Here is a 72,089-nt window from a genome sequence, read left to right on the forward strand (position 1 = left end):
AAGGAAAAAAGGTCATTCTGTAACAAAGACACATGTACCCGAATGTTTATAGCAGCACAATTCACAATAGCAAAGATGTGGAAACAACCCAAATGCCCATCAATACATGATTGGATTAGTAAACTGTGGTATATGTATACCATGGAATATTACTCAGCTATAAGGAATGATGAAGATACGACATGTCTATGGTTCTCCTGGAGAGAGTTGGAACCCATTATATTAAGTGAAGTATCCCAAGAATGGAAAAACAAGCATCACATGTACTCACCAGAAAATTGGTTTCCCTGATAATCACCTAAATACAAATCTGGGAAAGACACCAATTGGACATCAGACTGAGGTGGGGGGTGGGGGAGGGGATGGGGGTATGCCTACACAATGAGTGCATTGCGCACCCTTTGGGGAATGGTAACACTTGAAGGTGCTGACTCGGGAAAGGGGGGGTGGGGAAAAAAATATGAAACTGTTGTTTTTAACTTGCATTGTTCACTTAATAATTTATCATGAATATTTCCCATATTATTTCATATCATTGTACAAGAAATAATGTATACATTATGAGGACATACTGTATCTAACAAGATATACTGTTAGAAAAAAAAATAAAAATAAAATATTTTTAAAATCAAAAAAAAAAAAGAAAAAGAAAACATTCAGAAAAAAAAAAAAAAAACCAAAAAGAGAAACAAATTTAGTCTAACTTTGCTTTTCCAAAATGTTAAGGTAAAACCAAAACATGCTGATGGGTTATGTGTTTTTAATTCAAAAAAAAGAAAGAAAGAAAGAAACAAACAAACAAACCCAGGTGCACACACACACACACACACACACATTTACAACATACTAAGTATGTCTATGTGGTATTAAACTATACCTTCAATAGATCAATAAGTTGATATATATGGCATTAGATGTTAAAAAATTTATTGTGGAAAATCTTAAAAGGGACATTAACTAAAACTGATAAATTTCAATAAGTAAATAAAAATTTTCCAGTAAATAAATAATGCCCAAAGAGAAAAACCTTACGTGGAAGATGAGATTTGTTAATGAATGCTAAATGATATAGAGTTAAAAAAAAGTGTTTATTCATACAAACACTGTGGCTTCTTAGGGCATCTTACATAACTGAACTCCATTAGCCAGAAATCATCTATAATTCCAGAAGTCACCAACAAATTTAATTTCTAGATCATTTTAAATTTGTGCATATTCATGCATACTTCAACTATTTCATAATTTATAATGGTTAAAGCAAAGCACCTAGCTGTAAATCCAGCTAATTTCTAGCAAACAACTTAGAGAATGAGTGTATGCAATAATAAAATAAATGAGAAAGTGGTCAGAAAAGCCTCTTTAAAAAGCAGCTGACACAATCATTTGCTCATCACCATCCACGATTTACCATTGCTGAACACCCACCTGTCCCGTGCTAACCACTGGGCGAGACAAACAAAAATGAAGGGAAAAATAGCTCACACTTCTTTAGTGCTCACCGTATACCCAGCCCTTAAATACTGTACATGTGTTATCTTTTAATCCCCTCCATAACCATATGAGGCGGATTCTATCATCTTGCTTGTTTCACAGGAAAGAAAGCTGAGGCACAAAGAGTGTAAGTAACTTGCCTTAGATCATGCCGGTGGTGGGCAGGGAAGCCTGGTGTTCCCACGCCTGCGACTGGCCCACAGAGACTCCGCTCTTAAACAATGCTCTACTCTGATCTTCAAAAATATGTTAATGGGCAATGATGACACAAATCGATAAGTATTTTGGTAGAACTAATCATGGTGGGGGGAAAGGCTAGCGTAGTAAATAAATGTCAATTTATTTACCATTGATAAAATAGGGAAGTTTTGACAAAGAGGAGGAGGGACCCCGTCCAGCCTCCTATAAAAAGATGAGACCATTTCCAGCCAAATGATAAAATGGGAGTCAGGGTGGTGGAGGGGCATTGCAGTCTGATGACAGAATGTGCGCGAAGGCTTAAAAGTAGGGATACATTTGACAGGTTCAGGTACAAAGAGTGGTTCCGTTGACTGCAAGCCAGGAGGAGGAGAGGGATGACTCGTGAGCCGGGCTGGGCAGAGCTGGGGCAGGGCACACAGGCAGGGGCCTGGTCACAAGTGGGTCACGCTTGCCGGGGGAGGCAGGCTGCATCTTAGGGGCCAGACAGTTTGGAGCAGGAGAGAAGCTATACCAAGTTCCGGTTTTAGGAAGAGGAAAAAACTCTGGCATCAGAATGGATCAGAGAGGGCAGTGTTAATGACGGGAAAATCGTATTGTGGCAGAAATCCAGGGGAGAAATATTCAAGTCTTGACAGGGGAAATGGAAGTGAAGGTGTGAACAAACTTTAGACACTGAAGATGTAAACTGGATGGGTCCGGGACCAGGATGGGAGGAAATAGGTGCAGGAGGTGAATTCAGATTTCTGACATGGGAAGGGTATGCACAAGCGTTTCCTCATGAATGTTTAGGATTCATAAGGAAGAGCAGGTTTGGAAGGAAGAAGAGATTGGAAAGTGTGGGGAAAAGAGATGACAGTTGCTCTGTATGCATAGTGATGCCCGAGAAATCTGGATGAATATATCCAGGAGTTATGTCTTAATCAGGCTAGGTGTGTGCAAAATGCCAAAGCAGTGGTTAATTTCAACAAAAGCAGTGGGGAAAAAATCAGTTAACTATAAAGTAATTAAAATCACTTTAATCAGTTAAAGTGAAAAAATCAGTTAACATAAATGTATATTAAATAATTGCCACTAGATTTTTGTCATGGACTTCATATTGTGATTAAATTTTAAGCATTATGATCCACTGTGTTTATAGCCCAGAACTCAGACTTTCCTACAAAATAATTTTGGGCCAGGATTAAAACACTATTAATTATTTCCATTTCTGTATTGGAATAAGGGACATAAGCAGCTAAGGACTTATGTTTATATTGAGGATTTTAAAATAAGATGAATGTGTCCATTTTTATAAGCTATAATACTTAACATCATATAGTGCTTAAGTTTTTGCAAAGCATGTTCACATTTTCTTACTCAATACTTAAAACAATCTTTTGAGGAAAGTATTATTACAACCACTTTATAAGTGAGGAAACTGACTTTCTAAGATTTTATATTATTTTCTTCTAATCAAAATTAATTACCTAATAAGCAGAGGGCCAGGCCATTACTTCAGTCTAATTATTTACATCATAAATTCAATTCTCTTTCTCCATTGTACCTAAGTGAACCTTTGACGTATTTATTTGGAAGTTGAAATTCTGATTAAAGATACTGTCTTCTGAAAACTCCAGGAAAATGATGGTAAGGAACTAAAATGGGAAATATTATAATACATCTATGGTAGCCAAGAAAGTTAGAAATCAGCCAGTTGGAGGAGAGAGATGCCAATACATTTATGGAAGACAAAATTATGTGAAAATACAGAACTAATGGACTGTAGTGGAGACTATACTGTGTAGAATCTATTGTGACAAGACTGGCAATCGTGATGTCTGCTATAGTCACAGTGGGACCCTAGAATGTTTCTAGGTTCTAAGTCTCCAGCATTAGAAGAAACAGCTGATATATGGCTAAAAACAGGGGCAATAAATAGAGGTCCACCTATAAAAATGATCTTTGCCTATTGTGGATCATCCCAAAGAGTTCAGGAAGAATGCAGAGGCAAAATGTGGGCTACAGATCATGATTCGAAAATTCTCAATCTTGAAAACGTGAAAGCAAATCCACAGTAGGCTAAAGACGGACAGTCAAAAAGGTTAGATAGAGGTAAAAAGTGGGGCACAAACACCTTTATTTTGTGTAGTGGAAAATCAAGAGACACTTTCTAATGTTAATCCACCAATAAACAGAGGGTTAAGTAAAAGCTTAAGTTAAAAGGCAAACAATAGAACTAAACGTAGTTGGCCAAAATTAGCAGAAAGGGAGAAAGTTGGAGGAAGATAACGTAAATGAGAAAAGCATTCGTGCTTCAGACTTGGGAAGCAATAGAGCTGTTCGCCTGAAGCCCTGATGCCCACGTGGATTACTTCAAGTTGTCAAAGTAGCAACCAGGAGAATTAAGAAAGGGAAGGGGGAAAGTGTAACCTCTTTGAACGAAACTGGAGCAGGTGCGAGTGAACAGGAGACTATTGTTTTTTACATAAATACGTATTTCATGTAAGGATATTCCATAATGCTCTCTGCTTTTGTCCAGGAGCATGATTTATTTTGATAAAAATAAAGACATTAGCTTCTAAAATAAACAAAGCATATTGTCCTCTATACATTTTCTCCACTTTTTGTCTTATGACGATATCTATTGCTTTCTAACATTGAAAGATAAATATTTTATTCAAAGCATAATGAAGTTTAAACATTTTATTTTATTTTTTTTTTAGAATAAATATCTGTATATTTGCACTGGTTACTTCAACTTCAATTTGTAGTGGTGACACAAAGAGGACCAGATGACACACTGCAGGGGTACACACAATGGATTGCATTACAGACAAGGAATCATGAGCTCAGGGAGCTCAATCTTTTAGGATTGGCAGTAAACATGCCTACATTTTGCTCATGAGGGAAATACTATCCTTACCTTTTAAGGTGGCAATCACACCTGCCTTTGCTCTGGAAGAAGATACTAGCTCTATCTTCTTAGGCTGTTCACTATATAAACCTCCTTGGAAAGATAGCTTGGAACAAGGGTTTGTCCTTGCTCATAAGATGTGCATAAATGTGTGAGGGCCATAGAAAATTGTCTATCAATAAAATCTACAAATCACTTAAAAAATGGAACAAAGAGAACCCATTCCATTGAAAAACTGCACGAGAAAAAAATCCCAAATTTCTCAAGAATAAAATATAAGAAGTCCAAGGTAGTTAAAAATATGTTAAATGTGAAAGGGTAAAAAAACCCATAAATATGTGATATTTACAACAGATGCTATGGTATGGAATATTTGAAAGGTATAAAAAAAGAAGTGTCAGGCAAATACAAAATGAAGAAAACAGATATAAAAATAGAGCAGTAGAAAAAATTCAAATGAAAACCATATTTTATATTGATGAGTTAAAACTCTACCAAGAATAAATGACTAGCCATTAACATTTATTAACTTTGTAACATAACTTTCAAATATAAAAAGTAAAAATGGCTTGAAACTTAAGGTGAATTTCACAAATTAAAAATCATTGTGAAAGATTTTAGCACACATCTCATAATTTATTGTACATATCAAGAAAACAAAAAAGGAAATGACATAAAATATTAAAAATTTGCATAACTTAACTTATGTATGGAAGTGTATTTCTCAAAAATGGATAATATACATTCTTTCAAACATGATGAGAGAGTCACAAAAGCTCTCCACAAATATTACCTCACAAAGACAACATGAATCTTGCAGCTCTGAATCATAAAATTCAGATTCTGTGACCACAATGTATTGGAAGTATATATTAATAATAATGTGATAGAATGCCCCATCCAATCACTTGAAAACTTAAAAACAACCTTCTTCTAAAAAATAACTGAGGTGAAGAAATCAACATACCAATTACAAAAAATAAGAATGACTCTTCTTAAGACCCATGAGATGCAGCCATAATAGTATTCAAAGGGAAATTTGTAATCTTTTAATGCATTTCTTGGATTACAATAGACACACTGTATGACTTAGACTTTCAGCTCAATAAATCAAAAATATATATAAAACAGAGAAGCAGAAGCAAACATGTAATATATGTAAAAGCAGAATTTTTTGAGATTAAAAAAAATAAACTTAAAGAATGAAACCAAAGAGTTGTTCTTCAAAAAGACAAAGAAATGATAAATGCCTGAAGTGATGGATACTCCAATTACCCTGATTTTATTAATATACATTGCATGCCTGTAGCAAACCATCTCATGTACTTTATAAATATATATAACTATTGTATACCCATAATAGTTAAAAATTAAAAAAAATTTTAAAAAATAAATAAATTGGACTAACCACTGGCAAACTTTCTAAAAAAAGTGAAAAACAATAATAATATGAATGAGAAAAGTACATAATCATACTGCTTACGACTACATTCCAATAGATTTGAAAATCTGGATGAAATGAAAGGTTTCCTAGTATATAGATGGAGTTAAAAAAAAAATCTATATAGGCCAACAATAGTAGGGGAAATTGAAAAGGAGATAACCGCTAACAAAGTTACAATGGCTAGATAATTCTATAGACGGGTTTTGCCAAATCTTCTTCCCATATTACAACTCTTTCAAAAATAATTGGCAGCTTTCCAGAGTCAATCGAGGGCATGCATAGCCCCGATACCAAAGCCAGACACAGTTTGAGAGAAAAACTGGAAATCAAATACCAATCTAAAGTATAAAAATAAATGGAAAACTCCTAAATAAAATATTAACAAAAGGAAGCCACACACATATTAAAAGAATAATACATTATCTACAAATAGAAGTTATTTTTGCAATTCAAAAATGTTTCGACATTAACGTATTTACAAATGTACATAATTACAATAACACTTTAAGGAAGGAAAAAATATGAGCATCCTGATATTTACCAAAACAATTTGATAAAATTTATCACTCATTTTAATTAAGCCAATAAGAAAACCAAAAAACAATCTTTCCAAAAATTAAAGGAAATTTCCTAACCTGATGCATGTTTCTTTGTCAGATATTCAGAGCAAATATCATAATAGTGGAATGATAAAAATATTCTCATGAACAGGACAAGGATGTCATCTTTTACCACTGCTATGTAATATCATACTATTTAATATTATAGTCATTCTGGCTTGTGCAATAAAATAAAAAAACAGTGATATATAATATTAGGAAAAAAATTTTCATTGTTGGCAGATATTAAAACTGATTACAGAGAATCTAGAGAATCAACTAAAAAACTATGAGAAATAATACTATATAATTCAATAAGGTGGCCAGATGAAAAAAAAAATCATTAGTTTCTCTATTTTCCTGTAAGAACCCATAAGAAAATCAAATGGGGGAAATAAGTTTGCACATTAAAATAAGCCACTCTGTAAATAACCTAGAAGTAAACCTAATAACAATGTGAACATTTTCTATAGAGACAACGTTAATGAAATTAATGTAAGAAAAACCTCAATGGCAAGAAATATAATCATGAGGATGATCCTTAATATAGGAAGGATGTATTTTCTCCTAAATAAATACACAAATTGAATGCTTTTTCAGCCCAATCACAACATAATCCTTGTGGCATTTGACAATCTGATTTCAAAATTTGCTTAGAAGAGAAAAGGTGCAAGATAACCTTTTTTTTTTTTTTTTTTTTTCCTGGCAGGGGCAGAGGAAGAGAAATACAAAGTAACTTATTTTTTACTGAGATTTATAGAGACTGAAATTGAGAGATCCTAAATGTAGCATTTGATGAGTTTGGATAACAGGATACACTATATAGCTCACAGTCCAGTCAAGATTAGAGAACTTCCAGCACCGTAGAAAGTTTCCTTGGGTCATTTTCTAGTCCTTCTTCAACTCCTCCAAAGCATCCAGTATTCTGCAATCCATCGTCATAGATTGAGTTTGCCTGTTCTAGACCCTCATAAAAAAGGACTCATACATACAGTATCTGCTCTTTTGTGTTTGACTTCATTTGCTCAATATGATGTTTTTGAGATTCACCCTTGTTGATGCACATATCAGGATTTTTTTCCTTTTTATAGATGGATAATATTTCATGGCACGAAAGTACCACAATTTGTCTCTTATTGTTTAGTTGAAGGATGTTTAAGTTGTTCCAATTTTTAGCTGTTTCTCTGGAGTCTCTCTAATCTGTCCCTTTGATTTTTCGTCTATTCTTGCATATAAGGACAGACTGAATGAACTGGGGTGTGCTGAAAGCTCCGAGGGGCCATGCTTTCTCTTGGAAAACAGAACTCACTTTGAATGTAAAAATAAGGCAATGATGGTTTAACAAATGGAAACCACTAAGCAACCCTATCCTATCTCTTCTTTTTCATACGTGTTATTTTCCGCCATTAGCCAACCACTTACGATGAAAATAATAACAGAAGAAAAGGGAAAGAAAAGGTAGTTCACAATTCCTTTTCCTTTTAGTCCTTTCTTACTTGCTAATAAGTCAAAGGTAGAGAGTCTTGGAAGAATGTACATTTATCAAGAAGTAAAATAAAAACAGTTGATTAGTTGTGTTTAGCTTTTCTTCTTTACTGGTAAGAACACAGTACATTACACATGTATGAGTTAAAAAACACAAATTGTGTAATTTTATTGATTCCATTATAAATTCTTTTTTTTTTTTTCTGTTTGTACTGGCTTATTCTTTTTTTTTTTTATAACAATTTAATTTTACAGAATCAAAGAGTCTAACAGTATATCTTGTTAGATACAGTATGTCCTCATAATGTATACATTATTTCTTGTACAATGATATGAAATAATATGGGAAATATTCATGATAAATTATTAAGTGAACAATGCAAGTTAAAAACAACAGTTTCATATTTTTTTCCCCGCTCCCCCTTTCCCGAGTCAGCACCTTCAAGTGTTACCACTCCCCAAACGGTGCGCAATGCACTCATTGTGTAGGCATACCCCCGTCCCCTCCCCCACCCCCCCCCTCAGTCTGATATCCAATTGGTGTCATTCCCAGATTTGTATTTAGGTGAGGATCAGGGAAACCAATTTTCTGGTGAGTACATGTGATGCTTGTTTTTCCATTCTTGGGATACTTCACTTAATATAATGGGTTCCAACTCTCTCCAGGAGAACCATAGACATGTCGTATCTTCATCATTCCTTATAGCTGAGTAATATTCCATGGTATACATATACCACAGTTTACTAATCCAATCATGTGTTGATGGGCATTTGGGTTGTTTCCACATCTTTGCTATTGTGAATTGTGCTGCTATAAACATTCGGGTACATGTGTCTTTGTTACAGAATGACCTTTTTTCCTTTGGGTATATGCCCAGTAATGGGATTGCTGGATCAAATGGCAGGTCTACTTGAATCTGTTTAAGATACCTCCATAATGCTTTCCACAGGGGTTGCACTAGTTTGCAGTCCCACCAGCAGTGTATTAGTGTTCCTGTCTCTCCGCACCCACGCCAACATGTGTTGTTTTGGGTTTTTTTGATAAAGGCCATTCTCACTGGGGTTAAGTGATATCTCATTGTGGTTTTGATTTGCATTTCCCTGATGATTAGAGATGTTGAACACTTTTTCATATGTTTGTTAGCCATTTTTATATCTTCTTTTGAAAAATTTCTATTCATGTCCTTTGCCCACTTTTTGATAGGGTTGCTTGATTTTTTCTTGCTGATTTTCCTGAGTTCTAAATAGATTCTTGTTATCAGTCCTTTATCTGATGTGTAGTATGCAAAAATTTTTTCCCATTCTGTAGGTGGTCTGTTTATTCTCTGGACTGTTTCCTTGGCTGTGCAGAAGCTTTTTAATTTAATCATGTCCCATTCATTTATTTTTGTTGCTGCTGTGATTGCCTTGGGGGTCTTCTTCATAAATTCTTTGCCTAGGCCAATGTCTGTAAGAGTCTTTCCTACATTTTCTTCTAGAATTCTGATTGTATCACGCCTAAGGTTTAAATCTGTTATCCACCGTGATTTGATTTTTGTGAGAGGTGAAAGCTGTGGGTCCTGTTTCAGTCTTCTACAAGTGGCTAACCAATTCTCCCAGCACCATTTATTGAATAGGGATTCTTGTCCCCAGAGTATATTCTTTCCCGCTTTGTCAAAAATTAGGTGACTATATGAGGATGGTTCTATATTTGGATTTTCTGTTGTGTTCCACTGGTCTGTGTCCCTGCACTTGTGCCAATACCAGGCTGTTTTAAGAACCACGGCCTTGTAGTATTGTTTGAGGTCTGGCAAATTAATACCTCCCATTTTGTTTTTGTTGCTTAAAATTGCTTTTGCTATACGGGGTCTTCTTTGATTCCATACAAAGTGTATAATTATTTTCTCTATGTCTGTAAAGAATGATGTTGGTAATTTAATAGGGATTGCATTGAATCTGTAGATCACTTTGGGTAGTATAGACATTTTAACAATGTTGATTCTTCCGATCTACGAGCATGGTATATTTTTCCATCTATTTGCAAGTTCTGCTATTTCTTTTCTCAGTGTTTCATAGTTTTCCTTATAGAGGTCCTTTACCTCTTTAGTTAGATATATTCCTAGATATTTTATTTTCTTTGTTGCTATTTTGAAGGGTATTGAGTCTTTAATTTGGTTTTCCGATTGACTGTTATTGGCATATATAAATGCCTCTGATTTGTGTATATTAATTTTGTAGCCTGAGACTTTGCTGTATTCATTAATCAATTCCAGGAGTCTCTTGGTTGAATCCTGGGGATTTTCCAGATATAACATCATATCATCAGCAAAAAGTGAGAGTTTGATCTCTTCCTTCCCTATTTGGACTCCCTTGATTCTGCTCTCTTGCCTGATAGCTCTCGCAAAGACTTCCAATACTATGTTGAAAAGTAATGGAGACAATGGGCAGCCCTGTCTGGGTTCCAGTTCTAAGTGGGAGTGCTTTCAGTTTTTCCCCATTCAGTATGATGTTGGCTGTGGGTTTGTCATATATGGCTTGTATCATTTTTAGGTAGGTTCCATCAATGCCTATTTTGTTAAGCGTTTTTATCATAAAAGGGTGTTGAATTTTGTCAAATGCTTTTTCTGCATCTAATGAGAGTATCATATGGTTTTTGTTTTTGCTTCTATTTATGTGGTGAATTACATTTATAGATTTACCTATGTTGAACCACCCCTGCATCTTGGGGATGAAGCCCACTTGGTCGTGGTGGATTATTTTTTTGATAAGTACTTGGATTCGATTTGCTAGTATTTTATTGAAAATTTTTGCATCTATATTCATGAGAGAAATTGGTCTGTAGTTCTCTATTTTTGTTGCATCCTTTCCTGGTTTTGGTATCAATGTTATATTGGCTTGGTAGAACGTGTTGGGGAGAATTCCATCCTTCTCAATATTGGAGAATAGTTTATGTAGGATGGGCACCAGTTCTTCTTTGTATGTATGGTAAAATTCAGGTGTGAACCCATCTGGACCAGGGCTTTTCTTTTTGGGAAGGTTTTTTATTGCTGTTTCGATTTCAGTTCTTGATATTGGTCTGTTCAGGTACTCTATTTCTTCCTGGTTGAGCCTGGGAAGACTATGTGTTTCTAAAAATTTGTCCATTTCCTCCGCGTTCTCCAGTTTGTGTGCATAAAGATTTTTGTAGAATTCATAGATGATATCTTGTATCTCTGTAGCGTCGGTTGTGATTTCTCCTTTCATGTTCCTAATGGAGGTTATTAGAGATTTTAGTTTTGTGCTCTTGGTTAGTCTAGCCAGGAGTGTGTCTATTTTGTTTATCTTTTCAAAGAACCAACTTTTTGTTTTATTAATTTCCCTTATAGTTTCTTTGTTGTCCTTTTCATTTAGTTCTGATTTGATCTTAGTAATTTCTCGCCTTCTGCTGGGTTTGGGATCGTTCTGTTCTTCTTTCTCCAGCTCTTTGAGTCTATTCGTTAGGTTGTCTACTTGCATGTTTTCTGTCTTTTTGATATAGGCATTTGTGGATATGAATTTTCCTCTCAGGACTGCTTTAGCTGCATCCCATAGATTTTGATAAGTTGTATCTCCATTGTCATTTAATTCAAAGAAATTTTTGATTTCCATCTTGATTTCTTCTTTTATAGAATAATTATTCAGGAGAAGGTTATTTAGCTTCCATGACTTTGAGTAAGAGTGAGGGTTTCTGTTTGTGATCATTGTTACTTTTATTCCGCTGTGATCTGAGAAGATGCATGGTATAATTTCTATTTTTTTGAATTTTTGAAGACATGATTTATGTCCTAGGACATGGTCAATCTTAGAGAATGTCCCGTGAGCTGATGAGAAGAATGTATATTCTGTGGACTTTGGGTAGAATGTCCTATAGATGTCACAAATGCCCATTTGTTCTAGCATTCTATTTAGGTCCATTATGTCTTTGTTTATTTTCTGTTTAGAGGATCTGTCCTGTACTGTCAGTGGGGTGTTAAAGTCTCCAGCTATTACAGTATTGTTATCTATCATTTGGTTCAGATCCAGTAGGGTTTGCTTTATGAATCTAGGTGCACCTAGGTTGGGTGCATATATATTGAGTATAGTCATGGCTTCTTGATGAATTGTGCCTTTAATCAGTATGTAGTAGCCATCTTTGTCTTTTATTATTTTTGTTGGTTTGAAAGCTAAGTTATTGGAAATTAAGATTGCCACACCAGCTTTCTTTTGGTTACCATTTGCTTGAAATATTGATTTCCATCCTTTTATTTTCAGTCTAAATGCATCTTTGCAGGTTAGGTGAGTTTCTTGAAGACAGCAGATACTTGGATTGTGTTTTTTTATCCATTGGGCCAGTCTGTGTCTCTTGAGCGGGGAGTTCAAGCCATTCACATTTATTGAGAAAACTGATAAGTGAGACAGTTTTTTGTTCAGCTTGTTGGGTAGAACTTCATTGTGATGTTTTCTCTCCTGGGCCATTGTGGTATCTGGAATTTGATCTTTAGCTCTTGAGTAGTTTTACATTCGTGGATCTTTCTTGTGCTGATCCGTGTGTAATTCTCTTTTGAGTATTTCTTGGAGGGTTGGTCTTGTCTTGGTGAATTCCCTCAACCTTTGTTTATCTGAGAATGTCTTGATTTCTCCTTCGTATAGAAAACTTAGCTTAGCTGGGTACAAGATTCTAGGCTGGGCATTATTCTGTTTCAGAAGCGTGAAAATGGGGCCCCAACCTCTTCTTGCTTGTAAGGTTTCAGCTGAGGAATCTGGCGTAATTCTGATGGGTTTTCCTTTGTAAGTTACTTGTTTCTTTCTCCTTACAGCTCGGAGAAGTGACTCTTTAGTGGATATTTTGGTCAGCCTGATGACTACGTGGTGTGGTGTTTTCCTATTTGCTATGAATCTCCCAGGGGTTCTTTGAGCTTCTTGAACCTGTATGTCTAGACTATTGGCAAGGCCTGGAAAATTTTCCTCGATTATGTCTTCAAATAGCTTGTCCAACCCTTGCTTATTATCTTCTTCTAATCCCACATTTTTTGAAGACTCAGATCATTTCTCTTACTTTTTCGATCTATCTCTGTGACTGACTTATTTAGTTGGAAGGAGTTATCTTCAATTTCTGAGATTCTTTCCTCTGTTTGATCTACCCTGCTCTTGAGACTTTCCACAGTGTTTTGTAGCTCTCTGAGTGAATTCTTCACTTCTAGGAGTTCAGTTTGGTTTTTCTTCAATATTTCAATTTCTTTAGTGAATTTTTCCTCCAAATCCTGTATTTTTTGTGTTTTCCTTGTGTTGTTTATCCATTGATTCTTGTATATTATTCAGCTTGTTTATAATCCATAATTGGAATTCTTCCTGTGACATGTTGGTGTTTTGAGTCTGGTTTGTGTCAAATGGTTGGGAGCTGGTATTTCTCTTTGGGGATGAGCTTTCCATTTGATTCTTTGTGCTCTCCGTGTTTTTTCGCTGGGCCCTTCCCATCTAGATTTATCGTTGGATTTTTACTTATAGATTTAGTCTGGTTAACAGGACTCTTTGTGCTCTATTCTTAGGCTGTGAAACAGTCTAGGTATGTTGCTTCTTTTGGCAAGAGGGGGAGACTGTTGTGTATTGTTTAGAGATTTTTCTGTTTCCGTTGGGGTACTGCTTCCGATGGGTCCAATCCTAGAGGTTTGGAGTGATCCAAGACCACTTTGGTGAGTTAGGATACTGTGTTGTGGTCTTTCAGAAGGCAGGCAGGGTCCACACTAATAGTAGACCGAAATTCTCTTTGTTTGTTTGTTTGTTTGTTTCCCTTTGGTTCTTCTTCTATAAGGGAGGTTTATGACTCTATCTGCAGGCAAGATACTAGCTATGGGGAGAGGATGGTGACCTCACTTGCTCAGCGCCCCAGTTGCTGTAGCTCCCACAGGTAAAAGTCTGTCTTGGCCCAATGTCCCCAGGGATCAGGTTCCACACTCTCGCTTCTGGAGAAGTATTCAGTGTTTACACTTGGGCGGGGACCCTATATAAGGTCCGTGGACCAGGGGAGAGGGCCGTCCAGGGAGCCTCTTGGTACCCTATTGCTCCCCAGTGACTTGGCTGTGGGCCCTAGAATGGCGATTGCGTGCCCGCAGATCGCCGGCCCTGGGGGTGACTGCTAAGGATCCGGTATGTACCAGAGCCCGGGACCTGGCCTGTTCCGAGGCTCACCGTGGGTCCCCAGTTAGAAGGTGAAAAGAGAGGAGAAAGAAAACAAAAAAGAAAAGAAAAAAGAAAAGGAAAGAAAGAAAAGAAAGAGGAGAAAACGAAAGAGAAAAGAAAAAAAAGAAGAAAAAGAAAGAAAAAAAAAAAAAAAGAAACGCCAAAAGCCAAAGCAAGAAACACCAAAAACGCCAACAAAAATGAACAGAAACAAACTACATAGCACCTCACCACACCGCAAGGCAGAAAGATACACAAATCTGAAGTATATAATTCAGCGACTCAATGTTTTTTTGTTTGTTTGTTTGTTTTACGCCTTAGCGCAGCTCCGCCCCTTCACGCCCGCCCGGTTGGGTCCCGGGCGGTTTCGCAGTGGATTTCAAGATGGCGTCTGCGCGCCCGCACAGCTCCGAGGGTGGTGGGGATCCGACCTCCGCGCTCAAAAAGGCGCGGCAGCCAGAGGCCCAGAGGGCAAAGGTGCCTGCCGAGGCTGTCCGGCTTGTGAGCCGCCAGAAAAAAAAAGAAAAAGAAAAGAAAAGAAAAGAAAAGAAAAAAAAAAAAACACCAAAAAAAACCAAAAACAAACACAAACACAAACAAACAAAACCCAGAAGAAATTTACCAAGAATAAAATATACAGTTCGGCGAGCCTATTCTTCTTGTTTTTGTTTTTTTTTTTTATGCCTTAGCGCAGCTCTGCCCCTTCACCCCGAGCGCGGCCCTGGCATATCCTGCACTCCTGGCGTTGGGTCAGAGACCAGCGGAGGGCGCCGGGCAGAGAGAGCCGCTCGGCACTTTATGGCTCCCGAGCGGTTTCGCCCTCGCTTTCAAGATGGCGCCTGCCGAGCTCCGGGGCTGGAGGGGACCGGCTCCCTGGCAGGCAGAGACCACCACTGCCCCGGGGCTGGCGAGCAAGGACACCGGGGGTGACCGGCTGAAGAACCGCCAAAAAAGGCAGCACGGGCAGAAAGAGCCGCTGGGCACTTTTTGGCTCCCGAGCAGTTTCACCCTCGCTTTCAAGATGGCGCCTGCCGAGCTCCGGGGCTGGAGGGGACCGGCTCCCCAGCAGGCAGAGACCGCCACTGCCCGGGGGCTGGCCAGCAAGGACGCGCACCGGGGGTGACCGGCTGGAGAACTGCCGAAAAAGGCAGCACAGGGTACAACGCTATTTGCTGTCCAGGAATCTTTTGTGTTTTTCCGCCCTGGTGCAGATCCGTCCCTCCTCACCAAGCGCTGTCTCAGCTGAGATCCCCCAGGTTCTAAGGTAATTTTGCAAAAAAGCCTCCTGTCTGCAATGCGCCACGTATCCCTCAGTGATTCTGCGCTGGCCTGGGTCAGGGCTCTGTTCAATTGGGAGCGGAGGGCAAGCCGCTTTCCCGAGAGGCTGCACCCACCCCGGCTGGGGGCGGGTGTAGCTGACCCGCGCTCCGCTGGCTAGTGTCTGTCCCGCGTTCCTAATTTTCGTTCACCTCAGACCTCACTCGCTCTGTTTGTCCCACGCTGATTCTCCGTGGATTCACACCGCTGTTCCTGTGTGGGAGCGGTCTTCTAGCGTTGTGGCAGGTCCGGATCGATGCCTTCCTCCCCGGGAGCGCAGATTCAGGCCGTCACCACCACTCCGCCATCTTTTTTTCCGAAGTTTAAACATTTTAAAGAGTTTTAACCTACTTGAGTCAGCCCACAAAACCAGCTTTCTAGATTGATTTTCTTTGTTCAACGACCTTCACATATTCAAGTAATCTTTGACCGCACTGCATTGCATTGCCCTTTGCATTGTCTTTCTTATATTCTTTTACTGGCAAATGCAGAAGCAGCCAAGGTGATTAAAATAAACAGAAAGAGAGAAACAGACAAAAAGTAGCAGCTGAGACCAAGGTACCCACAGGGGCTGGATGACCCTGATGCCAAGAGTGGACTGGTTCCCTGCCAGCACTCAGACCTCCAAGACTAGCAGGTTTGTGTGCAAAACAGGAACAATTAGGAAATAGTCTAAGCTAATGAGTTTAAAAGTATCATTTGTTTTACAACTTGCCATTTACTTCCTCAATTTTTTCTTTGTATTAGATTGGAACAGTTCCTTTGGAACAGGAGAAAAGGACCCAACGTATAAATTCATGCTCATTCAGCAAACATTCAGTTAATGTCTGCTGTGTGCCAAGCACTCTTCTAGACACTTAGAATAAATATCGCAATGAACAAAACAAGTGAATACCTGCCTTTGTAATGAATTAGAGAGAACCAAGACTGTTCTCAGATTATTTAAATATGAAGTTAAATTGTTGTGTCTTTATTGGATTTATCATAAATATTCATTCACAATTACTAAGCTATGCAGATATGATATAGAACAAAGAATTAACGTTGCTTAAAAGGCATAAACCACAACGAATAGAACTGGAGTGTAACAGTAGAATGCAGCTCTGAAAAGATTCGAAATGGAACCATGACCTGATGTTAATAAGTCAGAACAGCTGCCACCTGTAAATTAGTTTAAGAATAGAAGAAGATGAGGAAATACTCACACTCTGTCAGCATAGTAAATGGCTCAATCTCCTAGTTATTAAGGAAGTCGTAGTAAAATAGCAATTATCTGGAGAAATTTATGAATTTATGCTTTTAAATTTCTTTAACAAATTCAGCTCTGTAACACAACGCCAGGCATTATTTTAAGCACTTTACCATTATTACTACATTAATTCTCATAACAGTCTGAGGATGGGATACTTTTCATCCCCACTTTACAGATAAGACAATTTAAACACAGAGCTTGAAAAACTTGAAAACACACATCTAGTAAATGGTGGAGCTTAAATATGAACCCAGGTAATTCCGCTGTAGTGTGTTTTTAACCACCACACTATCCTAAGAGGAAAAGTAGACTCTGACACCTTGCTTTTAGGAGTATAAACAGCTACAACTTTTAAAAAAAGGAATATTACAGTGTATATTAAAATCTAAAATTCACACATCTTTTTGCCCAGAAATATTACTATTTTGGGGAATTTATCTCTACAGAAGTAATGGACCAAATATTAGGATGTTGTACAACATTGAGTATAGTGGCAAAAAATAAATTAAATAATGAAGATAAAACAAACCAATATACACAGACACACACACATACCCCACCTCAGAAATAAGCAGGATGATTAAGAATAGGTAAATTTTGAATAAATTGTAATATATCCATTCTAGAGAACCATGTGTCTGTTGAAGTAAAGCAGTTTGATATAAATGTATACCCCAAGCAATCATTAATAATATATAATTCAGGCCAAGAAAAAAAGCAAACATTATTCTGCAAAGTACTGTTCAATATAAGCTCATTTTTACACAAAACAAGACACTATCTGTACAAACATGTTTGTGCTTGTGCTAGTCACGATTGTAGGTAAAAAGTATGTGACAACGCATACTACACCGTGACACTGATCGCCTTAAAGAACCGGAACTGAAGAAAAAGATATTAATCAATGAACAGTATCAGCTAAAGTGCATCAAGCACTGAACATGCGTCAGACACTGCTCTAAAGAGACCAAAATGCATAACAAAGATGAGGGCAATAATCAGCGAATTATGGACAAAAAACCAAAACCATAGAGATGATTAACAAAGATAAAAGTGGCTCCTTTAAAAAAGACAATAAAACAGAATAATCTGTGTCAAGACTAATTAGAAAAAGACAAATTAGAAATAAGTCTAAAAATTTTTCGCATACTACACATCAGATAAAGGACTGATAACAAGAATCTATTTAGAACTCAGAAAAATCAGTAAGAAAAAATCGAATGACCCTATCAAAAAGTGGGCAAAGGACATGAATAGAAATTTTTCAAAAGAAGATATAAGAATGGCTAACAAACGTATGAAAAAGTGTTCAACATCTCTAATCATCAGGGAAATGCAAATCAAAACCACAATGAGATATCACTTAACTCCAGTGAGAAAGGCCTTTATCAAAAAGTCCCAAAACAATACATGTTGTCGTGGATGCGGAGCGACAGGAACACTCATGCACTGCTGGTGGGACTGTAAACTAGTGCAACCCCTGTGGAAAGCAATGTGGAGATACCTTAAACAGATTCAAGTAGACCTACCATTCGATCCAGCAATCCCATTATTGGGCGTCTACCCAGAAGAACAAAAGTCATTCTATAAAAAAGACATCTGCACCCGAATGTTTATAGCAGCACAATTCACAATTGCAAAGATGTGGAAACAACCCAAATGCCCATCAATTCATGAATGCATTAGCAAAATGTGGTATATGTATACCATGGAGTATTACTCAGCTATAAGAAATAACGGTGATATGGCATCTCTTTGGTTCTCCTGGAGAGAGTTGGAACCCATTCTATTAAGTGAAGTATCCCAAGAATGCAAAAATAAGCACCACATGTACTCACCAGCAAACTGGTTTCCCTGATCATCACCTAAGTGCACATTTGGGAATAACACCAATTGGGTATCGGACAGAGGTGGGGGCTGGAGGGAAGGGATGGATGTATACCTACTTGATGAGTGCGATGCACACTGCCTCGGGAATGGGAATGGACACGCTTGAAGTTCTGACTGGGGGGATGGGGTGGGGGGAGGGGACGGGTGCATACCTACATGATGAGTGCGATGTTCACTGTCTAGGGAATGGACACGCTTGAAGCTCAGACTCAGGGGGGTGAGGGGGCATATGCAATATATATAACCTGAATTTTTGTACCCCCATTGTAAGAACCGGTTACCCTCAGTCCCAGGAACAGATAGGCAGAGTCACCAAGGCTGCAACAGACAAAGGAGTTTATTTTCTAGCCTAGGCTAGGGTCCAAGGCTCAGAGCACCAGCGCAGTGGTCTCTCCACGAGCCCGGACCCCGCCCTGGGGTGGAAACAAAGCTTTTATACTTATTGATAGGTTACATGTATTGGGCACACCCCCCCACCCCCCTTTTAGTTCATTTGTTCCCTCAAAAGTGGCCGATAGTTTTGGCTCCTGATTGGCCAGTTTCCAAGCCGGGGCTTTGGCTCCTAATTGGCCAGTTTCCAAGCCAGGGCCCTCAGTTGTTACCAGCGGCATTCCGGGGAGGGGGAGGGCCTGCGTTGGGGAAACCAAAACTTAGGCCTTTCCTAAGAGGTCCAGTCTGTCATGGAATTACTCCTGTTTTCCTTCCTGCTCTACATTTCCCTCCTTTTTTTTTTTTTTGTTTTTTTTTTTTTTTTTTTGTTTTGTTTTGTTTTGTTTTGTTTCTAGCACTCTTGCTCGGACATGGGGCCTCGTGTTTCCCCTTTTTGTAAGCCAGAGTCATAGCTCAGCTTCTGGTACTGTTGTCGCAGTACCATCAGTTGTACCATGTTGATTCGTTCTTTTACAAAGGTAATTAACCTATTTAGAATATACGGTCCAAAAGTGAGGATGAGCAAAAGCACAATTAGGGGTCCTAATAAAGTTGAAAGCAAAGTAGTCAGCCAAGGGGAGCTATTGAACCATGACTCGAACCACCCTTCTCTTTGTTCACGTTCTCGCCTCCGTTTAGCCAGTCCTTCTCTGACTTTAGCCATGGATTCTCTTACTACCCCGGTATGGTCAGCGTAGAAGCAGCACTCTTCCCCTAGGGCCGCACACAGCCCTCCCTGTTGGAGGAGTAGTAGGTCTAGTCCCCTCCGGTTCTGCAGCACTACCTCAGACAGTGAGGTCAGTGACTTTTCTAAATGGGAGATGGATTCTTCGATCCTGGATATGTCTTCATCTACAGCGGCCCTCAGGCTATTGAACCCCCTGTGCTGCACCGCTAAGGATGAGATACCTGTCCCTGTTCCTATTGCACCCAGACCGAAAAGGGTGGCTAAGGTTATTGCTGTAAAGGGCTCTCTTTTTGTAGTTAACCTGGCACCTCCTGTGCCTTTTTCCCATGCATCATATATTATATTTTCTTGGTGGTAGATAACCTTAGGGAATACTAGTACCATGATGCAGACTTCCTCTAACTCATTAAAGACAGACAGGCTAAGGCATGGGGTCAAGCCTGTTTTAGAACAAACCCACCATCCATTGAGTGCCGGAATCACCCATTTTGTTCCTCCATTCCGGTTTATAGATGGGTGGACTATAGCACAAAGTTGTGCATGGCTAGGGGGCACCTTCCCTACGCAGGTCCCATTTCCAGTGATTGCCTGAAGTGTTAGCCCCGGCCCCTTGCGGTCCCATGTGCAGGACCTGGGGGCCTCCTCTCCCGTGCGGTTGAAGGGGGCATCTATTCCTACTGCTTCATAGAAAGGGGGTCTGATGTCATAGCATAACCAACAGGCTTTTGTAGCATTGGGATCGGAGCGATTTAATGCCTCATATGCTGCTGTCAGCATTTTCCATAAGGGATCTCCTGACCCCTTTGTCCTGGGGGTTACTTGCGTTTCTATCTCTGCCACCGGGGTCCTTAAGAGTGAGGGTGGAGCAACAGTCGGGCGTGCGCTATTTTGTTTATCTCCCAGCACCCCCAAAATGTCGGAACCGGTTCCCCCCAGCACTGGATTGGGCCCTACAGCGCCCGAGATGGGAGAAGCCCTCAGTTTGAATTGTATTACAGTGCCTCGCCCCGCCCAGCGGCGATCATAGAGAGTTACTCCCCAGTATAGTCCCGAGACCCACCGTCTGTCCTTTTTTCCTTCTTCTGTGAATCTTACACGTATCAGGTTACAGTCAGAGGCATACCTGGTTCGTGAGCATGGCCGGACATAAGACATCTCAATGAAAAGAGGTCGGACCTGCCATTTCCACTCTCCGTCATTGGTAGTCACACACTTCCAGGCTGCACAGTAGAGAGACTCGATCCCCCCACACGCGCGCCTCATTTCCCCTGTTCTAAATCCCGGACATGCAAAAAAACCATTCCTACTTAACTCTATCCGGGCCTGGCGTTGGGTATACTGATATTCATAGCCCAATCCCTGCCGCTTAGGGTTATACTGCAGATTATCCATGCCTGGCAATTGTTCTAAGTTGAAGTACAGGTCCGGCCACCAAGTGTTTAGTGGGGCCGTTCCTGAAGTCCTACTATAAACTTCATGAGTTTCTAAGTTAGTGATTTCCCAGGTGAGGTTATAGGGCATGTGGGGATTTGGGTCAGTCATTACTTTTCCCATAAGGGTTATGAATATAGCAGTCACCACCAGCATTTTTATTCCGTATGTCTTTATCCTGAGTCCCGCGGCGGTCTGGTTGTTACGCGAGTCAGTCTGGTCTTTAGTGGATTCTCAGGATCCGCTGAGGCCCTCCACTGAACTTGCTGCTGCTCCCGCTCGTCCTCGTTGGCAGGTCTTACGTGGGAGTGGTGTACCCAAGTCGCCACTCCGTCAACCTTTAGGGCAGTGGGGGTAACAAGAATAGTCTGAAAAGGTCCCTTCCACCTGGGCTCCAGGGTCTTGCTATTATGCCGTTTTACCCATACCCAATCTCCCGGCTGGTAAGGGTGCCCGTTAGCCTTTTCCCCTGCCGGTCGGGTGACCTGATAAATGGCTCGAAGGGCAGGCCAGATCTGGCTCTGAACCCTTTGCAGGGCCTGCACAGCCTGTAGTACTTCTATAGGGTGTTCAGGCAGGGTCTCAGGTTTCATTTTTGGAATTACCGGTGGAGGAGCACCGTATACTATCTCAAAGGGGGTTAGGCCTAAATGGTAGGGGGTGTTCCGGGCTCGGAACAGGGCAAAGGGAAGGAGCGTCACCCAGTCCCCGCCAGTCTCCAGAACCAATTTAGTCAAAGTCTCCTTTAGAGTTCTGTTCATTCTCTCTACCTGCCCTGAGCTCTGGGGATTATATGCACAATGTAGTTTCCAATCTGCCCCCAGAGCCCGGGCGAGTCCCTGACTAACTTGACTTGTGAAGGCTGGGCCGTTGTCAGACCCTATGCTCTCCGGCAGCCCGTATCTGGGAACTATTTCTTCCAGCATTTTCTTGGCTACTATTAAAGCAGTTTCTCTTTTAGTAGGAAAAGCCTCTACCCACCCTGAGAAGGTGTCTACCATAACCAGCAAGTACTTGTACCCATATTTCCCTGGCCTTACCTCCGTGAAATCTATTTCCCAAAACAATCCTGGCTGCCTCCCCCGTTCCCTGATACCTGCATGGGTCCCTCTGATCCTCCCCGGCTGCATGACCTGGCAGACACGACAGTCCTTGACAATGCTTTCTGCTGTCTTTCCTTGTGATTTGAATCTGAGTTGTGCAGTGTCCAGCAGCTGCAACATCTTTTTCTTGCCTAGATGCGTTGTCTGGTGCAAGTGTCTCAGCAGATGGTTCCCCAAGGCTTCAGGAACTACTAGGCGATGCTCTCTGTCTTGGAACCAACCATCCTTACCCTGCGTTGCCTGAAGTTTTTCTCTGGCCCAGTCCATGTCCATACTGGAATAGTCCGGTTGAGGGGGTATCTCTCCCATTCCTGGGGGCGGCAGGCTCAAGTGTAGGACATCTGTTGGTGTAGGTCCTTCCGCAGCCCTCTTGGCCTCGGCATCCGCGGCCCGGTTGCCTCGAGCTTCTAGGGAGTCCCCCTTCTGATGTCCCGGAGTGTGGACTACAGCCACTGCCTTTGGTAACAGGATAGCTTCTAGCAATTGAAGTATTTCAGGCTTATGTTTGATTTCTTTGCCCTCTGCCGTGATGAAGCCCCTTTCTTTATAGAGGGCTCCATGTATGTGCACTGTTCCAAAGGCATAGCGGCTGTCAGTATATACCGTCAGCCTCTTTCCCTGGGCCCGGCGAAGGGCTTCCGTTAATGCAATCAGCTCAGCCTTCTGGGCGGACGTTCCCTGTGGAAGGCGTGCAGCCCAGATAAGGTTGCCTTGTCCATCTACTATGGCTGCTCCTGCGTACCTGTGTCCCTCCCTGACGAAGCTACTCCCGTCCGTGAACCAGGTCAGGTCGCTGTTCGCAAGAGGGCGGTCCTGCAGGTCCTTCCGGGCCATCTGGGTCTCCGCCAGGATCTCAAGGCAGCTATGCTCAGGCGTTGCCGGTCCAGGATCTGGCAGGAGCGTGGCTGGATTCAGGATGGCAGGAGCTCGAAACTCGATACGGGGAGTATCTAACAGAAGCCCCTGATAGTGAGTCAACCTCGCATTTGTAATCCATCGCCCTGGTGGCTGCTTCAGGATCCCCTCTATGGCATGAGGGGTGGTAATTCGCAGATGTTGACCCAGGGTGAGCTTGTCGGCGTCTTTGACCAGCAGGGCTGCGGCTGCGATGATACGCAAACACGCCGGCCACCCTGCTGCTACGGGGTCAAGTTTCTTGGACAGATATGCTACCGGCCGCCTCCACGGTCCCAGCATCTGTGTGAGCACCCCCTTGGCTATTTCCTTTTTTTCATCCACAAAGAGGTGGAACTCCTTCGTGGGGTCAGGGAGGGCTAGGGCCGGGGCCTCTAGCATGGCTGTTCTCAAGGCTTGGAAGGCGCTCTCCATTTGCCTAGTCCATTCCCAAGCCTGACCTGCCTTACACCCCTCATATAAGGGTCGAGCCTTTTCTGCAAACCCTGGGTTCCAGAGGCGGCAGTACCCTACTGATCCCAAGAACTCCCTTACTTCCCGACATGAGGTCGGAGTGGGTATTCTTAACACAGTCTGTTTCATTGCCTCAGTTAGCCATCTTTGTCCTCCCTTTATTTTATATCCTAGATAGGTGACTTCTTCCTTGCAGATCTGGGCCTTCGTAGCACTAGCCCGGTACCCCATCTCGCCCAGCACCCTGAGTAAGTCCTTGGTGCCCTCTAAGCAGGTCTGTGAGGTTGGGGCAGCTAGTAACAGATCATCTACATACTGTAGCAGAGTCACCTGTGGATGACTGGCCCGGTACTCACCCAAGTCTTCATGGAGGGCCTCGTTGAACAGGGTGGGTGAGTTCTTAAACCCCTGGGGTAGCCGTGTCCACGTCAACTGTCCTCGGATTCCCCTCTCCTCATCTTGCCATTCAAAGGCAAATATTTCCTGGCTGCGCGGGGCTACTGCCAAGCTGAAAAAGGCATCCTTTAAATCCAGAACAGTATACCAGGTTTGTGTTGGAGGAAGGGAACTCAGCAGGGTGTAGGGGTTGGGAACCGTAGGGTGGATGTCTAGGACGCGCGCGTTGACCTCCCTGAGGTCCTGTACAGGCCGATAATCCTTTCCACCCGGTTTCCTCACTGGCAGCAGGGGAGTATTCCAGGCTGACTGGCACCTCCGAAGGATCCCGGCGTCTAGGAGCCTTCGAATGTGAGGCGTTATTCCCACTCTAGCTTCTTGGGGCATGGGATACTGTCTGACTCGGGCCGGTTCAGCTCCCGGTTTCAGCTCAATATAAAGAGGAGGCCGATGCTCTGCCCATCCTGCTCCCCCTGTCTCAGCCCAGGCTTTAGGAAAATCTCGAAACCAGTGTTCCATCTCTCCTTCCTGACGGATCCCCACAGGCTGGTATAGTCGGTACTCATCCGCCTGGGCCAAGGTCAGGACTTGAGTAACCTGAGGGCTGCTGATATGGTTCCCTTTAGCATCAGTTACTATTATTCCTTTGTCTTCAAAATAGATACGGGCTCTTAGCTTTGTAAGTATATCTCTTCCTAACAAGGGGGTGGGACACTCCGGAATGACCATAAAGGCATGGCTCACTTGCCCTGAGCTCAGGTCTAGCTTTCGCCGGGTAGTCCATCGGTAGGGTCTGGTTCCGGTTGCCCCCTGCACCCAACTAGTCTTGTTGGACAACTTTCCAGTGGTTCCAGTGATTACTGAATGTTCTGCTCCTGTGTCTACCAAGAAACTGACTGGGTTCCCCTCCACTTCTATAGTTACCCTGGGCTCGGGGAGGGGATCCGAACCCCGTCTTCCCTATTCACTGTCTTCTCCCTGCCCCGCTATTAAGACTCTCTTAGGCGATGCTTTCCCCCCTAGCCCCCCTTTTTTCTTAGGACATTCTCTAGCCCAATGCCCCCTCTCCTTGCAATTTGCACACTGGTCTTTCTCTAGCCTTCTCCTCCGAGGGCGGCCTCCTCTCTCCTCCCCAAACTCTTTTCTCCCGAGCGTGCTCCCTGTAGCTGCCAGAAGAATCTTGGCCATCTCTTTGTTGGCTTTTCTAGTTTCCCCAGCCTGGAACTTTCTATCTTCTTGTCTAATCCTTTCTAGCCTCTCTTCCGGGGTCTCCCTATTATTATAGACTTTCTCAGCCACCTCTAATAGATCTTGTATAGTCTTTTCACATAATCTATCCATCCTCTGTACTTTTCTCCTTATATCAGGGGCTGCCTGGTTTACAAAGGCCATCATTACTGCCGCCTTGCTCTCTTCTGCCGTAGGATCTATGGGAGTGTACTGTCTGAAAGCCTCCATAATCCTCTCCAGATAGGCCGCTGGACTTTCCTCGGGCCCCTGCCGAACATCCCCTACCTTAGCCAAATTGGTCGGCTTTCGTGCCGCCGCCCGGAGACCGGCCATTAGAGTCTGGCGGTAGACCCCGAGACGCTCCCTACCTTCAGCCTCATTGTAATCCCAGGGGGGTCGTTCAAGTGGGAACGCCCGGTCTATAATCCCTGGATTAGTGGTGGGTCTGCCGTCATCTCCTGGAACCAGTTTCCATGCTTCTCCCTGTATTCTTTCCCTTTCTTCAGTGGTAAAAAGAACTTTTAGTAGTTGCTGACAGTCGTCCCAGGTGGGCTGGTGAGTGAACAAAACAGAATCTAAAAGGTTAATTAGATCTTTAGGATTCTCTGAGAAGTTGGTATTTTGAGACTTCCAGTTATACAGATCACTAGTCGAAAAAGGCCAATATTGGTAAGCCTGTTCCCCGTCAGCTTGCGGGGGCCCTATTGCACGCAGGGGAAGAGCCATGACTGGTTCTGGGTCCAGTGTTCTAGCGGCCCGCTGCCGGGTCCCGTACGCCGGGCCATCCACTAAGGGAGCTGCAGTGGCTGGGGCTGCGGCTGCAGTGGCTGGGGCTGCAGCTGCAGTGGCTGGGGCTGCGGCTGCAGCGGGGTTATAAGGTGGGGGTGGAATACACTCCTGGTCTATTAGGTCAGGATAGGGAGTGGAGTCCGGAAAAACAGACGGCGAGTCCAAAGGGGTGCCTTTTGTAGTCCCCGATTTGGACTCCCCCTCTTTCCTGGCCTCCTTTGCTACCATGATCTTGCTGTCTACTACTGGGAGCAGGATCTTCCTCAACCAGAGTGGGGGGTCCTGGACTAAGTCTTGCCAGACAATAATGTATGGAATCTGGTCAGGATGACCGTGGGGCCCTTTGTCGAACACCCTTTCTTTTACTTTGGAAATGATACCAGAGTCAAACGTTCCATCCCGGGGCCATCCAACCCCGAAAGTTGGCCACTCAGACTTACAAAACTTAATAAATTTGCCTTTCCTGATTTCTATAGCGAGGTTGTGAGCCCTATCCTTGACTTCTTTGAAATGATCTATGAGGATAGACAGAGGCGTTGTCTGTGTCTGCCCCATGCTCACAAAGGGAACGGGGGAAGGGGGTTTCTCTCAGGTGTCCGCCTGGCTGCGTCCCTCGCGGGAACTTAGGCGCGTCTTGGCTAAGGTGTACCCGTATAAACCCCGGGCCTGGTCACTCCTTTTAGGGGAGTGAATCACCGTTATGCCATACGACGCCGCCACAGAATCGCAGGTTAGGACCCACTCAGATTCCGTAGCCATGGCCGTGGAACCTTATACAGTCACGCTTCACTCATTCAATCAGGCAGACAGACTTTATGTGGGGGGGTCTATTCGCAGCCACACTATTATTCCTATTACAACCCAGTAAAAGAGTGTGAGGGCGCACCTCTGTGGGGTTCCCCAAGAAGGAGGAGCAACAGTGTATAGACCGATACCAAATACCAGAACCAGTGAGCCCACAAGAATAAGCTGCAACCAAAAAGCAGTAACTCCAGAGACCGAGGGAATCATCGAAAGGATGACCCTAGGCGACAGGGCTCCGGGGCCTCGGCGGGGCCACGGGCCCAGAGCTGGGAGACGCTGTGGGCTGCAGTGAATAAAGAGAAGTAGCGGGGGGAATGGGCTGGGGGGTGGGGTGCGGTGGAGAGTTAAAAGTCCACCCTTGTCTGCCGCCTCTGCGACAAACAGGACATTTAACTCCGTTGTTAATCGGGAAACTTTGGGGACTAAAGATAGAGCTGCTTTCTCTGCACATCAGATCAAATCCACGCTCCTGTGAGTGAAGAAGAAACATAAAACACGGACAAAAGCGGCGAGATACGCCACAATCTGACACTAAAAGCGAAGCAAGTGGGCGGCGCCTTTGTGCAGGGCGGGCACCAGGCCGCTGCCGCCACCGCCTCTGGGCAGGACAATGGGAGGGTGCACGGGCCGCTGCTGCTGCTGGAGCGCGGGCGCGCGGGCGCACGCGCGGGTCTCCGCTGCCGCAGCCACCAGAGAGTCGGCGGGCGCGCTCGGGCCGCCGCCGCCTCCGCCCCCACCCCCCACTGCCGCTGCCGCGGCCGCTGCCGGGGGATGGGCCGCTGAACGAACACCAAAGACTCAAACACGGAACAATGGCCACCAGACAATAACGCACATAGACCACGACAAGACGTTTCACAAACTCCCCACTCTTGGCCCTGTGGCCAGCTTAGTTTCCCTCTCAAACGGACCTTACCGGCCCGTGCCGGAAACCTACCGAGGGGGGGCGAGGGACGTCTCCCTTCGCTCCCGGGCCAGCGACCTCCCAGTGCGTCCACCTAGGTCTTGGCCGGCCACCAATTACCTGCACCGCGCGGATTTTCTTTTTTTTTTTTTTTTTAAAGTTCCAACTCCTCCTTGGGCCTGGATTCTGTTCCAGGGGTTTCGGGATCCCGGACGAGCCCCCAAAAAAATGTAAGAACCGGTTACCCTCACTCCCAGGAACAGATAGGCAGAGTCACCAAGGCTGCAACAGACAAAGGAGTTTATTTTCTAGCCTAGGCTAGGGTCCAAGGCTCAGAGCACCAGCGCAGTGGTCTCTCCACGAGCCCGGACCCCGCCCTGGGGTGGAAACAAAGCTTTTATACTTATTGATAGATTACATGTATTGGGCACACCCCCCCACCCCCCTTTTAGTTCATTTGTTCCCTCAAAAGTGGCCGATAGTTTTGGCTCCTGATTGGCCAGTTTCCAAGCCGGGGCTTTGGCTCCTAATTGGCCAGTTTCCAAGCCAGGGCCCTCAGTTGTTACCAGCGGCATTCCGGGGAGGGGGAGGGCCTGCGTTGGGGAAACCAAAACTTAGGCCTTTCCTAAGAGGTCCAGTCTGTCATGGAGTTACTCCTGTTTTCCTTCCTGCTCTACACCATAATGAGCTGAAATAAAAAAAAAGAAATAAGTCTAATGCAGAATGAATTAGAAAAAATGAATCCAGACACAATAGAAATTAATAAAATTATAAAAATATTTTATGATAATTTGTGCACCAATAAATATTGATGAATTGAAAAGTTTATACCACAAGACAAGATTTTTATAAATATAGTTTTGGAGAGACTAACAGCCAAAAAATGTTGATAGGAGAACTTTCCCCAAAATAACCCAAGTCCAGATAGTTTTACACGCGTATTCCATCAGACTTTTAAGAGGCAGGTGATATCTATTTCTATCTTTTATAAGTTGTTCCAGAAAAAGTCAGAGAAAGTTGCCCAGTGAACTTTAGAGAGACAACATAAACTTAATTCCAAAATCAGATGGCACAACACAACCAGCCATATTTACAAATTTCTTTTTTTTTTTTTATTTTAGAAGAAGGTGTTTCTATTTACATTAATGGAACCAACGCTTAACAACCCAGCATATTTAAACCACAAACTGATGAAAATACTCACTTTTTAAAACATAATACTATTCTCTCTCTCTCCCTCTTAAACATAAATCAGTCTTCACTTTCTACTTAAATTGCAATGAGCAACCCCACAAATTAGGTATTTGAAAATCAGTGGGCAAACTAAAATTGTTAAATCCAAACTTCTTTAAACCAAGTTATTTCTTAAACGTCACACATATTGTCAACCACCCACTGACTCAATATTTCACTACAGAGAGTAGAGCCTATTTTAAAACAATGTGAGAAGCTAAAAAAAAACAAAAAACAAAAAACTTGAGGGTTTGATGTGAAAAATATTGCAAGATGGAGTCTATCAACCAGAAACCACCTATTCTAGTTGCTACACTCCTAATGTACTCTTAATTTCAAAACATAGGAATAATTTGTTAAAAATCCAATACAGCAAATACCTAAGTATCTAGACGTGTAACAGTTCAGCTCACAGGCTTCACTCAAGACTTTGAACTTATTACTTAGAAAGATTAAGATTTTGGACCCAATTAATCAAAAATCCACTGACAAATCCATAATGCAGTTTGTGTTAATTGGCTGTACAAATCAGCCAGGTAACAGCAGTCAGATGATTCTCATCTCAGTCCAACAGAAGCAGCAATAAAATTAGAAAGTAGTATTTCTTTTTAGTGATTAGATAATCAATATAACAGCACTGGGATAAAAATGAAGAGAATTTCTTATTTCAGCTTCTTGTTCAATAAACTTGTTCATCAATTTTAGATGAGGATAAAGGTATCACAACCAAATATGAGAAACTGCTTTCTCTTTATTTAGACTGTCAGGACAAAACTAACTTTGGTCACATATTATCTAAAAAAAAAAAAACAAAAAAAAACCAGTTTTACATATTTTTAAATAGATAGGACTAAATGACTATAGATTTAATTTCTTCTGTAAAATCTGGCCAAATTTTATCAAAAACCTAACAAAACGTAATTCAAATTATATAAAGACTCTTGGGATCATAACATTCCAAATGTATGACAGTGTTTACTCCATCCGAATAGGTGTGAAAGTACTTGCTCTCATGTTGCTTTGGTCCAAAGAGAAGAGCTGAGTAAGAGGAAACTAATCTTTTGCTAACATTAATTGTGATTGGTAGCAGAAATATCCATGATGAATAGTTCTACTATAACAAAGGATAATTAAAGAATATTTCTCATGAACATATCACAGTATCAAATTTTTACAAGAGAAAAATATGAAGGAACAAAAATGCTAAAATAGCTACCACAAACAAAAAGAAGGGTCTCCCCCATAACTGCATCCGAAGGGGTAAAAAGGTGAGATTAGAGGGTTGATGATGCTAATATGAAAGGAGGTTGAGTGCTGTATTTATCTCTTATTTTGTACAACTCTTACTCTTTACAAAAGGGTTATAGTCATGCCCATAAAAGTGTAACCAATGGCATTTGAAAGCAAACACTCTTTGTAATTATTTAAAAGGGCCTTTTTAAAAATTATAATACAAAGGTCTGTGCTCTATAAGCAGTCCTCCACTGTGCATCCTAACAATGAGGCTTACTTTTAATACAAAGACTAAGTGTTTGGGAGTTAGGAACCACTGGATTTCACAAACATCATTTTATAGTCGCTTTTTGCATCTTTTCTGTTTTGGGATCCTCCACCTCATCAGGGTGCTCGGCAGCGTGGAGTTCTTCCGCAGATTCTCCCTTCCCTGACTCTGAATCACTTTCAGAGTCATCCGGACTTTCGGGATCAGGGGAATCATCATCATCGTCGTCACCATCTCCAGCCACGTCACCTTCTCCATCAGGATCTACCTCACTGCAGCCAAGTCCACAGTGTCGCCGACATCTTCCTGATAATTTACTTGTCCATACTTTGCTGATACTGAGACTCCAGTTCTTCATTAATTTTCTTGCCTTCTCCCCCGCTCGGAAGTGCGATGTTGATTTGTGATCTCCTATAGCAAGACGACCGGTCTGTTCTTTCTTTCCTGCACCCGTCAGTCTCGAGAACTTTTGTTTTCTCTCTTCATTGCCCACGTCTGCCGCCTCCCGATTGCTAGATCCAAGACCGTCGTCTGGGGAGGCTGAACGCTTCGCCCGGGGGGTGAGACCCTCTGGCCCCGCTCACGGCTGTCGGGGTCCCGGCGGGAAACGCCGAACCCACCCACGGTTCCCTCCGCCGAGACTCCGGCAGCCCGCAATCTGCCGCGGGCCCAGGCAGCGCGACTCCAGAACGCCCATATTTACAGATATTAATAAAATCTCATGCAATATAATCTCTATTAAATCCAACTATAATTTTCCTATAGTGGTCCATTATGATGAAATGGCGATTCAGGATGGTTTAACATCAGAAAATCTATTTATATAACTGGCATTATTAAGGACTACAGAAAAATTTACATAGTTATCTCAATCGGTTGGAAACCATCATTTGATAATATCCACTGCCTACTGTAATGACAAAGAAGTGCTCTCAGATGAGCCAGAAATTTAGGGAAATAACTCAACCTGATAAAAACCACCTGTAAACAAATATACAAAAATAATTCGGAGAAAACATTACATCTATTACATTTTATGTTTTCATCAAGATCAAAAATGATACTCACAGGATACCCCGGGGACTGTGTGGCTGGCGCCGTGCCAGCAGGGCGAGTGGTGAGTGACGGGAGCCGCAGTCACCGGAAAGGAGCGGGAAACGGCACGTCATCAAACAGCGACACTGCACTCGGTGATCACAGTGGAGCATTCACCCCGGCTCACGGCTGCCGTGGTCCCGTGCACGCTGCCTGTTCCTGCCCCTGGCCTTGACTGCGCTCTCTCCTGCGGTTCCACCACAAATGCCCCGCGGGCCTGGGCGCTGCAGAACCTCCTTTCTTCAACCGAGTCTCTTCCAAATTCCCTGGCGGGGTCAGTGACACCGCCGCTGTCTTTCCATGGAACTGACGATGGAAACCTGGAATTTGCTCCAAATGGCCCCTTTTCTCACAGGTCCACATACACTCAAAGGACCCGTTTATATCTCTGATCTTTTTCCTTTCTGCTCCTAATGTCATACACTAACTTAGATAACTACAGAATGGGATATTTATGACACCATGGCAACAACCATTTAATTGTTGGAGGTTAAAAAGAAAAGAACAAATACACAAAACAGGTAGCAAATGCTAGGGCTGACACAAGAATTAGTAGGAACAGAGAAAGAGCAGTGTCAGAATCCACTCAGCCACTCCAGGTGATAACTGAGGCATTCTGAACTCCATAGAGACTTTTTTCAGAACAGTACATACCACATTATTGCTGCACACAAATCTATTCCACAGTTCCTTATTGCATTAACATAAATTTGCAGTACTTCATTAACAGTAAGTACATGAATAAATGCAAAATGGGGAATTTTTACTTTAACTATGTAGAATTAATGTTTTTAGTAGTGAATAGTGAGGTGGAGGATTACTTTAAATGGCACAACAAAATGGTGGCTCAGTTGGTTAAAATGAATTCATTATGAAAAAGGAAAGTAATAGAAAAGATAACACAAATGGTTATACTTCCTGCACAAAATCAAAAGAATCAAGTTAACCCATTGCCCAGGCTACATCTTAATCGGGCTATTCTTCAATAACGGTGATTCTCTGACATACATACTTCCAAGTGTTTGCATATGGCACTCCCTTCCTTTGGACTTTCTCATCTTTTTCTGCTCTTTATTATTATAAAATCTTACTAAGCTAAAGTAACTCCTCTTTGGAAAGATATGTTTGTAGAAAACCTTATATTCTCAGAAATAAAAATATATATAATGTACATGACATAGAAAACAGTGATACATAATATGGGAAAAATAAAATGCAGGTGAGACATGGATTGTTGGGTTGGGTATGGGGAAAGATATTGCAACTTTAAATCAAATGTCATTTCATGCCTGTTGGAATGTCTACTATCAAAAAAAAAGCTGAGTGTTGGTGAGGATGAGGAGAAAAGGGAACATCTGTATGCTGTTGATGGGAAAATGTGCAGCTACGATGGAAAACAGTATGGAGATTCCTCAAAAAATTAAAAATAGAACTACCATAGGACCAAGTAATTCTAATTCTGTGAATGTTTCCAAAGCAATTGAAACCAGGATTTTGAAGAGATCTACTCTTTAATGCTCATTGCAACATTATTCACAAAAGCCAAAATACAAACAAATTATCCATCGGCAAATGAATGGATAAAGAAAATGTCACACACACATACACACACACACACACACACACACACCCCCCACAGTGGAATCTTAGCCTTAAAAAAAGAAGGAAATCTTGCCATTTGCCCTTTGCAGCATGGCTAACCCTGGAGGACATTGTACTAGATAGAACCAGCCAGACACATGGCAAATACTACGTGACACCACAGAGATGAGGAATTTAAAACAGTCAAACTCATAGAATCAGGCAATAGAATGGTGGTTGCCAGGGGCTCGGGGCAGGGGAAATGGGCAGTAATTAGTCAAAGGATGCAAAGTTATACAAGATGAGTAAGTCCTAGAGATCCACTGTGTAGCACGGGGCCCATAGTAACAATACTGTATGGAATACTTAACAAAATGCTGCAAGGGTAGATCTTATGCTAACTGTTCTTATCACAAAATAATAATAGTAACAAAATAATAATAAATAAAGATAAAGGGGGAGGGAGGAAAATTTTGAAGGTGATAGATATGCTTATGGCATAAATTGTGATGATGGTTTTATGGGTATAAACTTACCTCCAAACTCATCGATTTGTATACATTGAATATGTACAGCTTTTTGCACGTCAATCAGGCCTCAATAAATGTATTTGTTTTAAAAAAAACCAATAAGGCAGTCTGGAAAGGCTTCACAAAGAAGGTGACATTTGAAATGCAATTATTGGTGTATTTTTCATTTCTCTATCCCAAATTAAAGAAGAATAAATTATAACATATATTTAAATCACCAAGTGTGAGTTGTTATTCAAAAGAACTTATGCTTGAACAAAGGTAATTTTGACTACAGTATATTTAGGATCCTCATTTCTTTGGTATAATTGATGTATTTTAAACATACAAACTACAAATACTATTCTGAAAAATAAATACAGTTGAAATAGATCAAAGCTCTACAGTAACTCTTACATATACACTTAGAATGTTTTTCATGAACCATGTTTAATTTCTTGTTTGGCCTTGTCATTAGCTATAGCAAAATAATTTTGCAAACTCCCAAGATAACGTAGGTATACAGAGAGTTCATAAGAGCCATTAAAAACGCCCTGGATGATTTTATTTGTCAGCATAAAGATCAGCCTGGATGGTTGTTAAACTATTAAATAAATTAGCGAGAAGCACAGAGAAAACTCAAGACAACCAGTAATTTATCATGGATTCCCTGTGCTTTGTAGATTTGAGTTAAACGTAATGAATGGGCAGAGGGCATCTTATAGAATTATTTGGTCTGGTTTTATATCTCATCATATTGAATTTGAAATCCCAGCATATACCACGTTTATCTCTTAAGATTTTTGCAATAACCACTTCCCACTTCCAATATCGCTTGCCGCTCTATGAGCTTAAATTGAGTAAAATAATCCCACTTTCCCTCATGTTTATCCACACTCAGGTCAGAAGGAAGCAGTTAAAAGGCAACACTAGAAAACAAAACTATTTTACCACTGAGTGGAAAAGGATTGTTTCCTGCTTCAATGGCTACATAGGTTCCCTGGTTTCCCATGAAAAACAAAATACTGGGTTTGGGAATATAAATTTCATACCAGTATGGGCTCTGGTGAATCCTAGCTTCACCACGTAGTAATACAATATTGGCCAAATTATTTACAATTTTTGTATCTTTATCTGTAAATGGATATAATACTATAATAGTAATTACTACATCGGTTATAGAGAGGCGTCATGGAGCGACTGTATGGAAAGCCTGGCACAGAGCAAGCGCTAGATGCATGTCGCCCTGCCTCCCCCTCCGGCCCCCTGTCCCTCCTCCTCCCTCTCCCTCCTCCTCCCTCTCCCTCCTCCTCCCTCTCCCTCCTCCTCCGGTCTCCCCCCTCCTCCTCCCTCTCCCTCCTCCTCCCTCTCCCTCTCCTCCCTCTCCCTCCTCCTCCCTCTCCCTCTCCTCCCTCTCCCTCCTCCTCCCTCTCCCTCCTCCTCCAGCTCCTCCTCCTCCCTCTCCCTCCTCCTCCGGTCTCCCCCCTCCTCCTCCCTCTCCCTCCTCCTCCCTCTCCCTGTCCTCCCTCTCCCTCCTCCTCCGGTCTCCCCCCTCCTCCTCCCTCTCCCTCCTCCTCCCTCTCCCTCTCCTCCCTCTCCCTCCTCCTCCCTCTCCCTCCTCCTCCCTCTCCCTCCTCCTCCCTCCAGAACCATCGCACAGTCACCCTGAAGACCGACTCACGGAGAAGGAACTCCTGCGCGCTCTCGACCCATACAGATGACTTGGTGGCTGTCATCTCTTCCAGTTTCTTCCCAAGAAAATACAAACTACGGAATGTTCAGAAATAGACACAGGAACTATTACAACGAATGACCTGTGTAAGCTGAGCTTGCGACCAGGTGGCTCTGCCCGCGGAACAGGCATTCTATCGTTTCCTTTCAGACACTTCAGTTTTCCAAAGGGCGAATCTTAAACTCATGCGACACCTCTCGCATGTCTAGCACGCGAGAATACTGGCCCAGATTGGGTTTTGTTTTCCTTTCCATTGGGGGGAGCAAGATACTCTAAGACCTTCAGTGGGGAATGGTCTGCTTTTTCTTTTAATTTTGAAAAACGGGAGACAGTTGTCCCTATTAAGGAGGAAAAAGAGAAAAACGACTGTGGCATTGGGCGGGCTCCTGGAGGGTGGCTTGCGACAAGGGTCTACACTGAAATGCCAACCGCAGACAGAAATGTATTTACACCTGTGATGACAACTATAAAATAACGGAGTAGCCAGGCCTAGAAATGAAAGATTATGTGCCTCATATTTAAGGAACTGAAATAAAAAAGCAAAAGCCAATGTGCAAGCCAATATAGTATCTGCCGTCTACAGGGTAAGTAAGAGAAAATTTATACTCTGGAAGTAAATATTTTTTAACCTCTACTTGGTATTTTGTGATTATGTAACTATTTGCCAAGTTTTCATTATGGATGTAATTTTTTTTTTATTTTGTTAGGCTAGTACTAAAGTCTGTATATTATCAGTCTCTTGTTATAGAAATGTTTGCCAAAATATCTGCAGGCTGATCATCTGTTAAATAGGATACAGATTAATATATCACTTTGTATCAGTCAATCGGTGTCTTTATATACCTATATCTATATGTGCACGCCTGTGTGTAACCATAAACAGAGCTTGTTTTACCACAATGAACTCTATGAGGATTTTGAAAACAGGTGAAATTATTTTTCTTTCTTTAAAATCATAATTAAATATTCCTAATTTTATAACACTTCATATTTTACATAACATGCTAATCCAACACTAACTTGATCTTTAATTTTTTTTAACTCATTACCAAACCATATTGTCAATAGCTAAATTGTTTAAAATCAGTGTTAACAATAAGTATACCGACATTATGTGTGTAGTCACTTGTCCATATTTTCAGCATGGGAACTGAGTGCGTGGGAAACCATAATTAACCCTGAGTTATGCTGCATCAGTCACCTCTGACGCACAGGCACAGAGTCAGCATCTACTTTCTTTTCATGAGGAGTTTTTTTTTCCTCCATTCTAAATTTCTCTCCCTCAGGACCTTCTCACTCTTAATTTCCATTAGGAATTCCTCCGAAGGGATCTACGCAGTAGGGCCTCACAGAGTATTTATGGAAGATCTTTAGCAGCTAATTTAGGCTTTCCTAAAGCAGTCACAATGTTACAGGAAGGTTTTTTAATACAAAATTGATGAGGAAATGTGCACAGCTATACCTTTTTATCTATTTTTGTCTTTCTTTGCCAAGAAGAAAAATTCCAATGTGATTAATCACTGAAATATTTAAGAATACAACTCCATTTGACTAACATAAAAACTACTTTTCTAAATACAAGTTCTCTACTCAAAACTAACATTGATTTTATGCAAAACTGGGTCATTTCTACTCCTAAGATATTGCATATCTAAGTATTCCCAAATGAAATGCCTTTTCCTTTAATCCAGTTTCTGTTTTCCTTGTTCATAACCTTATTCAAACACCGCATTTACCACCACCAATAACAACAAAACCAACCAAACATTTTGCTATTTACTCTAAATTTTATTATTCTTCTATTCACTAACTCACTGTTCTTTCAATATTTCAATGCTCCTTCTTGTCTATTTACATTGCTATTAACTGGAATTCCAGCATTCAATAAATACTTGCTGAATGAATGAAAGAACACAAGATGTTTTACCTGTATATAATTATATTCTACTTGATTTTTCACTCAAAATGGTAATTTCATTACATTATTACTTTTAAAACTGATTGTAATGAGTATATAAGCCACATGGCATTGTTTAGCACCACATGGTGAAACTACCTCCTTCCCTGCTACCGGACGACTCCCAAAGTCACTGCCCTGTTGACAGGCACTGCAGGAATCTGAAATCTGTTAAACAATGAAGCTCAGGAAAATTATCTCAATTTGCTACACTCGTGAGCGTTGACAGATCGCAGGGCAATGAATTCGATTCCGCATATGGATTCAAAATACATGCCTACTGAAGGAAAACGTTATAGTCACGATATTGTAGTCATGCTGAAATCTTTCAACTGGAGGTGTTCATGCTTTGATAATTCTTAGGTATTTTTATTAATATCTTCCAGTATTCAAATATGATTTCTGAAACTTTTCAAAAAAATGTCAGCGTGATTCTCAGATTGTGGATGCTTCTGTAAACCTTTGTTAACTTTCTTTGTGGAAACTGAAGCTAATCCCGACAGTTGTCTTTAAGTGGCTTACAGAATGGTACTTATGTTTCACAGAAAAGAAATGTGATTAAATGATCAAAATGCCTGCAACAAACCATTTATAGGAAGTGTGCTGTCTTCGCTTTCGTTTTTCATTTCTTACAATCTTTCCTAATTAAAATGGCAACTATTCTGTGTCTCTGGGGCCCAGAAAAAATACTCTGAAGCATCATCTTCTAACTCCTGCTTGTAACACTTTCCCAGTAGGCACTTTGTTGCAGAAATACCAATGAGTAATCGCTCTGAGGATGATGCTGTGAGGATAAATTTGATCAAGATACCAATTCTGAAGGCTGTAGCAATTGGAAGTAATTTTTCTGATGCTGACTAATGAAAAAGAAAGCAGAAGATGTATTAACTGTGCCAGATTCATTGATTTCTATTTCACAAGCAAACACAAATACGAACATTTCTGGGTTGATTAAACAGTGTTTCAGTGAGAGAGCAATCCAGAGAGATCCTCCTCAGGGTAGGATCTCTTATGTTTTTGCACCGTATCATCTGCTTATGCACAGCAGCTTGAGGTTGTGTTTAAAACTAAAAGAAGCTTAAACACAAATTTTGAATAAATTATAGGTATGAACTTGATTATTGAAATCCAGAGTAATAAACCATTAAAGTATGGTGCAATTCTTCAGTGCTTATACTCTTCCTCTCGGCTAGCTCATTCCCGCACACAGCTTTGAATCTCTCCTCTGTGAAGACATCATCTTAATTTTATCTCCCATTGCATTTGAAATCTAGCGCTGCATTTCTACCTGCTTAATAAATATGTCTTCTCTCATGTCCCACAGAGATCTCAACATCAGCATATCTCTCAAATCTCACTCATTCAAGGCCCTTCATTCCTTTAAATTGAAATACTGAATTTGTAATCAGTGGTAGGCTCTCTGTTGAGTGCCTAACTACTGAAATTAAAATACTACCCTCTTGCTTCAAGACTAAAGCAGATGAGTTTGGGCTAGTAGAAGGAGCTCAGGATCAGCTTCCACGAGTTAGCAAAGCCTTCAGAAGAGAGATAGGTGAGCACACGTGTGCTAGGTCCCAGGCATGGACACGGGGCTAAGGCATGGATCCCTGAGACAGAACACACAAAGCGGTGACTGTAACAATGTCTGTATTCATTATAGGGAGTGGAGGGGGAGTCGAAAGGAATGAGGCTGGCAGGGCGGCTAGGAGCCAGTTTGTAAAGGAACCTGTATCTTCTTACTATAGAGTTAATCAACCTTGAACTGTCAGAGTGACTTCTTCCCTGGTCTATCCATTTTCAACTTCCCTACTCAGGTCTGCCTTACACACCACTGTTAACACACACTTCCTAACATGCAACTTTGATAACTTAGCTCCTCCAATGCTTTATTAAGCCCACAACATATGTATTTTCTGCAATGTGGTTCCAGCTCTCTCTGCCCCTTCTGTCTACATATTTATATACATGCTGCATACAGTCCAGACAGCCTCCTGACCCTTTCCCTGCCTCCAGTCTCCTAAAATGTTTCTGTTTGTGCTGTTCTCCAGCCTCATGATAATTTCTGTGTCCTTGGTGGTCTCTATAGTAACAGCAACAGTCACAGTAGTAGTAATAGTAGCAAAGAGCATCCAATCACATCTACAAGCTCGTCTGCATGACACTTGCCTCATGACCTCTTTATCTCCCAAAAGGTTTGCATTCACTTTTGAATATATTGAACATTTTATGACTTTCTCATATTTTGTTTTGTCTTTAGTTACACTTTAAAATATGAGACTGTAGCTTATTCATTATAAACAAAATTTCATAAGGCATCCAATGTACCATATACAACACGTTCACTGTACATGTACTGTATACCTTTGAATTAATACTCCATCAGAAAAAGGTAAACCCAAGCAATAGTCCATGAAAAAGCCTGCAGAACAGGCTTTTTGGTAGATAGAGCTGTTTCTTGCATTTTTGGTATAATAACTGGAATTTCCCCAGGGTTTCTACCAGATAACCTCTAGGAAAAATAATTTAAAAAAGCACAGGAGACAAAGATAATACCAGCACATGATATTAAATGGATTTATTGTTTAACAGATTCGAAAGTCTACATGTATATACATAATATAATTTATGATATATGTATATGTCTGTGTATATCTACATCTGTATCTATATTATAGCATCAATATCTATATCTATATCTTTAAAGAGTAAAATACAACTCAATTCAATTGCCTTAGAGTTGTTGGATAATCACACAACATAAAATTCAACAAATACTTGGTCCATCACCTGCTGAAAGGCCGTACGACTTTGTCAGCTGTGTTAACTTTCTGTTGTGCTGTGGATGCAGAAACCCTGTGGGGACAAACCAGTTTCATATCCCCGGTGGAAACACACCAGGATGATCAGTGCTGGAATGCGGACTGTCCACTCTCATGCATTGCACTGCCTAAGTGGGTTGACTCAGAAACGGAATGGACTCTTCCATGACTAAATTGCAGTAGGTAATTTGCAGACAAGCATGGAAGGATTTGTTTATCAGAACCTTGTGGTTTGTTTACAGTAATAGGAAGGATAAAGTTCATTTATTCTGTGAGAATCATTGGTCATTCTGGAAAGCCAGAGACCCTCCCGCTGCTTCTCAAATGCATATGAGAAAAAAAAGTCTCCATATATTATCAGGTACTTGGTGGTTTAAAGCCATTTTTTGGCAGGATATTATGTAGCTAAGAAGACGGGAATGGGACAGAGAAAGTAGGGAAAGAGGAGGACTTTAGCAGACGTGAAAAAGTGTTTCAAGCATAATTAGCAAGAAGTTCCGCCCTTTGAGAGACCTTGTTCAATATCTTAGATACTTTACATGATTGCCAGAGGAAATAAAAAATCAATTATCACCACTATCTCATGCCCCAGCCCAAATAATACTGTCTCACCCCAGCCTTCCTAAAATGTAAATAAGAATGGCAGAGCGTATCACCTAGCCTCATAACCAACCCACTTTTCCTGACTTATTAATGGCTGATGTGAAATCTCTGAGAATAGGCTAATTATGTCAAGTATTCACAAGAACACACAAATTCAATCCATATACAACTAACAACTATGTGTATGTTAAAGATTTTAAAATTAAGATGAATAAATGGTCTTGCAGAAATATTTTCTGTATTTTGCATTTTAAAATGATATAGTTTTAGACATTTTTATTTGCCTAAAGAGAAAGTAAAAGATTAAGAGAATGGGATATACATCTCTCTCTCTCTATATATATATATATGTACATATCTATATAAATATAATGAACTTAAAATACTTGCCAAAATACATAAAATCAGATGATTATGAAAGGGCAATATGTTAATCACACTTTAGCAGTCGGGAACAGCAACAACCACAAAAGACCCATGGATTTACAACAGAACCAAATAATTTTTTAAGCACCATGTTAGCTATGACAATAACACAATGACAGATTGTTGTGCTAAGCCAGGATGTATATGACCTGCCATTTCCAATTTCCCACCAAAGCAGCTCAAACAACGTAAGAAAGATTTTTTATTTTTTACTGAAGAAAATAGAAAGAGGTCTTACCCATCAATATTCAGCAATTTTTCTGAAAATGGTGGCGTGGTAATAAAAAGTGGAAATTATTGACCTATTTATTAACTAGGAGCAATCCACAGAGCTTGGGGAATAGAAGGCGGCTTGGTTTTGTAGGCTTGTGGGAAAATGCAATAGGAAACAATGATTGTCACCAACTCTGCTACTGTGCACTTTGACATAACCTGTAGAAAGAATGGAAACTTCTACCAACTTGACTTCCTGCATCTGTCAATTTCATAGAGAGAGCAAAGGGTATTTCTGTGTTCAATATCCTCATGGTAGCCCACTGGAGAAGGAGCCGTTACATCTGCTGCCACAGGTTGTCTGAATAAATATGGAGAACGGTGAGATTCTATACAAATGCACGTTCTCTGGCCCTCTCACACTCTCTTTTCATGGAGCTGTATTCTTAGCTTTTCCAAATTAAATGTTTCCAATACTGGGCCGGGCGTGGTGGCTCACGCCTGTAATCCCAGCACTCTGGGAGGCCGAGGTGGGCGGATCGTTTGAGCTCAGGAGTTCGAGACCAGCCTGAGCAAGAGCGAGACCCCATCTCTATTAAAAATAGAAAGAAATTATATGGACAGCTAAAAATATATATAGAAAAAATTAGCCGGGCATGGTGGTGCATGCCTGTAGTCCCAGCTACTTGGGAGGCTGAGACAGGAGGATCCCTTGAGTTCAGGAGTCTGAGGTTGCTGTGAGCTAGGCTGACGCCACAGCACTGACTCTAGCCTGCGCAACAGAGTGAGACTCTGTCTCAAAAAATAAGAAAATAAAAAAAATAAATGTTTTCAATACTGGCAAGGAAAAATATCACAGTGACTACATTGGTGCTCATTCCAATCAAATGAATGATTTTGAGGATAGTATTCTATTTCTCCAGCTTTCCATTAACTGCAGAGAATTCACCAAACAATTATCTTTCACATTAAATAAATTCACACTTATTTCTGGTCACTCGATGCCTAACAGCTAACAAAGCACTCAGGGGAAGTATGTGTCCTTCCAAATGCAAATGGCCTCATAAGGCACCGCGCTTCTTTCCTGTTGGTGGGGTTTAGCAAAGACAGTAACTTACCTCATGCTGCCTATGGAACGTCTCTTGTGTCCCTAGCTCCAGTTATACCCAAGAATTTAACTGATGTGTCTGGCCCTGTATTTTATCTGACCAAATAAGCCAGCCTCACCTAGCGGCACAGGCTATAGCAATTCTCACATATCCTTTGTCTTTCTCCATGATATCATCAATGTAATAATTTCAGTTGCTTTGATGATGAATCATAACTAAATACAAACAAGGGCGCCTCGGGCAAGATTTATATGGACACTTAGCAGGGTAAATGAATCCTTAATATCGAGGATTATGAAAATAAAAAACAAAATGAACTAGGTCTCTAGCATCATTCCATTTGGGCACATTAAAAATACATGCACATGAAACTATTCTGTATGACCCAGTAATGCTGGACACGTATTTATTTGTCAAAATCCATAGAATGAAGCACACAAAGAATGAACTCTAACTATGGACTTTAATGATTAATAATGATGTATCAATACTGGCTCACCAATTGTAACACATGCAATAAATATATAGTAGGGAAAAATGCATGGAGGAAGGGATATGTAGAAACTCTCCACTATTTCTGATCAATTTTTCTATAAACCTAAAAATTCTTTAATAAAGTCCATGAATTTAAAAAGTAAAAAATTAAATAAAAAAACCACACACATGTAGAAAGCAAAGGGGACAAAATATAATTTTTTTAACCCTCGTAAGTTCTTAGTAGAGGCACTCCCCTGAAAACAAAAGTCAGGAGGCTGGTGGATCGTTAGAGCTTAGGAGTTCAAGAACAGCCTGAGCAAGAGCGAGACCCCATCTCTATTAAATGTAGAAAAATCAGCCGGGCATGGTGGCACCTGCTGGTAGTCCCAGCTACTCAGGAGACTGAGGCAGAAGGATTGCTTGAGCCCAGGAGTTTGAGCTAGGATGACGCCACGGCACTCTAGCCCACGCGACAGAGCAAGACTCTGTCTCAAAAAAAAAAAAAAAAAACAAACAAAAAAATCCATATGTGAACATGGATATTTGTATTCCTTCTTGTCCAGTTTGTATGCCTTTTCGTTTTCTTGCCTAATTACTCTGGCTAGAACATTCAAGAACTTCCGGTACTTTGTAGACAAGTACAGGCTAAGTATCCCTTATCTGAAATCCTGGGAACAGAAGAAGTGTTTCAAGTTTCAGATCATTTTTTGGGCGGGGGGATTTTGGGATATTTGCATACACATAACTTGGACACGGGGCCCGAGTCTAAACACAAAATTCATATGGGCTCCATGTACACCTTATACACTTAGCTGGAAAGTAATTTTATACATTATTTTAAGTGATTTTGTGTGTGAAACAAAGTTTGTACGTTGAATCATAAGAAAGCAAAGGTGTCTCTGTCTCAGCCGCACATGTGGACAAGCTGTGGTTGTCTGGCGTCACCATCACCCTGACTCTACTGACAAGCAATCACTTCCTTGTGCTTATTCACACGGAAGTATGAGTGCACGCTGCTCCGGTCCTTCAGTAAGCCCGTCACATATTTTCATGATGTCATCTATGCACACAGTTTCTGCAATGTTAACACCCTCTTCATCATTGAGGACTATCTTTATATTTCAGAATTACAAAGATCTGACCCAAGAAACCTGGTGTACACTCCCTAATTACACACCACGGGAGGGTCTTACTTCCCTGACTTTTTTTTTTTCTTTTTAAAGACAGAGTCTTGCTCTGTCATCCTGAGTAGAGTGCAGGGGCATCATTATAGCTCACTGCAACCTCAAACTCCTGGGTTTAAGTGATCCTCCTGCCTCAGCCTCCCGAGTAGCTGGGACTACAGATGCACACCACCATACCTGGCTAATTTTTCTTTCTTTCTTTCCCTTTTTTAAAAATTTTTTCGTAGAGAGTGGGTCTTGCTCTTGCTCAGGCTCTTTGTTCTCAAACTCCAGTCCTCCCAGTTTGGCCTCCCAAAGTGCTAGGATTACAGGCGTGAGCCTGGCCTTGTGTCACGCTTGACCATAGTTTTACAAATACAGTGTTTAAAAGATTCAAAATGTTTCTAGAAACTCAGGAAGACAGACAGTATATGAGATGAAAGAATATGATAACTTATGTTAATTACTAATTCCTTTTAAATAAAATGTTGTGTTATTCTAAATGAACTGGGTGTTAACTTGGTAGTGAAGGAATGAAACCACAGGTTTTTCCCTTAAAAAAATTCGGTTTCTGCTGCTTGAATCTGTGCCAATAAAAAAAATAAAAAACAAATAAATAACTAAATAAATAAAAATTCAGTTTCAACTTCGGTTCGTTTGTCTTAAGTGGGATTTCCCCCTTCTTCTTTTGTGACCTTGGTTCATGAAAACTGCAAATATAAAACATGCATATATAAAAATGAGGCAGTTCTCATATCTCAAAAATTGAGGTGTTTTTCATATATAACCGTAATATCATAACTCACATCATGAAACACAATGCTTCTGGCTACTCTTATATTAACAGAAAGCCATTAAAATTTTCCCACTTTGATGATGTCAAGTATACCTCATTTTCCACTAAATTAGGATATTACTCAGTAAGTCCCTAATGCCAATCGAGATAGTGATATTAAAATCTCACTAAGTATATAAAATTTAATTGTAAGAAATAAAAGTCCCTCTTCCACGTGGAGTAGGCAATATAGAAATACATTTCATTTTGTTTGTTACACAGAGGGGACACTCGCTGCCCCCTGAGACAATGTAAACATGGCAGTTTAACCTAACACGCACATCTCTGAGACGCGGTGGAAACTGGAAACCGGAGCACACGAAGAAAACCGACGCAGACACGGAAACGACAGGCAAAGTCCACACCAGCGGCAGACCCGGCCCGGAATCCATTTTTTTCCTCATTGTTATAATGAAACATTGAGCAAAATGACATTATTTAAGGACCTGTTATATACACGTTTACAGTTTTAAGTGTAGCTGTGAATTTTCATAGGTGTATAGTTACACCATCACCAAGTCGGAAAACAATCAGGTGGAGAGGAGACACGCATCGCCCGTGTTTTTATTTCAGCATATTACAGGGGTACAAATGTTTAGGTTACATATATTGCCTTTGCCCCGCCCAAGCCAGAGCTACAAGTGTGCCCATCCCCCAATGGTGCGCACCACACCCATGAGGTGTGAATATGCCCATCCCTCCCCGCCACCTGCCTGACACCCTAAGAATGTTGCTACCATATGTGCACATAAGTGTTGATCAATCAATACCAATTTGATGGTGAGCACATGGGAGCTTGTTACTGAATCCTAAACCTTTAACCACTGATGGGGGGTTACTTCCCCATCCCTTTGCCTTCGCTAGAAATTATACAAATAAAACACCATTTGCCTTATGAGTCCCTCTTATCAGATTTGATGCCACATTTGCAAAAGTGCCTAATGACATGAAACTGGCAGTATTCTTCTGAGTCTGATCCTTGGACAGAGCCCAGGACACGTGGTGACACATTCGGCCATCACACGAGAGACTCCATTGTTACGAGGTGTACGAGTTTGGGTAAGGCCCTGTGCTCCCTCTAAAATGGAAGGAATGATTTTGGGGAAATGGAGAAAGGATCAAATGAGATACTAACAACCACGAAATTGCATAATCTCTAAAATGGGAAGAGAAATTAGAACTAAAAAAGGGACAACGACTGGATTTCCTCTGTTCTTTGATAACACGCTAAGCTGTTACTCCCCACCTTCCACGACCTGTGCTGAAGTCTAAGCGTATGGAAATGGTACCTGCGAATAGAAAGTGGATCCTGGGGATTTGTGGGTCACTGGAACACAGTGTTTCCAGCCATTCCTCTTACAGAAAGACATTAAAAATTCCCCACCGTGCAGACGTCAAATATACCCCCCTTTTCACTAAATTACGCTATTACTCCAGCGATAAGCTCTGTCTGCAGCTCACCCCAACTATGCCTTGGATCACTGCCCTGAGCATCATAGCTCCTTTGGTATTTCAACCCGGACATCACAGCGGACTTGCACAGACACCACTCTGCTCGTAGGAAAACACCATGATGGGCCAGCACCGTGCAGATGACCAGTCCTTCCTCAAACTAGGAAAAACTCCATTTTAAATGGTGAACGTATTGCATCACTCACTCCGTACACCAGCAAAATGACACTACCAAATATCAAAGGCAGTTTGAAATCTTGAATGACATTGAACAGATACACCACAAACACCTGTGGCCCAAAGTAATGAGAAGTCTCAAGTCCTAGGATTGCATGTCCAAACTGAAGGTGACATATTACATGCACTAAAACTTCTACCCGATGCAAAAATGAAGATGAACTATACCTGTATGTTTACCTTTAGGGGAATCATGACTGCTAATCCCCAAAACTCAGGACTGGTGATATTGCTCCCTAATGTCGACATCCACACTTGGCCAGTTCCTGAAAAGTGTTGAAGACGTATTAGATGTGGAAACAGAATGATCGGTGATGCTATCTTCACTGACGCCCCTACCCTCCGTAGAGAAGACACACACACACACACACACACACACTAGCTTTCTTATTATCTCACATGTCATCGTTTATTACTCTTTCCTTTAATCTCCATCCTGTGCTTTTCTTTAATCTTCATCCTAAATGCCAAAGTGATACCATTCATTCACCACCTCTTTTTTTCACAAAAATATAAGCACCACGATCGCAAAGATTTGTTTTTTCACGCCTCTGTATTCAGAGCCTGGAGGTCCTGGATTATTTGCATTTAATTCTGTATGTTTTTAGTCCACATCTAGCACAGGTCACTTCCATTTTCCCAAAGCTCCAGCTGTGACCCTGGGTTCCAGGAACTCACATGCATGATGTGGGCACTCTTGTTGAAAATCTTCACGTAGGGCTTTAGGATTTCAAAGCGGAAGGCGGGCGTCAGCAGGCGGCGGTGGCGGCTCCACTTGTCACCGGCACTCACCTCCTAAACCATGGGGATAGGAGGCCAGCAGTTGAGTCAGGACCCTCAAGCCCTGCTCTGTGGGGTGACCCGCAAGGTAGCTGTCACCTCCCCAGAAGGAGCCACAGCCTGTCCCCCCTGCAGCCTCCAGAGGCGGGTGGCCTTGGCAATGAGCTGTCTGTCTGGATTCTGCACAGATGGAGGGAATCTCTGCTTTCTCCTGCTCTTTTCCTCTCAAAGTCATGAAGAAGCAGAAAATCTGAAAAGAACTACAATAAGGAGATTGATTACATAATAAAAAACCCCCAACAACTGAAATCACAGGATGAAATATTTTAACTGGTGAAATATGCCACCAAACATTTAAAGAAAAATTAACACCAATCCTCCTCAAACTTTTTCAAAACATTGAAGAGGGAGGAAAGAGTGATGATTAGATGGGGCCCAGGGGGATTTTAGGGCAGTGAAATTCTTCTGTATAAGGCTGTGATGGTGCCATCTTTTTGTAGTTCATAATCAGCGTCATGACTGGGTCTTCACGCACATGTGTGAAATGCACCTCCCTCAGACTTTGTTATGATTGGCATACTGCCCATCTGACATGAACTTAGGAAAAAAAGATCATGATGGTGGCTACATGACACATGGATTTGTCAAAACCCATAAAACCACAGATCACAAAGAGGGAACCCTAAGGTAAAATACGGACTTTAGTTAGTAATAATGAATTGGTTCATCAATTCTCATCATCATCAAATGTTATATATTGCTTTATCAATTGTTAACATACCCTACATACAGTCTTGATGTTAAAAATAGGGGAAACTATGAGCCAGGAAGGAAAAACGTGGAACTCTTTGGATTCTCTGCTCAATTTTTCTGTCAAACAACTGCTGCTCTAAATAATACGGTCTGCAAGATTTAAAAAAGTGAACAAACTACCATTCCATGGAAGAGGCATTACTGAGTAAAAAGGAAACCTGACATATAATATCCAATACAGCTGCAGTTTCCAACCCCTGTCCATGGAAAAATTGTCTTCCATGAAACTTAAGGAACAGGGCGGGGGATGGAGGTGCAAACAGCAGGAGGTGAGCAATGGACAAGCAAGCAAAGCTTCACTGCTCCCAAGGCTGGCGTCATTGTTTCCTATCGCTGGCATCACTGCCTGAGCTCCACCTCCCCTCCCCACCCAGTAGAAAAATTGTCTTCCATGAAACCAGTCCCTGGTGCCAAAAAGGTTGGGGACTGCTGACGTACAGTATATCACTTGCATAAAAACATCCAAAAGCAAAATATGAGACACAGTTATGCATATACAGGTTGTAAAACTAAGAAAAGGAAATTAATGTACAATTCAAAATACTGGCACCATCAATATTTAGGTTCACTGTGTACAACTTTTTATGTATTTTCTGCATATGTTATATGTTTAGTAAGTTTCTAGAATGCAAACTGTATACACAAATAAAGCTCAGTATATTTTTAATTACTAGCAAAAACTCATTTGAATATAATTTTTTAGACAATAACATAGTATGTTAAAACCACTTTCTATTAATTTTCTTGAAATCCAAAAAAGTCTAATGAAGGATAAAAAATGATTATAATGCAAAAATTATACATTGGAAGACATCGATGTTACATGATATAAATGGAAAGACATCATAGGTCCTTAGAAAGGTGACTGCGTATCACCATGATGTAACCTCTTTGAAATAGATCAAATGTTTTAATATATTCCATGAAATTCAAAACCAGGTTTCTTTGTCACTGAAATTTTAAAACACAAATTCTAATAACGAAATAGAAGACAAATGACTAAGACGAGCCAAGATGCTGCGCAGAACATCCTGGTGTTCTAGGGAGTGTTATGAACTGAAAGTCTCCCTGGCCCCAAACTTCATACATTGAAATTCTGATCCCCAGTATCATGGTAATGGGAGGTGGCATCTCTGAGAGGGAATCAGGATTAGAAGATGTTCTGCGGTGGGCAGTAAAGTCTGAGGAAGCTGAGAGCCCAAAGAAAGAGAGTGACAGTTTAAAAAAAAAAAAAAATTTTTTTTTAATAGGAACTTATGAACAAAAGCCGTGTCTGGGGCACCGCTGAGAAAAGAGGTGAGCCTCAAACGATCCTCTAAATAGCTAGGACTACAGGTGCATACCGCTATGCCTGGCTAATTTTTAAAATTGGTATTAGAGATAGAGTCTCACTGTATTGCCCAGGCTGGTCTCAAACTCCTGGGTTCAAGTGATCCACCTGCTTCCCAAAGTACTGGGATTACAGGTATGTTCAGCCCTGTAAAACATTTATATTGCATTTTCACTTGGGGACAAAAACAATAATCACATTGTCAAAAAGATCAAAAGTAAAGTTGAAAGAACCCAAGCCCTGTAATCGATGCAATGGCTGAGTAAATTGGGCGACCAACAACTTCAGACAGTAGCATGTTTGCAACAGACTGAGGCAAAGAAACCACATAAAAAAACCCTTTCCAGCTTAACAATAATGGTACATTTGTTTGTTTGTTTGTTTGTTTTTCTTTTTTGTTGAGACAGAGTTTTACTCTATTGCCCGGGCTAGAGTGCCGTGGCGTTAGCCTAGCTCACAGCAACCTCAAACTCCTGGGCTCAAGGAATTCTCCTTCCTCAGCCTCCCAGAGTGTTAGGGTTACAGGCGGAGTTAGCTATTTAGATGAAGGTTATACCAGGAGACTCCTCCCAGCCCCAGGAAATCCAGCTGATCCCTCATCCCCACCCCATCAAAGCTGTCCTCTGGGAAGAATGACCCAAGGCTGATATTCACTAGACCCTCCAAGAGATTCAGCAGCTGTGGGCAACTTGGGGCAGCCGCAGGCAGTTCTAAAATCCAGGATCAGGAAAAGATAGAGTGGGCCGAGGACACATCACCCTGTAAAGTTTCCAAAGGGGAACCTCAACCCAAAGACATTCTGATAAAGGCGTGTGTGCCTAGGACTGATAGAAGCAGAGGCACAAAGATTTTTACAGCAGTGTCAAGTTGTTATTCTCTGCTTTCCTGTTATCTGAAATGTTCACAAGCAGTATTCAGAAACAGAACCCAAATATTTTAAAAAGAGTTATCCACTGCTCTGTGAAAAAAAGGATACATAATAAAATACTGCATCTGTTTGAGACAGACAAGGGACAAATAAATAAAGAACAACAGATAAATAAAACATTGTACAAAAAAGGACAAATAGTTGATAATGTTATGTATTGGAGAGGGGAAGTTGGCCTTTGGGAATGTAGGGAAGGAAACGGTAATTAAGGATTTTACTGCAGCCCTAGAAGAGTAAGGCCGGGGGAGCAGGGTCCATGACTTGAGATCCTGCTCCCCATACACATGGAGAATGCAGGGGAAAACCAGGCCCTCTGGGGAGTGTTAAAATAACTAAATAGGAGGCAAATAGACTGAACTGGCTATAGTGCCCTCGGTTCCTAGCCAAGGACACAGAAATCTGACTCAAATGCAATTCACGGATTTCCTGAGCCCAGGAGTTCGAGGCTGCAGTGAGCTATGATCACACCACTGCATTCCTGCCTGAGCGACAGAGTGAGACCCAGTTTCTTAAATAAATAAATACATTTCTAAAATGGGGGAAAAAAAACCAACCACAATTGATGTAAATTACTAACTTAGAGGGAAAAGAAATTTAACCTAATCAACCTCTCCAATTAACCTCTGATTACATAACCTGGAAATTTCCACACCTGGATACAACAAACAATGCAACTGTATCACAATAACCAATGAAGTATTTAATTTAGTTTGCTTGCTCTTGGCCTACTGAAGGAAATTAAAATATTTTACCCCAAAATATACTTTGACATATTTGGGAATGGCTTTTTAGAGAGTCAGCAAACAGAAGTAGCTCTGTACAGCTGTCTATTGTGGGGGTGACAACTACCCTTGTCCAAATTCTAAGAAAGATTAACTGAGCCTGAAACCTTTAAAGGTCTAAAAGAAATCAGTTACCATCAGTTCCCTCTGAGAAGTGTTACCTGTAAGGGCGGCAGGGCCTCCTTCCTGTTCCAGTCTTTCTGGCCAGGTCTGGGGCAAAAGAATCGCTGCAGCGATCCTGTCATCTCAGAGCAGGAGAGGAGCCCAGACCCGGCCAGACTGGAACAGGCTGGAGGTCTGATGTCCTCCTGGGGTCGGGAATTTGGGATGGGGCAATGGCCAAGGCTTCTTCACATACCCCTCCTCCTCCTCACAGTGAGGAAATGCTCCCTCCTCCAAGTCCTTCATTTTCACCAGCAGGAAACTCACTCGGAGTCAGTTTCAGCTTCAGACCTAAATAAACCATCGATTTCATAAACCGTTTCTCCAGCAGACGGCCCGACACGGCAAACAAGCCTGACAGTCACAAAGTTTCTTCATATTTACAAATTATGACCCAAAGTCTGACCCCAGCGACCCTATGCATGCCAAAACCAAAAACACTGTCCAGGAAATGGCCCCAGGCGCCAGAGGTACAACTTCAGAGACACAGAAACCCCCAACCGCATCTGCACGTGGGTCCCCTGCTGTCCAGTGCTCTGGGGCTTCTCAGAGTCCACACTCCTGCTGGGTCTGTCCTGGGCAGCTGGAGCTCCCTGCAGGGAGCTGCCCGGGAAGCCTGAGGGGAGCCCCCATGTCCCTCCCTTTGCAGGACCAAGACTAGCCTAAGCTTAGAGTCACGGTCCTCAGACCTCCAGCTTATTCACTGGCCTCACACCAACATGGACACGTTAAGAGTCAAGTCCCTTAATCCTATTGTTTGAGTAAGAAACCAACAGAGTCTTTACCTCCCTTCTGTGTTTAATTATAAAGTAGAGGAAGAACATGCTAAAATACTTTATATGGATCAAAAAGCTGGCAAATAATTATTCCTGTGAGAAAAACAAAATATGCCACCAAACTATTATTTTCCCTTAACACAAAGGAGAATCACCTCCTTGAGAATGCCATAGAGGTCATGGCTTTTATGATTGAAATAGTATCAGTGAAAGTCTGACCTTGCGAAAAGAGACAAATGTGCATGGACCCAGTTATGTCTGACCTTGCCCCGCTCACAATGAAACATCCCTATAGAAATCAACTGAAACCAAAGGGTTAAAATTGTGCTAGACAAGATATGGTCATAGTTAAGAATTAACCACCTTAGGCCGGGCGCGGTGGCTCACGCCTGTAATCCTAGCTCTCTGGGAGGCCGAGGTGGGCGGATCGTTTGAGCTCAGGAGTTCGAGACCAGCCTGAGCAAGAGCGAGACCCCGTCTCTACTAAAAATAGAAAGAAATTATATGGACAGCTAAAAATATATATAGAAAAAAAAAAAATTAGCCGGGCATGGTGGTGCATGCCTGTAGTCCCAGCTACTCGGGAGGCTGAGACAGGAGGATCGCTTGAGCTCAGGAGTTTGAGGTTGCTGTGAGCTAGGCTGACGCCACGGCACTCACTCTAGCCTGGGCAACAGAGTGAGACTCTGTCTCAAAAAAAAAAAAAAAAAAAAAGAATTAACCACCTTCTTTTTTTTTGAGACAGAGTCTCACTCTGTTGCCCAGGCTAGAGTGCCATGGCATCAGCCTAGCTCACAGCAACCTCAAACTCATGGGTTCAAGCGATCCTTCTGCCTCAGCCTCCAGAGTAGCTGGGACTACAGGCATGTGCCACCATGCCCGGCTAATTTTTTCTATATATTTTTAGTTGTCCAGATAATTTCTTTCTATTTTTTTTGGTAGAGACGGGGTCTCACTCTTGCTCAGGCTGGTCTCGAACTCCTGAACTCAAACGATCTGCCTACCTCGGCCTCCCAGAGTGCTAGGATTACAGGCATGAGCCACCACGCCTGGCTGAGACAGAGTCTTGCACTGTCACCCGGGCTACAGTGCTATGGTATCAGCCTTGCTCACACCAACCTCAAATTTCTGGGTTCAAGCGATCCTCCTGCCTCAGCCTCCCGAGTAGCTGAGACTACAGGTGCACACCATGATGCCCAGCTAATTTTTTCTATATTTAGTAGAGATGGGGTCTCACTCTTGCTCAGGCTGGTCTCAACTCCTGAGCTCAAGTGATCCTCCCTCCTCGGCCTCCTAGAGTGCTAGGATTATAGGCGTGAGCCACTGCGCCAGCCCAACCAGCTTCTGCCCCCTCCACTGCTTCCCTATAATTGCTTACTGCTTAAGAGTTGGTTGGGTCACAAGATTTATAACTTTTCGTAATCACTTCTATGCATAACAGATCTGTTATAAGACCCAAGACTGTCTTTAACATGTTTCCCAGACACTGCATTCCTATGGGCCCACTAACACCCACTGAATCAGTGGTCTAAGCCATGTGACTGACTCAATGGGTCCTATGACCCCTACTGAGCGACTGACTCAGCCCAAGGCACTTTTTACATTCCTGATTTGACCCCCAAAACAATCAATCAGCAATGCCGATCCCCTTCCCCTGCCCCCCCTCATCAAATTCCCCTTAAAATCCCCAGCAGAAAGCAAAGAAATGTAACAGGATTACATTTTCTATACCAGCCTAACTTATGGGGTACAATAATTTAATTTGTTACAGTTTGTTTTCTTATCTGTGATGTTTTCTTTTCTTTATAGCTGGTTTCATTTCCTTTCCAACTTAACATTTCATCTTAAGACAATGTGAGGCCGAGCGTGGTGGCTCACGCCTGTAATCCTAGCACTCTGGGAGGCCGAGGCGGGAGGATCGCTTGAGGTCAGGAGTTCAAGACCAGCCGAGCAAGAGCAAGACCCCATCTCTACTAAAAAAATAGAAAGAAATTGTCAGGACAACTAAAAATATATATATGTAGAAAAAATCAGTCAGCCATGGTGGCGCATGCCTGTAGTCCCAGCTACTTGGGAAGCTGAGGCAGAAGGATCGCTTGAGCCCAGGACTTAGAGGTTGCTGTGAGCTAGGCTGACACCACGGCACTCTAGCCAGGGCAAAGGAGCGAGACTCTGTCTCCAAAAAAAAAAAAGAAAAGAAAATATTAAGACAATGTGAGAGCCATGAAGTCTGTGTGTGAGAAAGGTAAGAGTGAAATTAATCTATAATGAACATCAACAAAAAATAGGGAAGGGGTCTTCCCTAGCTCCCTTAGTCATTTACAACATTTTAACAAACAGCGTAGGTGACAAAGAAGGCTCTCTAATCAGAGAAACAAAGATTACAATTGCCTTGGGAATAGTCCCAAAATCCCATTGCTTTAAGGCTCAAAATAATTCAGAGTTCCATCAGCTTAGATCCTCTTGCCTCAGCCTCAGGAGTGGCTGGGACTATAGGCGCACTCCCCCTGCCCCCACCCCTCCCTCACAACTCAGGCTGGTCTCAAACTCCTGCCCTCAACCAATCCCACCTCAGCCTCCCAGAGTGCTAGGATTTCAGGCTCCCGACCCTCACCAGCTTAGATTTTGAAAAACTCACTTTCACAGCCCCTAACAGTCTTCAGGTCACATTTCCTCCTGTCCTTTTCTTCAAGATGGAGGGATCCCAGGGACTGGACCTGAGCTGCTCTCCTTTACCCCTGAGAGGGTGTGTGATCCCGTCCTGTTTGGAGAACCCATCCTGCTCTTTCCCCTTTACGTGTAATTAGTGTTGGATCATCTCTGTGCTTAGCTTAGATTCTCTTCCCTCTGGTGTTGGGGAAAAGGAGACACATCTGACCCATCTATGTGTGTTTGCAAAACAAGTGACAGCAAATAGTCATTTCAGTTCCTAGGCACCGGGCTCACACGGGGTGGAGAGATCAAAGCCCTTCAGGGGGAATGCTTCTGGACAGATCACAGGTGATTAAATTCCCTAAAAGTAACAGCTTTCCTACTGAAGAAAATTTAAAGTGTTTCTAGTTAAACCATTCCCTTATCGAGCCACCCAATGTTTTCTTGTAATATTGATGATCCTGTTAGTTACCCTGATATTCTTTAACTAATGCATACTGAATAGTGTGGCACTTTAGCTTCTGTAGCCTGAACTCCTGGAATCAAGTGATCTTCCCACCTCAGCCTCCCCCAAGTAGCTGGCTCTACAGGTGAGAGCTATGGCTCCCCACTTGCACTTAATTTTTTAAAATGTTTCCTTTAAAGCCCAAAGAACACTTTTCCCCCTAAACAGTCTGAGTTGATTCATGAAAATGGTTCACTATTTACTTGACCCAGAAAAACTGCACAAAATCATGCACATTGAAAGGCTGAAATCTTCGGATTCACTTTAATAACACTCCTGAAGCTGCCCAGGCCCTCAAGGGTATGCAAATAAAAAAAGCCACCAAGTATCTGAAAGATGTCCCTTGATTGAAACAATGTGTAACGTTCCATTGTTAGCAGGGTGAAGTTGGTAGGTATGCCCAGGTCAAACAGTGGGGTTGGACACAGGGTCTGTGGCCCAAAAGGGCACTGAATTTTTGCTGCACATGCTTAAAAATGCAGAAAGTGATGCTGAACTAGAGATTAGATATAGATTCTCTGGTCATCGAGCACACGCAGGCGAACAAAGCACCCGAGATTCGACAACAGACGTGCAAACGTCATGGTCAGATGGACCCATCCATGAGCCTCCCCTGCCACACTGAGATGGTCATTACTGAAAAGGAACAAATTGGTCCCAACCCAGAAGAGGAGGCTGCACAGAAGAAAAAGATATCCCAGGGCCTGTGAGGTGACCCACACCTGTAATCCTAGCACTCTGGGAGGCTGAGGCAGGAGGATCGCTTGAGCCCAGGAGTTTGAGGCTGCTGTGAGCGAGGCTGACACGGCAGCACTCTAGCCCGGGCAACAGAGTGAGACTGTCTCAAAAATAAATAAATAAATAAAATAATGACTCAATTAATAAAAAATAAATAAATTTTTTTAAAAAGAAAGATAGCAGAGAAGAAAACAAAATTTATGGCATGGAAATAAATTCAGCATCAAGTAAATGTAAAAAAATAAAACAGAGCAACCAAAATCACCCTAAAATAAAAATGGCATACTGTACTAAATAAATAAGTATTTTTGATACCTCTCTGATAAAAGTTGGCAGTGACAGACAAAATGAAAATAAGTGTTGCTGATTGGCAGGTTCTGTGTTCAGCACGTGTAGGGACGGACTCTTGTCACTAGGGCACAAGTAATTCACCAGGGCAACCTCCAGGCTGGGCCTGTGGAATCGGCAGCACCCGTGCAGCTAAAGCAGAATTCTCGAGCAGGTAGTTGCAGAATCACATGCCACAGTGACAAGAAAATACTTGGTCTTTAATGGTTTACGTGTGAAATTGCACTTTGTTTCACATTTCTCAGTGTCTGGTGTTGACTTGTTAGTGAGATGATCATAGAGACAGGAAATTCTTCTGTGTTTCTTTTAGATTACTGATGTTGACTGAAGAAAAAATTAAACTTTTTAAAGAACGAAAGTTACATTTATTTAGAAGTGTCACTGAGAACTATAGACCAAGGAGGCCTAGAACCTGAGAGCAGTTCAGTTCTGCTAGACTGCTCCAACACAGTATTTCAGTTCAGGTTATGTTGTGAACTAAAAATAAAACCCTAAGCTCCCTGCCAACTAAATGGATCCCCTCTTGGCCAAGGGGACGCCAGAAGAGCCTTAAAACTGAGTTTTCGGCCAAGAAGAGAAGAGAAGTTGGACACGCCTTGTTCTGCCCCTGCCCCTTTGGAGTTGAGATTAACTGCAAACAGGACCTAACACCATGCAAGGCAAAGGCTCAGGCATATCTAGCAGCCCCTAAAGTTTCATTAAATGGGTTTTTATTTACCCAGAATAATGCGGCTTACTTTGCAACCAGACATGGCAGATAGTAGACCTTTATCTTAACTCAAGCATTCCTATCTACGGGCTCCAAATCTTTAGACAAAGCTTTATTTCCTTAACTAATTACAAACCAAACACTCTCTGAACTCTCCTATAAGCTATAAGCCTCTGCTTTGAGATATCCCACCTTTTTGGGCCAAACCAGTGTATACTTTCCATGTATTGATTTATGATTTTTTCCTACAATTCCCACTTCCTTAAAATGTGTAAAATCAAATGTAATCTGGCCACCTCGGGTGCATTTTCTCAAGACCTCTTGAGATATGTTCCCTGAGTCAAGGTCACTCATATTGGCCTTAGAATAAATTCTTTTACATTATTTTACAGAGTTTGGTTTTTTTCTGTTAACAATATACAGGTGCTGAAGACTATGTGCAAACTCACATCTAAGTTTGGGTGCAAGAGTAGATCGTGTTATAATTTACAGATGCATAATCACTAACACAGTCAGACTTTATCTTATGTGTAGAAAAAGGCCAGGACTAGGGTTATTTATTTATTTATTTTTTGAAACAGGGTCTTACTCTGTTGCCCAGACTGGAGTGCAGTGGTGTCATCACAGCTCACTGCAACCTCGAACTCCTGACCTCAAGAGATCCTCCTGCCTCAGCCTCCCAGAGTGCTAGGATCACAGGCATGAGCCACCACGCCTACATGGGGTATTTATCTTTTAAGGAATATAGTGACTCAGGCAAGGGATGTGGGATGTGGTGTGCTCTATCCTATTTTCTTTCTTTCTTTCCTTTTTTTTTTTTTTTTGAGATAAGCGTCCCACTCTCTCACCCTGGGTAGGGTGCAGTGGCGTCATTATAGCTCACAGCAACCTCAAACTCCTGGACTCAAGCAATCATGCTGCCTCAGCCTCCCGAGTAGCTAGGACTTCAGGCATGCACTACCATGCCCAGCTAATTTTTTTCTATTTTTAGTACAGACGGGGTCTTGCTCTTGCTCAGGCTGGTCTCGAACTCCTGAGCTCAAGCAATCCTCCTGCCTCGGCCTCCCAGAGTGGTAGGATGACAGGTGTGAGCCACCATGCCCAGCCTATCCTGTTTTCTTTTCAAAGCATCTTTCTAGAGAGCTGCACATCCTCACAGAGTCAGGGGCTTTGTGAAATTATGCTTGTAAGGAAAAATAAGCAAACATGGCCTCTTGCATTTTATCACTTTGTTTCACACTTAGTAGCATGCCCTAGACATGGTCCTACACGGCCCCGTTGTATTTCTGGCTTTATGCCCTATGAATGGGAAGGAAATAGTGGTAATTCAGTGTTTCTAGTACTTATATACTAGTTGTTGTAGGAAAACAGCCTGAATGAGACTTAGCAGGGTCAAAAAAACCCATAATCAAACCATAACGAAACTGAAATAACCAATCTCTCAGATCAAATCCCCAGTTTGAATGATTAGCTTCATAGCTGATGTGGGTCCTGGGGTGACTGGTGGCGGAATGTGTTTCTTGGGGTAGGTATTATATTCATATGTTGTTTACTATCCTGTTTTTGCCTTTAGTGTTACTGCACCATCTGCCTCCAATGGAGCCAATGCACTGCTCCTAAAACTATACAATATCAAGCACCCTCCCTCTAGGCCCAGGGACTGTTGAAGAAGAGGAGGGCATGTGAGATTGGAAGGGCTGGTTTCCAGGCGTGAAGTGTAGGAAAACAGCCTGTTGCATGTCAGAGTGACATTAATATCTTAAAGTGAAACTGCCATGGTGACTGATGTTTGACTCCTGCATATCAAAGTGCTCTATAGCAAAATGTTTAAACAATGCCTGTAGCATAGCTAATGATTCATAAAGATGCTTATCTAACCTCACAAGGGGTCACAAGTTTTAGTAAGAAAGCCTGCAAATATGACCAGCTGTACAAGTCTGTTACCCTAAAATCTTGCTATATAAAGGATACTTTCTGGAAGATGGGCACAGGGACCCACCATGTCACGTGGTCACCCAAGACATCCCTTCTCTTGGTAATTCTTGATTAAATATTTCTTTCTGAGAAACTAGAATTGCCATTCTCTTTGGTCCCTTACCTACCAAAGTAGGTTAGGTTTGCATACATCTGCTCAAAGAGGAAAAGAAGGGAGGTGATGATCTTGGCACTTTAAAAAAGTCATGCCATAATTTTCCCAAGATACAGTACTTGAGCTGAATCTCTGAGAAAAAGTACAAACTAGCCCAGTGCTAAAGACACTTATTTACCTGGTAGATGCACTTTCATACTCTATATGGTTCTGTGTCCCACGCAGCTAACCTACAAGTATAAAAGTCAGGTTCCCACAGCCTCTGGCTTCCAGTCGGTTCAACTCATGGTACCAGGAGGAAACCAACATATAGGAAGAGAGAAAAGTGAGGTTCTTCATTCGCCTGGCTGCCACCCTGCTGTCCTGGGGGTTGGCAGTCTTGTTTTCCTCTGCTACAGGCCACAGCTCCTGCTGAATTGGCCTCCGTTGAAGTTCAGGGTCTTACTGGAGTCCGGTGATGGCTCCATCCTGTTTTTCCTTGAGGCCTAGTGATGATGCTGTTTGCTCCTTGCTGTTGCTACCTTGGTCATTTTTCATGGGAGTTGAACATGAGAGAATATTCCCACCCATGGCAGTCTGAATTCACTTTCTGGTAAAGATATTACAATGTTTGAAGGTCAAGCAAACTGCAGATTGTTGGTTTCTTTTTTCTTTTAATCTTCTTCAACATATTTTTTCTTATTTTTTTTTTTCCATTTCTTTCTACCACAGAAACATCCTTGAAAACCTACACCTCTGATAAAATGAAAGTCAAATGATTTTGAGGATATTCTTGGTTGTCAAGCCAAGGAATCAGGGCTGGAAGCACGTTGGGCTGAAAGCAAATGTCCACACAGCCCGGGTGAATCTGGTTGTCTCCCTGTATGGTGCATCTAAAACATAACTAATACTTCTCCCTTGTCTGCCTTCTAAATCTCACGTAAAATGGGCTACTGGTGAATTGTACCATGGAATCATCCAACTCTGGATTTTATTTTCCTATCACAGGTCTCTTTACTTAAAAGTCACTTATCTCACAAGGTTGTTTCCACTCTATTTTCCTGTGTTTGAAAGTTCTGGGACAACTGAATGCTTTCCAAATTCTTTACATTAATAGGATTTCTCACATATATTAATAGTATGAGTTCTTTCACATATTTTGCAGAAAGTGGGGTAAATAAAGCCTCTCCCACATTCCTTACCTTCTTAGGATTTCTCTCCAGTGTGAGTCTTTTCATGTTTTCGAACATACTTGGGACAACGGAAGGCTTTACCACAGTGCTTACACTCATAGAGTGTGTTGCTGTGACTCCTTTCATGATATCGAAATGAACTGGGACAATTGAAGGCTTTCCCACATTGCTTACATTCATAAGGCTTCTCTCCAGTGTGAATTCTTTCATGTCTTTCAAGTGCACTCGGAGCATAAGCCCCTTTCCCACACATCTTACATTTGTAAGGTTCGTCTCCAGTGTGTGTCTTTATGTGCCTCTGAACACTTTTCAGATGAGAAAATGCCTTCCCACATTGCTTACATTCATAGGGTTTTTCTCCAGTGTGAGTTTTTTTATGAGTATGAAGGGAACCAGAACAGTTGAATGCTTTCCCACACTCCTTACATTCATATGGCTTCTCTCCTGTGTGAGTTCTTTTATGTCTACGAAAGGTACTGGGCAAATTGAAGGCTTTCCCACATTCTGTACATTCATACGGCTTCTCATCAGTGTGACTTCTTTTATGTCTATGAAAGGAACTGAAATAAATGAAGGCTTTCCCACATTCCTTACATTCATATGACTTCTCTCCCGTGTGACTCTTTTTATGTCTGTGAAAGGAACTGTAATGAATGAAGGCTTTCCCACATTCCTTACATCGATAACGCTTCTCTCCAGTGTGAGTTCTTTCATGTGCTCGAACGGAACTGGAGATACGGAAAGCTTTACCACATTGTTCACAGTTATATGGTTTCTCTCCAGTGTGAATCCTTGCATGTATAAGATATAAACTGAGATAAGCAAAGACTTTTCCACATAATTTACATATATAAGGTCCATGTCCATTGTGCCTTACCATGTGTCTACGAAGACTTGTGAGAGACTTGAAGGTTCTTCCACATTCCTTACATTCATAGGGTTTGTCTCCAGTGAGAGGCGTTTCATGTGTTTGAAAAGAGTTACGATGCCTGAAGACTTTCTCATGTTGCTTACGGGTGTACAGCTTTCCTCCATGTTCTTTGTATGCATATGGTTTGTGTTCAGTGTCAGCTCTGATGTGCCTATGAAAGGATGAATGACCAACAGAGACTTCTTGACACACACTGCTTTCACATGGTTTTACTCCAGGAGTTTTCTTGGTCAGCATGTGTTCAGGAACCTGGCTGTAGGTTGCTCCACACTCACTATCGCCTTCCCCTCCAAAGAGTTTCTCTCCCATAAGACTTCTGTAGAAAATGAGAAGCACAATATTAAGGGTTTATTTATGAATAATTCTATACTTATTAATAAGTATTACACCAACATTTTTAACATTATAAAGAAAAGCACAGGCTTTATGCCCTGTCTGAAGTGTTTGAACATGAATAGACCACATGCTCTGTAAGATGGCCCCGTCATACCTACTATCAAAAAATAATATTCATATGGGATTTCATAACACTATGTCCAAGTAAACTATCTCACAAACATTAAATATCTTTCTCGAATTTAAGTTTTTTTTTGTTGTTGTTGTTGAGACAGAGTTTCGCTCTGTCACCCTAGCTAGAGTACAGTGGCCTCATCACAGCTCACTGCAACCTCAAACTCTCGGGTGCCAGTGAGTCTGCCTCAGCCTCTCAAGTAGCTGGGACTACAGGCGCCTGCCACTATGCCCTGATAATTTTTTCTATTTTTTGGCAGAGATAGGGTCTTGCTCTTGCTCAGGCTGGTCTCAAACTCCTGGCCTCAAGCAATCCTCCTGCCTTGATCTCCCAGAGTGCTAAGATTACAGGCATGAGCCACCGTGCCTGGCCTAAGTATATTTTTTTAGAGAAAATTTTCTAAGAATAGATACATTTGACGCTGGGCTTATTTGTTTTGTTTACATGTTTGGAATATTTTCTGACATTCTAAAATTCTCTTTAGAGACATTGCTATGTCTTATGAATATATTACCTTAGATTTCTCCTGGGATTTTGGTACTGTTCCTCAATGTTCTGGTCTTTCCATTTTTTCCCTAAAATATAGACCCAAAAGGGGGGTGATAAAATAAAATATAGACCAAGAAAAATAGTCATGAATTATTACAAAATTATGAAAAAATTGTTAGTTTCTATGTTCATGGTACAATGCAGTCATGCTTGATTTATTCACCAAAGTATTCTCTGTCCATATTCCAAATCACTGAACAGCACTTATGAATAAGAAACACTTGTTCTCTGAATCACTGAGGGAAGGAATGTTGTCACCCTTACCTATACAGGACAGGTTCCTCAAGGTTTCCCGCATCACATCTCTGTAGAGATTCTTCTGGGATGGTTCCAGCAAAGCCCACTCATCCAGAGTGAAGTTCACAGCCACATCCTCAAATGCCACTGAATCCTGAAACATCCCACATGTGCAGAGGAGCATGGGTGAGACTCACAGCCCTGGGGACCTATACTGTATGCTAAGAAGTTCACATGATGCTGTGAACTCCAAACATTTATTCCAAGACTTGGTCATCAGATTCTTATTCTCTGTTCACACTCACTTCCTTCCACACAGGAATTCTGATGCTAGAATGGAACTATTGGGTAAAGCAACAGGGGAATAGGAAATTCCATCTTGCTGGTGAATCCAGAAAGATGCGCTGCCTGGGTCTCCCCTAATGCCTCTTTGTGCAGTGGATCTGTAGCACTGATCACAACAAAGTTCTGCTGATTACTGTGCAGAAAAATGTTAGCATCAGCAATCCTGAGACTGCATATTCTTGAAAATGCTTGTTTGCAAAATTTAACTTTTGATGGTATTTTCGATGGGACACCACCACCCAACTGATAACAGAGTCATAACTGAAACAGAAACCCAAGAGCAGACGCTTTTGTGGGAAACAGTACTGGGGTAAGAAAACCTAAATTGTAATTGATGAATTGTTGAAGGCTGAATGGGGACAATGTTAGAGGTACAAACTCCAGGGTGCCCAATCTTAAGTTAAAAAAAAAAAGCATATATGAGCCAGGCATGGTGGCTCACACCTGTAATCCTAGCGCTCTGGGAGGCTGAGGCTGGAGGATCACTTGAGGTCAGGAGTTAGAGACCAGCCTAAGCAAGAGTTAAGACCCTGTCTCTACTAAAAATAGATATTAGCCGGACAACTAAAAATATAGAGAAAAAAAATTAACCGGGCATGGTGGCACATGCCTGTAGTCCCAGCTACTTAGGAGACTGAGGCAGAAGAATTGCTTGAACCTAGGAGTTTGTGGTTGCTGTGAGCTAGGCTAACGCCACGGTACTCTAGCCCCCGCAACAGAGTGAGACTCTGTCTCAAAAAAAAAAAAAAACAAAACACAGAAATCCTATGACTCAACAACAGGAACAACAAAATCAAACACCTCAAATAAAAAGGTTTAGTGAGGATGTTGAAAAATTGGAGCCCATGTCATTGTCCAAAGGAATGTAAGCTGGTTCAGCCCATATGAAAAACACTATGGCAGTTCCCCAAAAATAAATAATAAAATTACAACTCTTTCCCCATACATTAAGATTCAGTTCAAAAGAATTGAAAGCAGGATCTTGAAAAGCTATATGAAAAGAATTGATCATGCTAGCCCACAGGTGGATCGAGCCAAATGTCCTTGAGGAATGAGTGGGTAAGCAATATGAGGTACGCACATACATTCAATGGGATACTATTTAATCACATAAAATAACAGCCTATCCCATGCTGCAACATGCATGAAATGCAGGACACTACACTAACTACAAAAAGCCAGTCAGAAAAAGAAAAATACAATATGATTCATCTTAGGTAAGTGATGAAAGTTGTCAAACTCAAAAAATAGGAAGTGGAATGCTATTGTCAGTGGCTGAGAGGAAGGGGAAGAGAGATGTGGTGTTGAGTGGGCATAAAATATGAGCGTTACAAGATGAAAGATTCTGGAGAGTGGCCACATAACAAGGTGAGGATAGTTAACATTATTCACTTAACTGTATGCTTAAAAATTCTCAAGTTGGTAGTATATTTTCCAGTGTATTCTTTACAACAATTAAAAATAATAAGTCATATATACTACCAAAGCAGCAAACAAATTGATTAAAAGATTTGTAAAGGGTTTTAATGACATTTCTCTGAGTCATACACAAATGGCCACAAGCACATGAAAAGATGCTCTCAACATCACAAATCATTAGGCGCAAGTATTTCACAATTTTTTTTTTTTTTTAAGACAGAATCTCACTCCGTCGCCCCAGTTAGAGTGCAGTGGCATCATCATAGCTCGCAACAGCAACCTCAAATTCCTGCGCTCAAGTGATCCTCCTGCCTTAGCCTCCCAGGTAGCTGAGTAGCTGGGATTATAGGTGCATAAGACCACGCCTCGCTAATTTTTTCTATTTTTACTAGAGACAGGGTCTCACTCTTGTTCAGGCTGGTCTCGAACTCCTCAGCTCAAGAGATCCTCCTGCCTCAGCCTCCCAGAGTGCCAGGATTACAGGCGTGAGCCACCATGCCCAGCCCATTTTACACAATGTAGTTTCAGGTAGTTCTTCGGTGCTTTACTCTCCTCAAAAATATTCATATAAACAAAATTTAAAACTTTTAAATAGAATCATTTGCTGCTTTCTGGAAAAACTGTAATGAAAATACTACAGCTGTTCCCAATGTAGTACGGGGGACACATAGTCCATAATCATGACAGTCGGAGAGGGGAAGTTGGTGTTTTGGAATGTGAGGATGGAACCAAAAATTTAGGGATTTATTGTCAGGCCTAGGAAGAACTAGGCTGGGGCTCAAGGACTCTCTCCTTGACCAAACTTGAATCAGCCTCCTCAGAACCCTCTTTTGACTAGGCTGTCACCTTGTCCTGCAGAGCTCAGTTACAGCAAGAATCCTTCTAAGGCACTCTTAGAAGAATCCCCCATGCTTAATATTCAGTCAAGTTCCCTTTCCCTCACCTGTCGTAATTAATCAAGCTTACCTCCCCTGACTCTTCCTACCTAACCAAGTTCCATTCTTTCCCTCACCTTGTCCATTGGCTATAATTTCAATACTGTCAGTTGCAATCAAGTTTGGGTTTAATCTCTCTCTGCTACTATAGTTCTTGTGACTCATATTGCAGTTGGGTTGATTATAGCCTTTCTTGACATTTTGTAACAAGTTTTCAGAGCAATCTCTTTTCACAAAAGACAGCTGACAGACTTCAGACTCAGCTTCCCATGTTTGGAATTCACAGGAGAGAACAGGCTCCCCCCCTGTGGGGAGGAAGGGAGAGCTGGGGTCCACACAGGCCATCCTGCCGGGCCCACCCAAGCCTGATTCCATGGAGGGAGGGGGTGTCCTGAGAGTCCCTCCCAACCACAAACCCAAAACACCGGGAAGTCAGATTTCTCTCCTAAAGGCCACTATGTTGTAATCTCATAAACTGTGTGATATACAAAACTGTGGGTGCCCAGAAAGGGCCCAGGGTGGAGCTTGCTTCCTGCAGTGATGGGACAGGAGGTCTGAGAGTCTGGCTGCCAATCCACTCCCGATCCTGTGTGATGTAGAAGACTGAGGTTCAAGCTCATCTTGATACATATCCCTGCCAGATACAGGATTTGCAAGGTTTTCTTCTACTTGTTGAATTCTCTTTTCAATTTCAATCTCTCTCTCTCTCTTTCTTTCTTTCTTTCTTTCTTAGAGCTTACAGTACCTGGTATTCCCAGGTGCTCTCCTATCCAACTGCCAACTGGGGTCAACCCCACTTAGCTACCCTACTGACTTCAGTTGAGATCTGCTGGGCTCATGGTCGTATGGCCTATGGCCATATACTTTTCAATTTCTTGATGGTGTCTTTTTTTTTTTTTTTTTTTGAGACAGAGTGTCGCTTTGTTGCCCTGGCTCAAGTGAGTGCCATGGCGTCAGCCTAGCTCACAGCAACCTCAAACTCCTGGGCTTAAGCGATCCTACTGCCTCAGCCTCCCGAGTAGCTGGGACTACAGGCATGTGCCACCATGCCCGGCTAATTTTTTCTATATGTATTTTAGTTGGCCAGATAATTTCTTTCTATTTTTTTTTTTTAGTAGAGACAGGGTCTCGTTCTTGCTCAGGCTGGTCTCGAACTCCTGAGCTCAAACAATCCACCCGCCTCGGCTTCCCAGAGTGCTAGGATTACAGGCGTGAGCCACCGCGCCCAGCCTTGATGATGTCTTTTGAAGCACAAAAGTTTTAAATTTTGATGTAGTCTAAATTACATTTTTTTCTTTGTTCCTAGTGCTTCTGTTGTCATATCACAGACTCTTTCTCCTAAATCAAAGATTATGAAGATTTTTGGATGGCACACTCTATAGCATCAAGGGGGTGAGGTGAAGCTTTGTTCCCATAAAAGGCTGAGACTGGCATATTTGAATTATTCTGCAGGCTGACATGGAACTGAAACCCACTATACCATAAAGGATAAAACTACATAAATTTATACTATAATAGCATAATAACATATTATACTGTAATACCATTCATATATGTAGTTGTATATACGTTATATATATTAACCAATTACTGATATAACTAGGCCATATACTACATACATTTGTGTGCATGCATATATGTATCTATAAACACACATGACACTATAGTAAACAATGATAGACAGTATTATAATACTGTATATGAATATCCCCTTTAAATGCTGATACAAAAAGCCCCAGTGACATATTTGCAAGAAGAATCCAGCAATATATGATGATAATAATACTCCATGAACAATAAGATTTAATCCAGGAAAATAACATTGCTGTTACCTCTTAAAATCCACTCATGCAATCCACCAAAGTAATAGAATCAACATTAAAAACAAGTACATCCTAATAGATGCCAAAAATCATGTGACAAACCTCAACACCCCTTCATGATAAAAATACTCAATAAACTAGAAATAGAAGGGAACTTCCTCAATCTACCATCAGGCATGTACAAAAAACACACAGCCACGCCCACACTCAACGGTGAAAGGTCAAATGCTTTCTCCCAAAAATAAGACACAATAAATGACGCCTGCTCTCATTCCTTCTATTCATTTGGGAAAGGAGGTGCTACTAGGACAACCTGGCCAGAAAATAAAAGAAAAGCCTTCCAGATTCATAGGACATACACATAGTAGCACCCCTGACAGAAAAACAGACTTTGTCACTGCATATACAGATATGCAAACACAGACAGAGACACAGAAATGCAAAAGACCCCAAATGGCCAACATAATACTTAAGGAAAAAAGCTGTCTATAACACTTCCTATAAAGCTACAGTAATCAAGACAGCATGGTATTGACTTTTCAAAAAGAATGCACAAATACATTAATGGAACACAACAGTCAGCCCAGAAACAAACCCAAATGCATTATTAAAATGCATCATTAACCTACATGGAAAATGCAAAATTTGGAACTTCTAGATGATAACACAGGTGAAAAATCAAGATGACCTTGGATCTTTCAAGGTCTCACATGCAACAGCAAAAGTAAGACCTGTGAAAATTGCTCAATTGGACTTCATTCAAATTAAAAACTTTCTGTTTTGCAAAAGACATTGTTCATAGAATGAAAGATGGGTTGCAGAGTAGGATAAAATAGCTGTAAAACACCTGTCTCATAAAGAACTATTCCCCAAAATGTACAAAGAACTCTCAGTACTTAAAAAGAAAATAACCAACCAATGAAAAACTAAACAAAAGCTCTGGAAATACACAGCATCTAAGAAGACATACATAATAGCCACCAAACATAAGAAAGGATGCTCAACATCAGATGTCATTAGAGAACAGCAAATTAAAACAATGAAGTACCACCAAATACCTGGAAGAGTAGCTGAAATCCAAAACACTGACACCACCAAAGGTAAGCTGGTCTCTAACTCCTGGCCTCCAGTAATCCTCCTGCCTCAACCTCCCAAATGGCTAGGACTACAGTCGCCAGACATGACACCAAGCTCAAGATGAGGCTTGCAATAGCTGAATGGACAAACAAACTGGGACACCCATACAATGAAATATTATTCAATAATAAAAAGAAATGAGCTTTAAACCATGGGAAGACCTTAAATGCATATTGTTACAGGAAAGGAGCTATTCTGAAATGGCTACTTACAGTATGATTTCATGTATATAATATTTTACAAAATGCAAAACTCTAGGGGCAGTAAAATCATCACTCCTTGCCAGGGATTAAGGGGGCTGGGGAGATGGAGAGGAGAGTAATGATTCAGTGGAAATGAGTTAAACTCCAAGTGTTAGTAAATCACAAGAATTAACATGTATGAAAGTCAGATGATTAATTCATACACACTTTACTGCATTTCCGACTCAATATCAATGTATCCATCATCTACAGCCCAGCAACTTTTTCCCAATGGATAAAAAACTTCATGTTCCATTTTCACTTGGGGACAAAACCAGGAATGACATTCTTAACAAGATCAAAAAATAAACTCGAAGCAACCCAAGTCCCATAAGCAATGCAATGGATGAGTCAACTGGGTGTCTGATGACTTTAGATAGCTGTGTGTGTACAACTGAGGCAAGGAGAGAGACAAAGGCACCAGAAATAAACCATTTCAGCATACCACATTAGTGGTATATTAATGGTAATATTAAGTTACTGAAAACTCAAAAGTGGCAAAACTCAGCTTTGTGATAAAGAGATGATAAAGCTATAAAGAGTAAAGAAAAGAATCACAACTTTGGTCACCTCTGGATGCCAAAGGGAGGTAAGATCAGGGAGGCACACCAGGACTGTCCGAGGTCTTTTGGTTTCCCTGGGTGGTGTGTCCCTGAGTATTTATATTATTATTTCAACTTAGCATCAAACAATTTATTTCAAGAACTCTATTTGGTTCTTCAGACCTTATCACACAGTCTACTAAGGTTCCGACCAAGTGAATAAAATTCTTACACCCAGATCATGGAAGAAAATTCTTAAATGCTTAGGTAAAGAGCAAATATACGGCAGCAAGATTCTGCAAAGGAAACCAAAGGGAAGCAGCTCAGGCAGGCAGCTGGCATCACCCCGAGTTCACAAGGGACCCCACACTCCCATAGGTCAGCACATTCCCAAGCTTGGGACCCACCCTGACCCTGCAGATGGAGCCCAGGGTGGCTCACTCCAAGGCAGTGTGGGAGGGAAACCTGAGCAGCCAGGAAACTGAATTCTATGGAAAAAACACAACCTGGAATTAATTAAACTCTTGTACCCCATAAACCGGCCTTGTATACAAAACGTTGCAATTCTGCTACCTTTCTTTGTTCATTGCCTGTATAAAGCAAGAACTTCACTTTTAACTTCGGAGCACTGAACCTATTTCTCTGGAGTATGTACTTTCTAGAATGGTCATTCTTAGCTTTTCGCTTGAATAAAATCTTTAAAAGTGAACTGTGATCCTTTCACTTATTTCAGGTTGACAAATTCAAATAGGGCAACAACATAACTGTAACCAATCAAGTACTTGACCTGGGTTGGCCTCTCCTGCACCTTATAAAAGCCTTTCCTTGCACCACAAACCACCAACCACGACTGGGCTTTTTCTCATTCATGAACCACTGTTTGCCCAAATAAACTCCTTAATTTTAACAGTGCGTCAGTTGACTTTTTAACAGGAATAAGGAGGGACTGTGGGGACCCCACAAACCACAGCCCCCCGCCTCGCTCAGGAACCCCACATATCTGTAACCGGCTCTATGAACAAATTTCAACGACCCAGGTATGTCTTTTGTAATCTTTCCCCTTAACTAACCACTGGACCTTTTGGGGTTGTTTTCCAGAAATGGCGGAATTTCTGCAAAACAAAGGAGTTGAGACTCCTCCGAAGGTCCCCGCGCAGACGTCTTGGCACGAAGACTCATCTTCCCCAACAACCCGCCCCAAGTCACGCACCCGCCCCCCGCCCCCCGCCCCCCCCTCACTTTCGGAGACAGATTTGAGGCCACTTGTCCCGCTCTCCCTAATTCCTATTAAAAATTCCTTTCTTCCTTCGCAATTCTCCTTGTCTTAATAACTGGCCCTCCCTGCAGCGAACAAACAGACCTAGCCGGAAAAGCTCTTGCGGTTTCCATAACAACCGACAGAACCCTCCCCCGATGACCCGCCCGCCGTCACCGCACAATCTGGAGAGATGCGGGGCTGTGGGCACGGAGCTGCCCAGAGAGGGCTCCGGGACCGGGGCCGAGGTCGCCACGCAGGGACAGGACAGGACACCCGGCGGCCCGGCTGCCGGCCCAGCCCCACCCCGCGGGCCGGGGGGACCGAGGGCCGAGCTGCGCCAGCGGCGACTCGGGTCCGGTCCGCAGACTCCGGAGCGGACCGCAGGGAGGCCCGGGTCCCGCCACAGCCGGTTCCAGCCGGTTCCAACCAGCCCCTCCTCCTGATCTGGGGCCCCCGGGCCCCGCACACTCACCATTCCCCGGCTTCCAGGTGTCCCGGCGTCCTCTCTACGGCTCCTTAGATCAGTACAGGTCACGGGGTAGGTGGCGGCGAGACAGGATCTGTGGTGGAGGCACCTGCAGCCTCTGGAAGCAGCGAAGATGGGACCCAGATCGCCGCGGGCGGGACACACAGGAACACTGGGAGCTGGGAGGTCGCCGCCTCCTTCCCGCGGCGCATTTGAATGGACAGCAAGCAGGCCCCGCCCCGGCGCCCCTGATTGGGTGTGGCTTCAGGCCCCGCCCCGGCGCCCCTCATTGGGTGGCTTCAGGCCCTGCCCCAGCGCCCCTGATTGGGTGTGGCTTCAGGACCCGCCCCGGCGCCCCTCATTGGGTGGCTTCAGGCCCTGCCCCAGCGCCCCTGATTGGGTGTGGCTTCAGGCCCCGCCCCGGCGCCCCTCACTGGGTGGCTTCAGGCCCCGCCCCGGCGCCCCTGATTGGGTGTGGCTTCAGGCCCCGCCCCAGCGCCCCTGATTGGGTGGCGCCCCAGGACTCAGTGTCCAGGGCCGGGACCCTGTCGCCTCAGAGCAGGAGGGGACCCCACACTAGGCCAGGCAAGACTGGGAAAGGACAGAGGGCCTGATGTCCTCGTGGAAATAGGAATTTGGGATGAGGCATGGCCAAGGCTTCCTCACATATCCGTCTGTCCCCTTGTCACAGTGTGGAAACGGTCCCTCCTTCAAATCTTTCATTTTCACAACAAGAGACTGTCACTTGGAGTCAATTTAAGGTTCTAACCTAAATAAACTGTTAAATTCATAAACCCTTTCTCCAGGAGACATCCCAAACAACTCTTTCTTTGAGCCTGACCTTGACAGATTTTCCTTCCTTTCTTTCTTTCTTTCTTTCTTTCTTTCTTTCTTTTTTTTTTCTTTAGACAGTCTCACTCTGTTGCCCGGGCTAGAGTGCCGTGGCATCAGCCTAGCTCACAGCAACCTCGAACTCCTGGACTTAAGCGATCCTCCTGCCTCAGCCTCCTGAGTAGCTGGGACTACAGGCATGCACCACCACCATGCCCGGCTAATTTTTTCTATGTATGTATTTTAGTTGTCCAGATAATTTCTTTCTAT

General features: G+C 42.1%; 1 non-coding gene and 1 pseudogene across 1 annotated transcript; one reads left to right on the plus strand and one right to left on the minus strand.

Moving 5' to 3' along the window:
• Positions 1–30,639: 30,639 nt before the first annotated feature.
• Positions 30,640–31,770, minus strand: LOC138380237 (small acidic protein pseudogene; annotated as a pseudogene).
• Positions 31,771–48,077: 16,307 nt separating this feature from the next.
• On the plus strand, positions 48,078–48,182 carry LOC138380238 (small nucleolar RNA U13). Its single transcript, XR_011232659.1, has one exon. It is a non-coding gene; the product is annotated as a small nucleolar RNA U13 (small nucleolar RNA).
• Positions 48,183–72,089: the final 23,907 nt, after the last annotated feature.

Source organism: Eulemur rufifrons, unplaced genomic scaffold, assembly GCF_041146395.1.
Source record: "Eulemur rufifrons isolate Redbay unplaced genomic scaffold, OSU_ERuf_1 scaffold_314, whole genome shotgun sequence".
Lineage (NCBI taxonomy): Eukaryota > Metazoa > Chordata > Mammalia > Primates > Lemuridae > Eulemur > Eulemur rufifrons.